Source organism: Salvia splendens, chromosome 8, assembly GCF_004379255.2.
Source record: "Salvia splendens isolate huo1 chromosome 8, SspV2, whole genome shotgun sequence".
In the NCBI taxonomy this organism is placed as follows: domain Eukaryota; kingdom Viridiplantae; phylum Streptophyta; class Magnoliopsida; order Lamiales; family Lamiaceae; genus Salvia; species Salvia splendens.
The window spans coordinates 12,961,849-13,033,768 of record NC_056039.1 but is presented as its reverse complement, the minus strand read 5'-3'; the positions used below and the strand labels follow the sequence as shown (position 1 = coordinate 13,033,768).

Below are 71,920 nucleotides of genomic sequence, written 5' to 3'. Positions count from 1 at the left end.
ATGTATAGTGCTAATAAATTGGGATAACTTTCTGAAAATGGAAATGCTCATATTTTTATGGGACGAACGAAAATAGAAAGTGTACATATTTTTATGGGATGTGGGAGTATGTTTGCACAATTATTTTTATTTTATTTAATCATAAAATTTTAATTTAACTTACACGAGAATAAAATATTCTACAACCTCGTTCCATCACTCATCCCCATCGTCACTCACCCCCAATCTTGTTGCAGCTGTCGAATGAGAGACGCGTACTGCTTCTGGATTCTCAGGTAGGGTTTACGCTGCTATTCTCATCAGTTCGAACAGTGTTTTCCACTATTGGATCTTGACGCTTTTCGCCAAATCTTCTGTCCTCGCCATCGATTGGGCTTTCGATGACCCGCTGGCCACTGTCCCCCCTTCCACTTGGCCGCTTTAATGCTCATTGGACGCATCTGGGTAGGAGGCGAAGGTAACTGATTGGCTTCTTTGGTAATGTCGATGTGGTAACCGCTGAGGTTACTGCTATAGCTGCCAAAGACTGATACGCTCGGATTTGTGCCGCATGGGCAATATCTTTGTGACTCGTTCTAGTGAAGTATGAACTATGCTAGGGTGTTGTAGTTGGAATTTGTATAACCATAACTGTGAAAGCACATCCCTGGAATTCCCTTATCTCATCTGACTTTTCTCTGTGTTCTTTATCTGAAATCATTATTTGCTTTTAATTTTACATCTTTTGTTTTCAGAAACCAAAATCTTTTGTTTCTCCAAATAGTAGAAGAAGCCTAGTAGAAATTAGACAATTTGTGATTGTTTTCCCTATGTTTGATATTCGGTACTGACCATTAGATATACAATATATACTCTGTAAGTATACAAAGGAATTTGGCTCCAACTTCGTCTGGAATTTGGGGACCTCCTTCAAGATCCGCCAGGTCTCCCGGTGCTTGAACTGAGGAAAAATGTGGTCTTGGGTGAACTGTTGCATCGACAGTTTTTTCACGTCATCCATATTTTGGCCGATGCTCATCATCCAGAGGTTGTTCTCGTAGATGCCATGGAATTTGACGATGTTGGTCTTCATCTGGTCTCAATGTTCTCATAGTCCCCGTTGTGGGCCTTTGCTCACTTAGGCTTCACTGAGGTGTATCAGTCGGGATATGCCCCAGAACCCTCTTCGTGTCTACATATTCGACATTATCGGGTCCTTGGACACTCGACCCTACACTTCGCAAGAGCAATCAACTCCAGCAGAGAGTAGTCCATTCTCTTCGCCTGACCCTCGGGATGAGACTCGCTCGTCGTTGCCCTCCCATTCTTCTTCCCCCTCGGCTGGGGATCCTCGTCCAGATTAGAAAGATCTAAGCCTGACAACGAGTATCCGTCACTACTGAAGATAGGATTGGTCAGCAGGCCAGCGGTACATTCGCCATTCTTCCTCCCCCTCGGCTGGGGATCCTCGTCCAGATTAGAAAGATCTAAGTCTGACGAGTATCCGTCACTACTGAAGATAGGATTGGTCAGCAGGTCAGCGGTACATTCGCCCAATCGATCAGTGATTCCTCCATATTGGGCTGATAGATATCGTCCCCATAGTGCGAGGGGGTTGAACGGTCTGCCGGCACCGGCGTACAAAGTGTATGGAGGGAAACCGCTAGGGTATGGAGTGTAACCGCCTTGGAACAGAGGGTAGCCGCCTTGACACGGAGGGTAAGAGTGTCCACAATAGAGGCGGAACAGCCACGCCACAGCCACAAAAACTCTTCCGCCCAGTCAGCACAGCCTCAAAAAACTCTTCTGCCACATCATCACAATATATATTAAGAAAATAATAAATAAATAAAAAACAACGTTTTTTACTGCCGCCGCAGTCTCGGCGGCTTACAATATGCCACCTATTTATATTAATTAGATATGTCTACACTTTATAGAAAAAGAAAAAAAAGTTAAAACATTATTGATTAATTTCTGTTGTTCAATCTTTTAATTTTCCACGATCTTCTAATTATTGATAAAATATGGAGTACGAATTAAAAACTTAAATTATACTACTACATTTTATATTTTAAAAAAATTATAGATTTCTAATTTTTAAAAATCTACATTATATTTGAAATTAGGTAAAATCTAAATTATTATCCAAAATATATTTAATGATAAATTAGAAAAAATACATTTAATGATAAATTTGAAATTAGATAAAATCTAAATTACTATCCAAAATACATTTTTTTGGGCTGAAAACGCCTTGGCAAACCAAATAACCGACTAATCCAAGATATTCACTTTATTATATGAACGAGAATATCCAGATTCCTAATATGACAGCTCCTCCTGAATTCCTACATTAATTGATGTTCTCTAAAGACTCGAAAGTACTCTTTATTTGAAAAATATACGGTCATATAATTCAATGCTTTGATTTTTCCTCTTTGATCTTTAGTCATGCATTTTCCTTTATTTATACTATATCTTATTCTAACTAACTCATACTCTTTAATTCTTATTCACATGTCTCCCCTTTGTCATTTGTTTTATTTTATTTTACTCTACTCATATTCTAAATTAAAATTGTATAAAATCGTTTGCCGAATATAAAATGTTTCATTAAGAGTGGGTTCGAAGGAGTACATTTCTCTTTTTATTACTCCTATTGCTTTTAATGTTTTTAGGTGTTTATACTTATTGTAATTAATATATATTCTTGACCATATATATTATTATATTCTTATTATCCTTTTTTTATAATATACTTACTTTATAATTTATCTTCATAATTTGAAAATCTTATGTCCCGTGCATAGTACGGGTGTTAACACTAGTAAGTTTTAATGAGAAAATTGATGAAGTAATATAGAGGAGAGAAAAGTAAGTAAAATAAGAGAGATATGACGAAAAAGTGGATAAAGTATGAGAGGGGGAGAAAAGGTAAAAAAAGTATGAGAGAGAAATTTTCCATTTTCAGAAATAAAACTATTTTTTGTGAATATCCCAAAATGACAAAATGAGACTATTTTTTGTGGACGGATGGAGTGTTAGTTAAATTTATTTTTATCTCTTATCAATAAATTTTTCATTTTATCAATAAATTTTTCATTTTATCAATGATTTTTGAATTGATCTTGCAACTAAATTAATTTCAAAATAAATAAGAGAAAAATAAATTTAATTTACACAAGAAAAATTAATTAAATTCTAAAGCCTTCTAAATAAATATCATCTAAATTATATATATATATATATATATATATATATATATATATAGGGAGATGATCAAAATAAGTATGTGTTTAAATCCAGAAATGCAGACCAAATCTTGGCCCTATGATTAGATGATCTAATGGTCAATAATTAACCAAAAACACGGAAGGTCATAATTAAACAATTTTAGGTCATATTATAATATTTGGGTTTAATGTCATGCTAAGATCGTTTTAGGTCATGCTTTGTTAGCATGACCTAAAAATTACCTAATTATGACCTAAAAGTGCCCTAATTATGATATTGTTCTGCGTTTCTGTATTTAAATCTAGTTTTGCATAGATCAAAACCTTATATATATATATATATATATATATATATATATATATATATATATGGGTGTGTTATAATGATAACCCATATTTATGTGATAACCCTATAACTAAATCTCCACCACACATTTTTAAAATATGTGGTCTAGATTTAATCTAACAAAACTATCATTTTACAAATAAAACTATCATATTCCAGATATATTAAGGGCAAAATTGTCAATGTCAATGGAGGTCGGCTTTGTGCCAGACGGAAACGCGGAAACATCTTATCCTTTCACCTTGAGCTCAATCTCCGATCCGATCGCGAATCACGTAACGCCGGCGGCCGGAGTGGTTAGAGAAGCCAAAGTATTACGGTATAAGGAGAAGAGGAAAAACCGTAAATTTGAGAAGATGATCCGTTACACGTCGAGGATGGCCTACGCAGAAACGAGGCCGAGAGTCAAAGGCAGATTTGCAAAGAGAACCGATTCAGAGGCTGAAATCGACCGAATTCTCAGCTTCGTCTCAGGCAATCTTATCGCCTGTGCAGGTTACGGCATCGTCCCGACGTCGTTTTGAGAGATGAATCGACACATTTCTAGTGATAGTGATTTCTGATTATCTGTCCAATAATTAAAAAGGCAGATTTTGTGGAAATTAATTTAATCTCGTTTTAATTGCTGATAAAATGTTTTAGTATTGTATTGCAACTCTCTGCTCTACCGAAAAGCCCAGCTACTCTCTGCTCTGATAAAATGATAGTTGCACTTGATAAAAAATGATAGTTTCAGAAGGTAAAATGATAGTTGCACTTGATAAAATGATGGTTTCAGAGTATGAAATGATAGTTTCAGGGGATAAAATGATAGTTTCAGGGGATTAAATGATAGTTTCAGAAGGTAAAATGATAATTGCACTTGATAAAATGATAGTTTCAGGGGATAAAACGATAGTTTCAGAAGGTAAAATGATAGTTTCAGGGGATAAAATGATAGTTTCAGTGGATAAAATGATGGTTTCAGAAGGTAAAATGATAGTTGCACTTAATAAAATGATGGTTTCAGGGGATAAAATGATAGTTTCAGTGGATAAAATGATAGTTTCAGTGGATAAAATGATAGTTTCAAATGATAAAATGATAGTTTCAAATGATAGTTTCAAATGATAAAATGACAGTTTCAAATGATAAAATGATAGTTTCAAATGATAAAATGATACTTTTGCATAAAATGATAAAATGATAGTTTCAAATGATAGTTTCAGATGATAAAATGATAGTTTCAAATGATAAAATGATAGTTTCAGTGGATAAAATTATACTTTTGCATAAAATGATAAAATGACAGTTTCAAATGATAAAATGATAGTTTCAGTGGATAAGGTAGAGATAGAAGCAACAGTTTTCAAGACTATACTCGATTATATCCGGCATGCTTAACATTTTTATATTATAATCTAAGAAACTCCGACAATTACCTTTCTCAATTTTGACGCCATACCCAAATCGGCGTATATAATTTCAAGATGCAACTTAATAATAATGAATAGGTCTTCCTATGAAAATAGTTATAAACTTTATAAATTATTGAAACGTCCATATATAAATTAAATGACAAAATCTTTTCTTTAAAGTATTTAGAAAAAAAATTAATCTTGAAAGGCGTGTCAAAATTGTGAACCTATTTATAAATAGTAGTAGCATCTATTTAATTTTTCCTAAAGACTACGTGGACACACTCCTATTGACTATTGACAGAAGAAACCAAAAAATTATTGAGAGACCTAAAATTCAAACCATTGTTATAAATCACATATGAAGTTTCAATATTAGTAAACTATTTATTTTTACCATTACATATTACACATTACCAATTCAAATACTAATAATTCATCTATGTCACGTGATTTATAAAATAGGAATAAAATATACGAAAACATAGATAATAGTATATAAATAATGAAATAAATAAGCAAGGTTTAAAAAAAAGTAAGGTCGGTGTCAACAAATGATTCAGTGTTTTAGAAATCACTAGAATCATGAAATCAACTGCGGGTGGTTGGCAGGCACATATACTCAATTATATCTGGCAAAACTATCATTTTATCAACCCAGAGTATCATTCTATCCGGCAAAACTATCATTTTATCAACTCATAGTATCATTCTATCATGGTAATAATAACCTATGATTTATAAGCCAAAAGTATCATCAATGTTCTATCATTTATAAAACATTTAGTGTAGATAAACGGAAAAATGAATTGCACTAATGCATTGGTGTTTAAACAAAACTCAGAAATCGAAAGTATGTGAGCATATTGAAATCCGGCTTCAGCAATGAAATTCAGATTGCGTGAAAACAAATAAAGCTGGCATCAAGATGAAGATGCAAAGACAGGTATGAAGAATAGAAACACAGACCAACGCCAGCGATGACGCAAGAAGCTGCGACAACAGGCTCTTGTACAACGAAAATCTTCAGCTTATCCATCACCGGCATCTTTCCAATTTCAGGATCTCTCTCCCACTCGCTGTGCGTATGTGTGTGTCTTGTGCGTATTCCCTTTCTGTGTGTGTGCGTGTGTGCGCGTATTTCCCTCATTATAAAAATGAGGAAAATGACATAATTACTCTCTGCGCCTTTTTTATAAAGTAAATTTAAGTTTGAATCTCAGCCACAAGATTAGAAAATATGTGTGGTCCAGATTTGATTATAGGGTTATCACATAAATTAGGGGTTATCATATAATCACAACTATATATATAAGCTTCTTTATTAAAATTGCATTAAAATTTATATAAGGGCTGATGAAACAAAGAATTGTAAAAAGACCTAGTAAAATAAAATACATTAGTACAATGAAACAAGTTTTTTTTAAAAGAATTGAAACAAAATGTATTATTACAAGGACCACTAAATATGATTTGCCTTAAATTTAATTATATTTTCAGTTTATTGTTAGTTTTGTACTCCCGTTAATTCTAACTAAGTTGAGATATTTTTTTTGGGGGCACGGAGACTGAGAAAATGTGTTAAATGAAGATGAAATATGATAAGGCTAATTTCATGCATTGATTAAAGGGGTTAAATTCGTGTATTTACGGGGTCTAACACATCTTTTAAGTCAGTTGTGTAGAGACTTTCGCCAGGTCTAGGAAGAAGGAGGAAGATTTGCATGGTGAGGGGAAATGACGATAAAAGTGAGCATTGTGGAGAAAATGACTAGACGGAGGAGATCACGGATGCTGAAGGGCAGAATAGAGATTTCTGGGAAGGTTTCCAGAAGATCAACCCCGCACCTATATAAAGAAGAGAGCAAGAACTAGCTCTCATCTCTCGGCACTTTTAGCTCTCTTAGCTCACTCGCACACTCTACACACTTGTTTTATCGGGAACTTGAGGGAGTTTCGGTTTCGGGTTTCATTTTGCTGTTAAGTAGTTTGGTAACACCGTCCTCACGGAGAGCGAAGATACAATTATTTGCTTTCAATTTATTTTGCAGTCGTGAATTTCACCAAGCTTCGTCGTTCGAAGCTCGGCTTGTTTTCTGTTGAATTCTCGTTATCTATGCATTTTTCTGTTTCTGAATTTACTTTGCTGTTGTTGATTTCGATTATGGATGCGATTGGTTTTGAATTTGACGTGGTTACTGAATTGGATGTTTGATTTTGCGTTGGTTTACTGAGTTTGAGTGGAATTGTTGGAAGCTTGTGTCGATCGGGGCAGATATGTTGAATCGAAAGTTATGAAGTTGATTTTGTGGGTTGTTGGGTTCGGAATGCTTGGATCCGGAGTGGATTAAGCATCCGACATCTGGATCAGGACAGAGTTGGTTGTGGTCGATGCCTGAGTTTCGTGTTTTCGTTTCATTCCGTCTCGCGTATGTAGATCTGTTTTATTTCCTGCTATTTGCAATTTTCCGACGTCCGAACTTTTACATTTTGCTTGAATCTGGATTTGTGCTCTGTTTTCTTTATGTTCGCATCTGATTCAGGTAATGAGATGCTCGCCGTTGTTTGTTAAATTTTAGTTTGTTATTTGCAGCTTTTATTCCGTACTTGCTATTTCTGGAACATGGTCCCCACTATTTACTCGCTTTCTGTCTAGCTAAATTAGGAAGTTGTTCGCCCATTCTAGAAAGTTAGTTTAATATCTTGTAGTTATGAGGATGTTCGATGTTAGCATGATGTTTTCAGTTTCCTTGGTCTAGTGTCATATTTTGTTCCTAAGTCAAGTAATAGTTACACCTCAACCCAAATTTGCGTGGCAGCAGCCATACACCATTCCAGAGTCTTCTAAATGCTTTCTTAGGCGTCCATCTTCGTGGGATCGATCCCTGTTTCCCTGTACTAATTCATAGTATAGCGGGTTGAGGGTTTTGAATGCGGAATCTGTGTGTCCAACGACTGAGACTTATGAGATCCTCAGAGTTCCTAGACCTTGTGATCTAGCGGATTCTCTGGTTTGAGAAGCTCGACCTAGCATCAAAGCACACACGACCTTCCAGACACTTTCAAATGGCGATGTTGCCTGGGATGGATGGCGTAATTTGCGTTTGTGTTTAAAAGATTTTGGCGTACATAGTTTTGATTTTTTTTTCTTTTTCCTTTATTTTCAGTTTATGAGCAAGGGCTCGCGGTTTGGATACTGGAGCAACTCGTCTAGGTGGATGAACGATCGGTTTACTTGGCAGGTCAGAGACACAGCATCTACGGTCACCACCAGATCGGGATTATCTAAGGGAGATTCATTTCCGTTTGGTTCGGAAAGTGAAGACGATTGGAGTTCATCAGGAAGGGAAGATCCGAAGTCAACTTCAGAAACAGATACAGAGGAGGCAAAGATCAGAGACATGGCACACGTAGTCGACCCAGATCCGGAGATCGGTTCGCTCACTGCCCATCTAGATGGTGAGCCAGCCCAAGCTATAGTTATGAACCCGCGTCAGAGAGCCATCGATATCAAAACGAATGTGTTAGGCATTCTACCGACGTTCTCTGGAGGGTAGGAACGAGTGTCCATACGAATTCTTGAATGAGTTTAGCAAGCTGTGCAGTATTCAGAAAAGGCCCAATGATGCGACAGAGGAGGACTACCGCTACTGTGCAATTCCGTTCGCCTTGAAGGAAGAGGCTAATACATGGCTACTGAGGCTACCTCCAGATTTCATCTGTACATGGAGGGACTTCAAGTTGGAGTTCCTGGATTAATTTTTCCCTTCGAACAAGACGAACGCCCTCAAGAAGGAGATCGTGGAATGCAAGTAGGAGTACGATGAGTCTCTGAGTCAGTATTGGTCGCGATTCAAAGGATTGCTAGATGCTTGTCCAAACCACAGAATGATCGAGACAGAGATTTATTATCTGTTCTATGAAGGAGCAAACCCCGAGTCAAAGGATTTGATGAATTCCTCGAGCGAGAGAAATTTTACAAAGAAAAAGGGAAGTGAAGCAAGAGAAATTTTGGGGAAGCTGATAGAGGCTAAGAAGGCGTACGACAGTCCGAGGAATGTTATGCGAAGAGGGACAGCAAACGCTCTGAGAGAGCAAGATGATGAAAGAGTTGAGGAAAGGATAGATACGCTTGAGAAAGCACTTTTGAATACAATCGAGAAAACCACCTCACCAGCTTCAAAAGAGAAAGAGAAATCTCCGGGTCAAGGATAAATTTAACCCTAACAATATTATGGTCCTCAAGAAGGAGATTACCAGGCCCAAGTTAGTGCGATGGGGAGTGTTGGAACCCAGATGGAATCTGGAATCCAGGGAGACAGAGGGATGCACCCTGGAGAAACCATCCAAATTTCAGATGGTCTGACAACGATCCGACCCAGCCACTGCCACAACAGCACGCCCAGTTAACACATCAACTAGAAAAGCAGACTAACTGGTCTGGGAGATATCAGGAGGGACAAAACAGCTGGAGCAGTCGGAACCAGGGAGATAATTCACATTGGGGAAACAAGAGTCAAAACCACCATGGGAACTCTGGTGTACCGCCACACCAAAGGAACTACACCGGAAATTATCAGAATCCCCAACCTACTTACCAAGGGAATCAAGGGCCGGGAAATCAGTATACCAACAGTTCAGGAGGCCAGGGGAATTTTCGCCAGAACCAAGGAAGTGGGTCGAACCAAGGCTCGGGACCGAGTCCTAGCCAAACCATTTCTAAGCCACCAAAGAATATTGATGATATGGTGCATGATCTAATCAGTTCGCAACAACATATGCAAAACAACTTGCAATCTAACAATGACGTGGTGCATAAGCTTCAAGACGCTCAGTTAGAACAGAAGGCAGCAATTGATATGTTGGCTAAACAATTGTCCTAGATCGCAACTTCCTTGAGCGAGATACGAGGGAACGAAGGAAGGATTCCTGCCTCAGTAAGGCCACCGGACAAAGTAAATATCAGTCAAATCACCTTGAGATCTGGGCGAGGATATGAAGGTCCAGCGATGAGGAAGGATGAAGAAACAACTCCAGTGAAGGGCAAGAAAGGGAAGGATCTAGTTCCTAAGTCTGAAAATTTTGAAGCAGGAAGTTCCGAAAAAAGAGATGACCTTCGGGAAGGTGATTTGAGGAAACCATTACCGAGTATAGCTGAACCATTTTTCCTAGACCCAGAGCCAGAAGTGGAAAATGAGGTAGTCAGGAAAGAAATGAGAGAGTTTTCAGCTGGAGGATCTACAAGTGCGCAGAAACAATTGAAACCGTTCCCGCACCGAGGAGAGGCAAAGAAGAAGAAGGATGAGCCGGTGGATTTCATGGATATCTTTGGGAAGTTGGAGATAAATCTGCCATTCTTGCAAGCTTTGAAATTGCCGGTATTCAGTAAGTTCATCAAGGAGTTTATAGCTGGGAAGACAAGGCCCAGTGGGAAGATTCTGATTGGAGAAAATGTCTCCGCGGTGATTCAGAAGCGAAGGATGCCCTCGAAATGCACTGACCCAGGTATGTTCACTCTACCTATTTCAATCGGTGATGTTAGAATTGAGCGTTCCATGTGTGATTTAGGAGCATCGATAAATGTTTTACCGCTTTCCATTTACAAGAAGCTGGTAGGAGTAGGGATGGTGAATACAAAGGTGGTAATCCAATTGGCAGATAGATCGTGCATTTGTCCAGAGGGAGTCTTAGAAAATGTTATCGTCAAAGTTCATGATTTTTTGTATCCTGCCGATTTCCATGTTATCAAAATGAATGACGATGAGTCTGCTGAGTCTAGTGGCGTACTCTTAGGGAGACATTTTCTCCGTACTGCCAAGACCATAATTGATGTTTTTGATGGAACCATATGCCTGGATTATAATGGTGAAAATATACATTTAGCATAGATGAAGCAATGAAGAAACCATTAGATGTTGAGAATATGCATACTATCGATGTTATTAACCCCCTAGTTCAAAAATATGTTGAGACTGAGTTGATGCATGAGCAGATTGATAATTCAGAATTAAGTAACTCTATTGACAGAGAAGTAGCTGGATGGTGCGAGGCAATGAATACAAGGGAATTATCAGATGAAGAGCTGGCCGAAGCTATTTCGGAATTTTGTACGAATCCAGAGTCGGCCAGGTCAAGGGGATTAGCTCACGTAGCTAGTTTGGGAAATTCTTCCTGGTCTGGGAAGGGAAAGACAACAGATGCTATAGAAAAAAATCCCTTGCCCCAGGACACAAGTACCCCCAAGAAAGAATTAAAGAAGCTTCCGCCAGGACTCAAGTATGCCTACCTAGAAGAGAACGAGACTTTCCCGGTAATCATCAACAGCGATTTGGCCGAGGAACAGGAAAGGGAGCTACTGGAGGTAATCAGGAAGAACAAGAAGGCAATAGGATGGACTCTCTCAGACCTAGTCGGGATCAGTCCTGATCTTTGCATGCACCACATCAGGCTGGAGGAGGGAGCGAAGGCCTGTAGAGACCCCCAAGGCAAGCTGAATCCAAATATGAGAGAGGAAGTTTTGAAGGAAGTTTTGAAGTTACTTTCGCTGGAAATCATCTACTCTATTCCAGATAGTGAATGGGTCAGCCCGGTTCACATGATACCTAAAAAGTCAGGAATTCAGGTAGTTACGAATGATAATAATGAATTGGTGCCTACCCGACTTGTCAGTGGGTGGAGGATGTGCATCGATTACAGAAAACTAAATGAAGCAACCAGGAAGGATCATTTTCCCTTACCCTTCATTGATCAGATGCTAGAGAGGTTTGCTGGGAAGCAATATTTTTGTTTCCTTGACGGGTATAGTGGTTACTTCCAGATCTATGTAGTCCCCGAGGATCAAGAGAAGGCTACATTTACGTGTCCATTTGGCACGTATGCTTATAGAAGAATGTCGTTCAGACTGTGCAATGCGCCAGACACTTTTCAACGTTGTATGATGAGTATCTTCTCAGATCTACTAGAGGACTGTATTGAGATTTTTATGGATGACTTCACTGTATATGGGAACTCTTTCGAGTCCTGTTTAGCTAGCTTGGACGTAGTATTGAGGAGGTGCCAGGAAAAGAGTTTGGTCCTTAATTTCGAGAAGTGTCACTTCATGGTACCCAAGGGAATCGTCTTGGGGCATGTGGTTTCGGAGAAAGGCATACAGGTGGACCAAGCAAAGGTTGAAGTGATTTCGAAGTTACCTTACCCAACGAATCAGAAAGAAGTTAGGGGATTCCTAGGGCATGTAGGTTTTTACAGAAGATTCATAAAAGATTTCGCGATGATTGCCCAGCCGCTCACCAATCTGTTGCATAATGATGTTGATTTCGTTTTTGACGAAGAGTGTAAGCAAGCTTTTCAATTATTGAAAAATAAATTAGTATCTGCCCCTATTATTAGAGCACCCGACTGGAGTCAACCGTTTGAGATAATATGTGACGCAAGCGACTTCGCAGTGGGGGCGGTGCTAGGTCAAAGGATTGATGGAAAAAATTACGTGATCTTCTATGCATCAAAGACACTCAACCAGGCCCAGAGAAACTATGACACCACAAAAAAGGAAATACTGGCAGTTGTGTATTCATTTGAGAAATTTCGCCCATACTTACTAGGGTCGAGAGTGATAGTTTTCACCGACCACGCGGCTATCAAGTACTTGCTAGCGAAGAAAGAAACCAAGCCAAGATTAATCCGTTGGGTGTTGCTTTTGCAGGAATTCGATTGGGAAGTCAGAGACAAAAGAGGGACAGAGAATAAAGTGGTTGACCATCTGAGTCGGATTTTTCAGGGAGAAACGGACGAAGCTATACCTGATGCATTCCCGGAGGAGCATCTGTACTATCTGGGAAAATTTCCTAGACCTATCAGTTGGGAAATGATAATGGCGTTAGCAGGTCCAGGAGACTCTGAGAAAGGGAAATGTCATCTGAACACTGAGCCTTGGTTCGCAGACCTGGCAAATTACTTGGTCACAGGGGAGGTGCCCAGTTCACAAGAAATTTCTCGGGCCCAGAAGATGAAGCTCAAAAGCGAGGCAAAATATTATTTCGGGACGATCCTTATTTGTGGAGGATGGGAGCTAACCAGGTGATCAGGGGATGTATCCCCGAATGGGAACAGAGGGACGTGCTTAATCATTGCCATGCATTGGCGTGTGGAGGTCATTTTGGACCAAGGAAGACTGCGAGGAAAGTCCTAGACAGTGGATTTTATTGGCCTACGTTACACAAGGATGCCTTTGAATTCTGTCAGAACTGTGAGAGATGCCAGCAAACAGGGGGAATTTCTAAAAGAGATAAAATGCCGCAAGTCCCAGTAATCGTTTGCATAATTTTCGACGTTTGGGGAATGGATTTCATGGGTCCATTCCCATCTTCGTACGGAAATACATACATCCTTGTGACTGTAGATTATGTTTTAAAGTGGATAGAGGCCAAGGCTACTACGTCTTGCGAAGCCAAAGAGGTGGCTAAATTTCTTAGGGCTAACATTTTTAACAGGTATGGCGTGCCCCGAGCGATTATATCTGACCAAGGGACGCATTTCCGTAACCGAACCATAGAAGCTTTGATGAGGAAGTACGGAGTCCACCACAGACTTTCCACCCCGTACCATCCTCAGTCTAATGGGCAGGCAGAGATCTCCAACAGGGAGATAAAGACGATACTGGAGAAGATGGTGAATTCGTCAAGGAAGGATTGGAGTAAGAGGCTTGGAGATGCATTATGGGCTTACAGGACAGCATACAAAACGCCTATTGGGATGTCGCCCTACAGGATAGTGTTTGGCAAGATGTGCCACTTGCCGTAGGGATAGAACACCGAGCATATTGGGCGGTCAAGGAGATCAATATGAAACCTCAATCCTGCGAAGAAGAGCGGAAATTGCAACTTCAAGAGCAGGAAGAGCTAAGACTGGAGTCATATGAGTCTGCAATATGGTACAAGGAGAAGACGAAGCTCTGGCATGACAAAAATCTCCGGGTCAAGGAACTACAAGTGGGTCAGAAGGTCCTCCTTTTTCAATCTAGGCTCAAGCAGATGCCTGGGAAGTTGAAGTCCAAGTGGATCGAGCCATACACTATTGTTGGCATTCGAGCAAACGGAGCTGTGGAAATCCAGGGCAGTGCCTCAAACTCTATTCATTTCCTTATCAATGGTCATCAGGTAAAGGTTTTTAGGGACAATTCTGAGTTGTGCGTAGTGGAGGAAGTGTCACTACGTGCACTCTCTATTATCACCTAAGTGGTCTAGAAATGAGTGCTCTCGAAGAATTCCTGGGTCAGGTAAATGGGAATGCATTTTAATCTATATACTGAATCAGGGGATCTCGGGAGTACTCAATGGAAAGTGTAAATAGTTTAATTGCTTTTCGAAAAGTAAAAAATGTCAAACAAAGAAAAAATTATAATCTTCCAAAAATATTTTCGAAACACCAGACTCCTTAGGGAAACTGTTTTGTCACATGTGAATCCTTGACCTGGGAGTCTGGCGTTTCGATTTTACTGATTTTTATCTAAGTGTGGTATTGCAGAGAGACAACATTTACATGGGGTAGAGAAATTTTAGTTTGGAGGGAAGAGGTAAAGTTTCGAATTTCAAATTTTCACTTTATGGAAAAACGTACGGTTGCTTACATCACGCCTGCAACCGCCTGCAACCGTCCCGTCCTTACCAAAAACGCTTATTTCCCTCCTTATCCCTTTATTTTCCAAACACCTAATTTTCTCTCACCCTAAAAAATCCCTAAATTCACTCTCGCAATACCCACCTTTCTTTAACCCTCATCGGAAAATTTCTTCCAAGTTCTTTGTGTAATTTTCAGATTCAAATCATGGAGAACGCACCAAATGCAGAAAATCCCACCACATCCGCCGATTCAAGTACGACGACGTTCATAGCAGAGTTAATGCAGAAATTCGGCGGTCCAGAAGAGGCGATGAAGGCTTTCGCCATGTTCATTACGATGATGGAAAAAGCAACACCTACCACGTCGACAACCACCGCACCACCACCACCGCAAATCCCGGAAGATTCGACGGCCCAACCCGCGGTCGTACATGCAGTAGCCGTACCGTCCGCCAGCGCACCAAAGGAAGACGCCGTGATAGGCGCAGAACAGGGACAGGAGGCGGATCTGACTGCAGGGGTGGAGCAAATAGCGGTTGGTGATCGCAGGGTAGCGCATGTCGTTGAGGGGAAACCCTATTGTCTGCTGTAAGTATGGGTGAGGGGGAAACCATTGTTGGTGTTGACGGTGTAACTGAGGGGGAGCCCTCTGTTGGTGTTTTGGAGGGGGGAACCCCTGTTTTTTCTGATAAAGTTTCCTGGGGGAAACCCCAGAAAGGTTCGTGGGCGGTGAAGCCCTAATTTCTAATCCGATAGTTGCTGAGGGGGAAACCTCTGTCTACATTGAGGGGGCGACCCCTATGTTGTCTGAGGGGGAACATGCCCTCATTCCTGATGATGTTTCGGAGCCCAAGGAGAGTGGGCTGAATTCGGTGATAGATCTGAACGATAATCCGGTGAGCGCAGATTCACCGGTGGACAAAAGAGCGGCCAGGCGTAGGGCCCGGCGAAATTTGAGTGACGAGATTGAAGATCTCACTCTACCTACAACAGATGGAGAGTTGGAGGCAGAAGCCCCTAGATCTGGCGGAGAAAAAGACGTGGCAGAGGAGCGTCGCCTGGCGGCAGAGAGAAAAAGGAAGGGCAAACATACTGCTACTTTCCGGGTTAAGAAGTCCAAGCAGACTAAGGAGGGCAAAGCTGTGGAAGCTCAACTCCCAGCCCCTACTAAAGTGCCATTTGCCAAGGAACTAGCCGGCCCTCCTTCGTCTAGTGATCCCGAAGAAGAAGATATAGAAGAGCCCGAGGAAGAGTTAAATTTTGAGCCAGCTGAAGTCTGGATAACGAAGAGGTTACTGGAATCGTTGGGGAAGTTCGAGGATCCCAAGAGAACGGCAGGGTACAAAGAGAGATGTGGTTCCGGAAAGTTAGCAATGTCCGGAAAATGATATGTTCGGGAGGAGTTGGAGGAGATAGACTCCGACGAGGAGTTTTGTCAGTACATTGGCGCAATAGGGTTCGACTAGCTTATAAAGCATAGTGATGCGGAAGTGCCGACAGTACTTGCCCAGGAGTTCTTCTCCACCTTCCGCCTGAAGCCCACCACTGATCTGGATGCAGATTCTATCACTTTTCGCCTTTTTACTGAAGAACATGAGATGAGTCTTAGAGAATGATCCCTCAGGATGGGCTTGTTCACGTGTGCAGAGGATGACGATGGCATATGGAATGAATGGATGGTAGGAGCCCCAAAGTAAACGCCCGGATTCAAACCGCAGGCTGCCTGGGAGTTTGTGACGCATCTGAAAGTGGGACAGTTCAAGACGAGCTACTCGAAGGCGTTCCATATCGAAAACCGCCTTCTGCGTTTTGCCCAGACATTTATCAGTTACAACTTGATGGGGACTGCTAACTCTGCTTTGACTACAGCCGACCTTTATTTCACATGGTGCATGGCCAAGGGCGTGAAAGTGCATCTGGGCTATTGGTTAGCCCAGGCCTGTCATCAGATGGCCGCAAATCCTTCCCGCCACATGTATACGTGTCACCTCCTAGGTGCCTACCTCTAGCGAAACTCAATAATGAAGATTGCCAAATCTGCGCCTGAGGTAGTGATGTGTGAGCCTCCGGAGCTTTTCAGTGTGGATTACTTTTTCAACAATGGCTTGTTATACATGCACGGGAAAGATGTTTGCTTCTATGAGGTCGGCAGAGCGGAGCCCCTAGTTAAGCCAGAACAGGATGTTGTCGAAGCGGTTGCCAGTTTTGAGTACGAGGACATGAAAACGGAAGTGGGTGTGATGCACAAGTAACTGGGTGCAGTTAAAAAGGAAATGGGAGTGATGCAAACGGAGCTCAGTGACGTCCGGAAGGAGATGACCGAGATGAGGAAAGAACTCGGCGGAGTCAGGGAGGAGATGCAGGCCCTCAAGGGGCGCATCACTGTTTTGGTGGGAAGGTCATCTACACAGAACGATCGTAGGCGGAGGCCGTGAACTTGAGTATGATGATGACAAAATGGCTAAAGGATAAATTTTCCGAGACCCATATGAAATTGCCCGCTGGACCTAGCAGTGTGTCCAAGCCGCCAGGGCAAGGAAGTTCCTCCATCCAGCTTCCCCCACCAGCGTCCAAGCCCTTGACAGCCCCGTCTGCATCGAAGCCCATGTCAGTGAAGAAGCCAGTGTCTACGAGAAGTGGGAAAGAAGAGGATAAGCCGGAGTCGCCGGCGAGGAAGAAAGCAAAAGTAACCCGACCCTACGTTCCACCGCAGCTTGGCTCCCGCGGGAGCCAAACCCATAATTGAGATCCCCCTTGACCAAGTAACTTTACTTTCAGTTTTTCTTTATTTTCTTTCAGTTTTTAGATATTTATGTGTTCGCTGTTTTATGCTTATGCTTGTGTTAGTTTTTTTCAACATGCCTTTTGATATATCTAGTAGTCTGCGTTTTATATGTCTTCTCCCACTTACCCCTTGCCCGGTCTAAGTGTGAGAAGTTTGTGTTGCTTTTGGGCATGTTTTGGTTTTTGTTCTGATGTAATTCTCCCACTTAGCCCGTTGCTCGGTCTAAGTGTGATAAGTTGTTTTTGTTATGTGTTTTGTGTTTTGTTATTACTTCCCTGTTTCCCCCCTTCACTAGGATAGCTTGGGGACAAGCTTGAGTGAAGAGGGGGGGAGAGAGTAGTATAGTTTGTGTTTAATATCGATAGGAGTCTTTAGGTCTAGGTTTTTGTGTGTCGCATGAGCTAGTGAATATAATACGGCAAGATTCCCTTAGTAAGAGCAATTGATGATAGGATGCATGTCAACTTTGAGGCCTTTTTCCTTAATAAGCTGAAGTCGGTTTGAATGAAGTAAGGACGATAGAGGATGCCTTAGATAACCTAGTTGTGAAGCCCCTCTATAAGAGTGAGTTATAAGCCGAAACCTTGTGAGCTAACTGGTATTAAAAGGGGGCACCATTTGATGCTTAGGGAGTAGAGTCAGAAGAAGAAAAATAAAAAATTGGGTTCTAGAGGTATAAGCTGGACGAAGTCCAGGAAATGAGGTATAAGCTGGACGAAGTCCAGAGGAGGAATGAAATAAAAAAATCGGAGGTATAAGCTGGACGAAGTCCAGAGGAGGAATAAAATAAAAAAATCGGAGGTATAAGCTGTACGAAGTCCAGGGGAAATATAAAAAAAGGGGGGGGGGGAGAAAAGGAATAGAAGAAAAAATCCTAAGGGCAGGAAACAATAGTACCCTGACCCAGGAAGATAAAAAGGGGAACTCTAGGAAGGAGAAACTCTCATAACCCGACGCATCAGTGGTATAACTTTGACTTAAGAGTGAATCGATCCTAACATCCCTGGTGAGGAATGAGCGGTCGAGTGAATCCAACAATTGGGGAGTCAAAGGGCTATCTTGACAAACTGACAGACCGATTAAGTAGAAGAAGGAAAGGGGAGGATTTGGAGACTGTAAACGAATCGGATAGACCTTAAGCTTGTGGGGACGGCTGCCCAAAAGTTGAAGTAAGTTTTTTTTTTTTTTTTTTTAGAGTAAGTTCATGCCTTTGTGTTTTCTTCGTGTTTTTTTAAGTGTTTATTTTCTCTTTCTGAGTCTGTTAGTGTGTCTAGATCTAGGAGTTTGTGTTTCGTTTATGTTTGTAAAGTCGGTCACAAGATAATCATGCATTGAAATTCGCCTTACTTCGTTTTCTTGTCTTTATACTTGAGGACAAGTATGGTTTAAGTGTGAACAGTTTGATAAGGCTAATTTCATGCATTGATTAAGGGGTTAAATTCGTGTATTTACGGGTCTAACGCATCTTTTAAGTCATGTGTGTAGAGACTTTCGCCAGGTCTAGGAAGAAGGAGGAAGATTTGCAAGGTGAGGGGAAATAGCGATAAAAGTGAGCATTGTGGAGAAAATGACTAGACGGAGGAGATCACGGATGCTGAAGGGCAGAATAGAGATTTCTGGGAAGGTTTCCAGAAGATCAACCCCGCACCTATATAAAGAAGAGAGCAAGAACTAGCTCTCATCTCTCGGCACTTTTAGCTCTCTTAGCTCACTCGCACACTCTACACACTTGTTTTATCGGGAACTTGAGGGAGTTTCGGTTTCGGGTTTCATTTTGCTGTTAAGTAGTTTGGTAACACCGTCCTCACGGAGGGCGAAGATACAATTATTTGCTTTCAATTTATTTTGCAGTCGTGAATTTCACTAAGCTTCGCCGTTCGAAGTTCGGCTTGTTTTCTGTTGAATTCTCGTTGTCTATGCATTTTTCTGTTTCTGAATTTACTTTGTTGTTGTTGATTTCGATTATGGATGCAATTGGTTTTGAATTTGACGTGGTTACTGAATTGGATGTTTGATTTTGCGTTGGTTTACTGAGTTTGAGTGGAATTGTTGGAAGCTTGTGTCGATCTGGGCCGATCTGTTGAATCGGAAGTTATGGAGTTGATTTTGTGGGTTGTTGGGTTCGGAATGCTTGGATCCGGAGTGGATTAAGCATTCGACATCTGGATCAGAACAAAGTTAGTTGTGGTCGATGCCTGAGTTTCGTGTTTTCGTTTCATTCCGTCTCGCGTATATAGATATGTTTTATTTCTGGCTAATTACAAGTTTCCGACGTCCGAACTTTTACATTTTGCTTGAATCTGGATTTGTGCTCTGTTTTCTTCATGTTCGCATCTGATTCAGGTAATGAGATGCTCGTAGTTGTTAGTTAAATTTTAGTTTGTTATTTGCAGCTTTTATTCCGTACTTGCTATTTCTAGAACATGGTCCCCACTGTTTACTCGCTTTCTGTCTAGCTAAAATAGGAAATTGTTCGCCCAGTCTAGAAAGTTAGTTTAATATCTTGTAGTTATGAGGATGTTCGATGTTAGCATGATGTTTTCAGTTTCCTAGGTCTAGTGTCATATTTTGTTCCTAAGTCTAGTAATAGTTACACCTCAACCCAAATTTGCGTGGCACCAGCCATACACCTTTCCAGAGTCTTCTAAATGCTTTCTTACGCGTTCATCTTCGTGGGATCGATACCTGCTTCCCTGTACTAATTCATAGTATAGCGGGTTGGGGGTTTTGAATGCGGAATCTGTGTGTCCAACGACTGAGACTTATGAGATCCTCAGAGTTCCTAGACCTTGTGATCTAGCGGATTCTCTGGTTTGAGACTCGACCTAGCATCAAAGCACACACGACCTTCCAGACACTTTCAAAATAAAATACTCTTTCTATTCCACAATAGTAGAGTCATTTCATTTCTGCACTCTTGAAAAATAATTATGAATAGTTAAAGTGGAGAAAGAATAAAGTAAGAAATAATATTATAGATAATACTCCTCTCTACATTACTCTTTCTCTTACTTTACTCTTTCTACACGTTAACTATTTATTACTAACTCGTCCCACAATATGAGTCAGATTTGATGTGGGCATGTGTTTCAATAAATATAAAGAATAGTGGGTTGGAAAAATTAGTGAAATATGAGGTCCACTTTTTTATATTGGTTTTATAATAGAATGTGAGTAAAGTGAATTAGTGGAATGTGAGACCTACGTACCATTTATGGTAAAAGTGAGATATGACTCTTATTGTTGGACGGACCGAAATGACAAAATGTGACTCTTATTGTGGGATAGAGGTAATATTATTTTTTCGAAAACGAGTGCAAAAAATGAAATGACTCTACTATTATGGAACGGAGAAAGTAGGAAATGAAATAAAGTAAGAGAGACAAAGAGTGAGTAAAGTAAGAGACATGATAAACTAAAAGTGATTAGATGTTTTGCTTTTTGTAAAAAATAAAACGACTTAACTTAATTGGGACATCAAAAAAAAATAACTCAACTTAATTAGGACGCTGTGAGAGGGAGTACAATATAATTAATATATTTCATTATATAGTTTTTGTCAAGTAGCTCATGAGAGTATCCTCAAGCAAACTCATAATTCTCTTATGGAGCTAAAATTCTCTCTTCTTTTTTAGTCGAGTCCTTTTTGTTTTGATAACCTTCGTCCATCCAAAAATCATAAACTAAGTTCGGAAAACGGATTAGGAGATTTGTGTTGAGTATAAAGGACTTCACGTGAAGACGTAGCAAGTCATCGACGATTATTTGAAAAATCAAATCGGTAACTTTAAATCGTAGGAATTCAAGAATAAAGTTTTAAATTTCCTTGAGCACGAATTATTTGTATTCTAGCCTGCAATATTATAAGGATATAAAATAAAATATATTAGTACAAGATTTCCAATTGTGTTTTGTCAATGCCGTAGCGTATACATGAAAAAAAAATATTGAATTAATTCCGTGTTTTGTCAATGCCGTAATGTATACATGAAAAAAAATATTGAATTAATTCCTTAGTTAAATCAGTAAAACGTCCTCGATTTGCTTATAATTTTTTATATTTTTATTTAATCTTATGTAATGTTATTTAAGTTTGGTATTCTTTGGTCTTTTAATTTTCGTAAATTTTTAATTTAATTTAAAGATATTTTTAGTTGTTTGAAAATAAGATTGAATACAGAGTAAAATAGATTTTGATTATTAGCAGTGTTCATAGATATGGCAAATGTGTAGATGGCGAAATTAAGGGATTGAAACCCTTCACTCTTCAGATATCGGACTCTCGCCGCTGATGCTAAACTCCAAGGTAACTGCTCTTACCACAATTCAACTTGTTGTTTATTTGATTTCGGAAATTTATTGGCTTTGGATTGTAATTGTTATAGCGTGTGTCACTTGGAAATTCTCATTTTGCGGTTTCTATTTGGGGTTTTTGACTTCCGATTTCTCGTTATGGAATATCAGTTGGTGGCATGCTTTTTGTTCCTGTTTTTGGTTGGAATTAGCCCTTTAACTCTTCTTTTATATGCTCTGCTTGTTCTCGAAAATCAACTCTTTTTTTTGTCAAACGATTCTTGTTCGTGTTGCTATTGATATTGTTTCTGGATACAGCTACAGTAGGCGGGACTAAGTAAATGCTGCATGAATTTCTTACGACTGCAGATATAACTACATGACATAGAACACAAACTTTTCTCCTCCCGATTAAATAATCGTTGTGTATGATTATTTGCTGGATTCACGATTCTTGAGTCGAAAGTCTAGCACATGGTTTATGAGGTGTGGTGCTCAGTGTTGAACTTTGTGTAGCTTAACTGTGGAGACATGTTGGAATTTTGAATCTTTAGTTTCTAATCTATTTGAAATTATGAAACTTTAAGGCGCTAAATTTTCCTTGTCCCGAGTTATTGAGTTTTTCTTTAGCTACTAAAATTTGGGCATTTTTCTGCTGATATGATTTGATTCAGTAGTAATGGATGCAACGCAACAAATTTTAAAAACCAGCCATCGTTTGCTATGTTCTTTCACCAACTGAGGATAAACCTGATCAGGCTAATCTTTAGGGGCCATTTTCTAGGGTAGATAACTCCCTTATCTTGGAGATATCTGATCTAAAATGACCTAAAATGTGATCGTAGTTTTGTCTTATCTATCTTCCCTATCAAACGACCCCTAAAGTCACAGTCTTTCTTGCTTATTTGTCAGGGGTAATGCTTTGAAGGACTAATATTTTGGATCCCCGATTGGAGATACATGGGATTGTCTAACATGGATGAACTAAGTTTCACTGATTCTGAGCTCGATAATCATGTTAGAAATGCACTCAAAGCGGCCATTCAGGTAATACTGTGGCTTGTATCTTAATCAATCATCAGTCATATGGATGGATGGCTGCAGTTGTTGCTTACTCTTTTTCTTAATTCAAGGGTGACTGCGACTTTTATAACCAGCTTGTGGCAGTGATACACCGTAAAGAAGCTCTTGTTACTGAAGAGGTTGCCCTTCTTGTGGTATGTTGGGCTTTCTTTCGTGTTAAATAGTGGTTCTTCTTTTCTTGTTTTACCTAGTAATATTCTGTATTTCGATCTTTTTATAATGATGCGACAGACATGCCTGAAAGCTATGACTGGAGCAGTCTCATGTGTACACATTGTTCATCATCGGTCTCTACTTGCTGCTGTTAGTCACTGTACATTTCACTCAGATTCTTAATTTGTTTGATCATTATTGTGATAGATGTTTCTTATTATATATTTGTTTCTGATGATGCAGATACTAAGCATGAGCTTGTGGGATTATGGAACAGATGTGATGGATGCATTGGTTGAATTGCTTATTTCCTTGGTATGATTGTTATATGATGTACCTTCGTGTCGCTGCTATTTTTCTGATGCTCCTTATGCTTGATTCTGTGCTGTTATGTTCCAAATTTGACCTTGGTTATGCAGGCTTCATCAAATGGGGATTATGTTGATTTATGCTTGGAGATGCTTGTAATGAATTTCATGCCACCTCCTGCACACTCAGCTCGGGGTCTTTCTAAAAAGATTCAAGTTCTTGATCGTGTCCATTCAACCTTGGAAGATATTTCAAATCTAGTTCCTCTTACGCCCCTCAGACTACAGAAAATAGTGAGGGACAAAATGCCGCATATATACATGAAAGAACATGTAAGACCAAATCTTAGTTTTGTATGCATTAAAGCAAATTTGTAATTTTTGTGTGCACGCATCTTTCTTTAATATGAAAGAATAAGAAGTACAAGTCCAGAAGTCCAGACGTTGTGTTTCCCTTTCACTGCTAGTTTGATATAACACAATGTCTTGACTAGTTGTTTCATTAATCTGGGTTTCCTTCGTGTAACTGGTCAGTTGTCATCATGAATGTCCATTCATGCTACATGCTGGTTGGCTAGTGGCTACATGCTTATGGGGTCGATTATACATTATCAACCTCTGCCGTTATGTGCCTCGTCCTAATGAGGCATGTGAAGTCTCTTTTTGTGTCCCATCACCTGGCTACTTATAAACTTATATTCACAGTGATTAAAGACCCTATGAGAGTTCTTGATGATTTTTGACAGATGTATTGTGTTAATACTCATGCAATTTGTGCAATAAGCCAGTTTAGTGTCTTTTTATTGTGTTTGAATAATAAGATACTGTTAACCTTTTTTATGAAATGATTTGAAAATTTTGTTTTAATCACGGGATCTAAATAAAAAGGTGCATAGGAATTTGTTTTAACTTTACTCCTCATTGTCTACACAGGTCATTATGATTTATGCGGAGAATATCTTGAGATTGGAGAGTGGTGTGATGGGTGAACTTGTTGGTAGCACTGGCTTGGTCGCATTAATGGACAAACTAATAGAGTTTGATGTAAGTTACTTCTGAATTATAATTGATAAGACCATAATGGGTCCTTACGGGAATTTTGTATTTGGCTTGTAGGTGGAAATTTCTTGGGAGGATATTGTTCAGGATGATTTCCATAAGGATATGTTCGATATAGAACTAGAAGATCTCGAGAACCCTGTAGATGATATTGTGCAAGATGGTGATGAGGTGATTTCTATGTTTATTCTTATCTCAAGAATGCTTACTGCTTGCTCTTTTCTCTAGGCCTTTGATCAATTTTTTTAGTTTAAAAATGCCAAAGCAGAATGGAATTATCATTACTTGAGGGCATGGTTTAAAAGATAGCATTCCAAATACGCTCAATCATATGCACAAGTTAGTTCGTTAGCATTATGCTAGTTGAATATAATCTTGTGTGGTTGCCTATGGCTATATCATAGAATTAAACTTGTAACAAATAAAGTTAGTATGGTCTAATACACCTGAGATCTAATAGATTGAGATATGGATTTTTGCATAAAGCTGGTTTACTTTGCTAATAATTGAAGTTGATGACCATGGTGTTGAAACTAGAAAATTTGCGGTATAGTTCTATGTTCCTTGTTAGAAACATAAAACTTTATCATCTGTATAATGGGCTAATGACAAGAACTCAGAATTTTTGTAATTCCTTGTGGAACTCTGGAGATAATTTATGGTATAAAGCTAATGAAAGAACATACTCCCTCCGTCCCTGATTTGTACTATTTCCTTATTAGTCCGTCCCCGAAAAGTATGAACTTTCTAATTTTGAAATATTTAAACAACACTTTACCAATGTTGCAAATAGCGGGCTATAGCGCCGATATAGCGCCGCTATAGCTGCTGAAGCAAGCCACCGCGAAGATATCCTCTGTATTGGATATACGGGCGCTAAAATCGCTAAAGCGAGCTATAGCGCCGCTAATGTACGATAGCGTAGCGGTGTCGATAGCTGCGCTATGCTTTTTTTTGTTGCAACAGGCCAAACGTCAAGCCGGATTAAAAAATTGGCCCAAAAGTAGCCCACTACGTGCATGTAACCCTATTTCTTTTGGTTCCCTACTCCCGTATCTCTTTGACTGATCGTATACGGCGGCGGCGGCGGCAACGATTACGACGACGGCGACTGCGGCAGCGACCGGTTGGCTACGAACGGCTTGGCCCGTGCCATCGACGCTAGATCCTGCACTAGGACGACGACGGCGAACACTGCAGTGCCTCGACGAACGTCCGACGATCACGGCAGCGGTAGCAAATGGCTGACGAACATCAATCTCAGAGTGCGCCAGGCACCCAACACGAGTGAACTAGCTCAGCATTGTTGGCTTGTTATACTATTTTTAATTTTTATTTTGCATTGGCTGCTATCATAGTTTATTAGTTAATGGCTCTGAACTAATGTATGTGAACTAATGTGTGAAATTACTCATGTTTTGGCTAAAATTTTGCTTTTTTTTTGTAAAACGCTATTAGCAATAGCTGCCGCTATAGCTGCACTATAGCCACTATAGCTTTTTCGGGAGGACTCCGCTAAAATTGATAGCCCGCTATTTGCAACATTGCACTTTACCCTTACACACTATTTTATTTACAAGTTATACCATTACACTACACTACTAATGATGTGGAACTCACTCTCCATTTAACACTATTTACACTACCCTATATCTTCATCTCTCTTACTTTACCAATTATACATTAAAACCCGTGCCGAACCAAATGTTCATACTTTTTAGGGACGGTATATTACAAGCTATCTTCACCATGCTCTTGTGATGAGACATCATTTATTTCTGTTGAAAATCTTTCTTATAACACTTCTTATTTATTAGTACCTAAAATGTTTATAGCCAAGGAAATAAAAAACCTAACCTGTATAGTCCTCTAGTCAGATGTCACAAATTTGCAATTTTTGGTCGGTACAATTATACTCCCTCCGTCCCATGTTACTTGCACTGTTCCATTTCGGTTCGTCACAAACTACTTACACTATTTCTAGTTGAAGTTAGAATTAATGTATTTAATTAATATGTTAGATTAAGTTAAGAGCACCTTTATTAAGTGATATCTCGTTACACTTCAAATTTTAATTTAATTACACTAAAACATCAATCCCAAATTTACGGCCTAAAATGAAAAGTGCAAATAACATGGGACGGAGGGAGTATATGGCAGGCATGTCTCCCTGTTTGAGCATTTCCTTGATGAAGTGTTGATCTATCTCCATTTGGTCATGCTGCATTGGGCTTTTAGCTATTGTAATGGCTGCCTTATTGTTGCAATGTAGCATTACAGGTGCTTCAAATGGTTGCCTAAATCCCCAACAATATTTTCCTTAACCATATCTTATCTCATTCATTGTCCATTTCACTGAAACAGCTTTGCTACTTAGTCCTATTTTTTACTTTTCCATGTGACTAAATTGCTCTCAAAAGATAAGAACAATATCTGTAGGTGGACTCGATCGCCTATCAGTTACACATTTTGCCCAGGATCACGATTTACATGTTCCTTCAATCATTCTTAGTGATGAAAATCGGCGTGACGGCGTCCATGTGACCGTGACCCTTTGACATCAGATTATCATGTGAACAACTTTGAAATGTTCTTTAGATGGAGAATGCATAAACTCAATTGCCAGTCTTACAACATGGGCTAGATAAATCAATATTCCCAACCAATCTCTAAACAAATGTTCATCATCCCATGTTTCTCCACACCTCCTATTTGTATCAATGATTCAATGCGAGTCTTGTGTGCTTCAACCAACCATTCCGGTTTCTTGAAGGAGATCAATAATATATTTATGACTATTTAGTAATGTAGATTCTCACCGTGCCACTTGTGGAAATTTGGAGTAGTACCCTTGGGAGGTGTTTGTTCCATTGTAAAAAAACCTTCCTCCTACCATTATCAACCAACACGATGATCAATATGGACATAGAAGGTGCTATATTCACAAAAGAAAGAAAGGAGAGATAGGAGGGTTTGTATTGGATGCAATAATTGCAACTCCATTCTCCGGGCAATGAATGATGGTTTGTAGACATTGATATTGATTATCCAGTGGCAGGTATATACTCGAGGCAAGCGCAACTTGGTCAATTTCAAGATGTTCCATTATCCTCATGAAGAATAGACAATCATGTAGAGAGATAATGATTAGGGTTTGTCCATTTATTATCTTTGACTCATGTTTTAGTAATATTATGTTTTAGTATGAAGTATTGCTATATTAATCTCATATAGTTTAGTAGGAAGGGTAGGTATTTGATTAAGTTGTAAGTGGTGAGACTTTGTCCTCATGGAGGGTTTCCATCGGTTGCTACTATAATCAAGTTCTTATTTTGATTACAATCATTAAATTAACAATGTCAATTCGTAAAATACTTGGAGTGCATACGAATTGGGTGAGCCCTTTTATGTAAGAGGTTGAGGATTTTCTGCCTTCACTCCTCTAACAATTGGTAATGCTGACTACCTACAATGCATCACTACAGATTAGAGTCGGCGATCGAGACTCTTTCAGCACAATTCCCTACCATCGAAACCCAGGTCGATCTGTTCAATTCCACTATCTCTGACTACATCAACGTGGAGATGTCAATTACTGGCTACTCACACGGCCGATACGCACGTGCATCACGCGCAGGATCCATTCCTGACAAACCTTCGCCCTTGATCCAACGTGCATCGACCACTCTACACACCACACCTCCTTCGACCGTTTTAAGAGCACCCCTGCCCGTGGGGAAGCCTTCTGCCAATGGCCCTTCCTTCTTTGATTGCACGGATGCGCTCGCTGGATTACATGTGCCAGCCAATACTTTTTGGTTCAAAAGACACTGCCCAATCAACGCATGACAAGAGAGAGCTCATCGCCCTTTACGGATGGGTGATACCGTGGATATAAATCCAGCTCCGATGATTCCCACGCTAGCTTGGGACCAATTCACGTTCATCGCCCTTTTTGGATGGGTTGTGCCACTAGATTTTTTAAAATTGATTTGGGTATAAATCACTGGATATAAATCCAGCTCCGGTGATACCCAATGCAAATATCTTCCGATAACCAAGGAATAAGAAAAGCTAATCTCCACTAACCAAAGTGTATGCTGTACACGCTTAGCTTGAACAATTCTTTTCTATGTGTTAGGGCTTTTCTTTTTTTTTTTGGTAGCAAAACTCATTTCTACTCATTTTCAGCTTACTAGGGATGTCTTAATCCAAAGGTTTCTTAGTTCAAACTTGAGTGCTCAAAAGTTGGATAGTCTGATGGTTCTCATATTTGAATACCTTAAATCTTGTTCTGAGGGTGGTCGTCTGGTTCAGGTAAAGTCTTCATATTTTTGTCTTGGTTTGGTTTGAGATGTTGTGACTTTCTTGATTTGTTTACATTCTAATGATGCTGTAGGTGTTTGAGACTCTCCTCCAATCATTTCAGAAAACAACTTTGACAGCTTACAAATCAAAATTTGCTCAAGTATTGTAACTATGACCATTTGTCTCTTCTTGCTGACACATTTTCCTTGTAATGGCTCTCCCCCATACTAATTGGCATGTAATGCCCCCATGTTTTCTGTAGTTTATCATGTTCTATTCTAGCTCTCTGGATCCTGACAACTGTGGAAAGATGTTCGCTAATGCTCTTATAGATATCTATGTGAGTGGCCTCAATCCTGTATGGAGGTAAAGAACATATAGATTCTGTAAAGTTTAATTCTCTAGCTTTTCATGCACTGTTGACTAGTATTCTTTTATGGAATCTAATTTCACAACAACTGCGATCACATCTACTTAAGCTTTATGATGTTCTTATTACGAGTTCTCTTGTCTCTATTTTTTTATTTTGTTATTTTATTCTCTCTTTTTCATTCAGCGTCTCAGTCTAATTTACTTTATCAAAGATCTATAGCCTATGGACTTATCTGTATTGCAGAATGAGTGCTGTTGCATACCTTGCAAGTTATCTGGCTCGTGCCAAATTTATCCCCATCTCATTTGTTGCCACAATGCTGGAAAGGTCACTATGCATCTCATTTTCTTGATATCCGGTGCTCTCCTTGAGAGCTACAAACCAATAAGAATGTATTAACTTAATTCAGGTTTTATTTGCATGATTTCAGAATGGTTAGCTGCTGTTTCCTTTATTGCGAAAATCAGGACGATAACATTAATCCAAAAGCGCATAAACTATTTTATGCTGGTTGTCAGGTGCGTTATATATAGCTTTGCTCAAATATCTCTAGGTTTTGGCCTGAGTATATAAAACGACAAGCATAAAAAACACAAGAATATAGTTCTTCCTAGTAAGACCTCTCTTATGAAAGCAGTTGTGAATTCTGTCTTGAGTCATAAAAGTGTGCCAGCTTAGAATCTACAACTGCAAAATCACCTAAATATAGTATTAAAGAAAAATCTTTCTTTCTCTTATCTTAAAATATTCTACTAAGTACTCAAGTCGGGGAAAAAATTTGTATATATGCTCTAAATTTTACACCCTTCTTCCAAAAAACTTAATCTAGTTAGGGTAAAAGAAATAACAGAACTCTTAGCGCTGTCGGGTAATGTGACCCACTGAAAAGAAAACTGTACTAACATTAAAAGAATAACAAGCCCCTTTGTATCTTCTGGCATGGATATGACTAATACCATGAAAATAAGTTGGGCTTTTTTTGGAAGAATATAAGAAATTGGTCTTGGGCTTCATTACAGATAATAGGCAAGAAATTGGGGATCTTACTCTGATTGTGATTTCACTTAGAAATTGTGAAGTTTGATAAGCAAGAGATGAATAAGCATGGTTTTTGATTGACTGAAAGATCATAAATAGTGCCAACACCACTCACTGGTAATTTTTCTTACCATGAATCTGCAGTTGTAGATTCTGTTTTGAGTTTTCAAAGTGTGCCAGTTAGACCTTTCTTATTAATCACCTACTTTTCTGCAGGCTATAATGTATGTGCTTTGTTTTCGCTTGAAACAATTGCTTGTTATTCCTCGGCTGAAGTCCCAACTGCTGCTCATGCGCATCGACGACATCCTTAAGCATCATTTGAGCCCATTGCAGGTGAAATATTTGTTTGAGCCTTTTCAGTCATTCGCTAGAATATTCTGACAATGCTATATGCTACTCAATATCTTAAATGCAATTGGGTATTGGCTGGTGCTTTGAGTAGTAGACTTTTTACACCAACTCACTGTTGTATCTATTAGTCGTCTTAGGAAACTGACTCTAGTTTTTCTTTTACACATTTCCTGCTTAGGTATGCCTGCTATCAATAGTAGAAGAGTTTCTACGGCTGGTCAAAGAAAATGGCATATTTTCTCTGCCTGAAACACTTGTTGAACATGGTCTCTTGGAATCAGAGCGTTCCAGGATATTTGGTGGGATAGAAAGATTAGACATGTTCTTCCCATTTGATCCTTGCCTATTGAGGAAATGTGACAGGTTCGTCTCTGCTTTATATCTTCTTGATTCCCTTACATGTCTATATCATCTTCTACTTATTTGTTTATATATCTTGGAGAAGATACTGTTTAAGAAGACTCTGCCTAGCGAGGGTCAGTAATAAAATTGTGCGTTACTTTGTATTATTTTCGTTGTTCTTTTTCTGCAGCTACATCCGGCCAAATTATGTGTACTGGTCAATGGTGAGAAGCACTTATTATGAAGATGAGGAAGCAGAAGGCACAAGTGATGAGGATGTTGCTGAGGGTGACAACGGGATGAATATTCCAGATGGCAGGAGTCACGGTGAGGGAGATTCCGATGGCGACTCTTCTTTGGATAAAATGTCGATTACACCTAGGGACTCAAGTCACAAATTCGGGGGCAGAATGCGGAGATTTACGCAGATGCCTTCCAAGATCAGACCTTCAACAAGCCCGGAGTCATTGTGATTTAGTGTCATATTAGGATAGTTGAAACAATGTTTCACACTTGTTGGGATATAGATTAGATAGCTCTTCTAAACTCGTGTTTGTTTGCCATGTTAAGAGTTTTATAGTGAGCAAACAACATTTTTGAATGATGGAAATAACCTTATTGAATTTTGAATTTTACATGCATTGGTTGTAGACTTAAATTGTTACTGTATTACATAGCTGAATTAGAATTGGGCACAAAATGGTCCACAATTGTTTAGCAGAGTTTCACGATTTGTAGAATTGGGGGTTATTGAGGGTGGTTTTGTTAACCAGAAAATTACTTGGTTATAAAAAAGTATAACAAGACAATCATCTACACATTTGTTTCGTGCTTGCTTTCATAATATTTATCACTTGACATTTCCCCATTAAAATTAGGGAAAATAGCTTTAAAACTTCTCCTGAAAGTAGTGGGAAATACCATGAATTTGGACGATGTATTAGTTTCCCATGAAGTTAATTTTCCATCCAATTTTAATTGAAGTGGCTTGTCGAATGTCCTACAGGTGAACATTGCGCGTCTGTCATTTCGAACCCTAAATCTTTAGGAAAAAAAGACAATCCACTAACATTACTTCCACCTCTTTTTCCTCACTCTATTTTATTTACAGCTTTGTGGATGACGGAGGTAGTGATAATTACTCAGTATTTTTATAATTATTGGAAAATACTCAAATTGCCTAAGTTGTGAACAAGATTCAAAAATAGGCATCAAAAGTCTAACAAAAAAAACTCAAAAACCGGACAATTATCATCTGAAAATGTAGTCAAGCAAACCAACAACTAAAAACAATAGTAACACGCACATGGATGGTTAGCGTTGGATGAGTGATCATGGAATCGAGGAACAACAATTGCGAATTGAGTTATTTCTAAAACTTACCATTCTTGGGTTTGTGTTATCCACATTGAGATGGAGACTTGTTTTGTAGTGGACGGAGTTTGAGATATATATCTTCACACACATCTCTCACCTATGTTTTTCCTTGTATACACTTTTAATTACCAAAGAGTGACATGGTTGAAATGGATCTCTCTTCATCATTTATTGCCTCAGTCTTTGCCTTACATGTACATGTTTTGCATCTATATCATGTTTTTTAAATAATTTGAAAAAACACAACTCATAAATATTTGCAAAGACTGACCAATTACATATTCGACGAGCGTAACATTTCCAACATGGCCTTCCTCTCCTTCAATTACCTTGACACTTTTGAACACTTGCGGGAACAAATTCACAAACTTGTTTAGATTGTATTTAAGGAAATCGTAGACTTTAGCAGGAGGATTTGTAATCTCTACCTTGGTGTCAAGCTTAGTAATTTGAGCCATACTTTAAGATAGAAATTTGATATGATACTCCACCAATGATCATAAATATATACATATATATAAGGCAGATTTGGCATAAAAATAAAGTCATGCATCCTCTACTTGCATAAAGATTCAAAGGGCATATAGCTTTGTATATTCTTTATTGTGATACACAAACAACTCTCCTCCACAAAAGGCTTTTCATTACTCAATAAAATGAAAAAAAAAACAAATTTAAAGAATAACTCGATATGATAGGACTAAGAGTGATTAAACTAGTGTAGTGATATAGAAAAAAAAATATGGATATTAAAAGTTCACTAAAAATATAGTCTCAAAAATATATAGCTGTTGTTTCTTATTCAATAGAAGTGTTGAAAATTGATGTGATACTCCAGAAATTTGAGTCATAATAGCATCCAGAATGGTGCCTAGGGCACGGCCTAGCCAAGCCCCGGCGCTAGGCGGTGCGCTCGGCGAACCACTGTAACCGCCGAGCAGGTTTCCGGAAAAAAAATCGCCTAGCGCTGGGAGATCCGCTCGGCGCCATTGCAGGCTCTGGATCGCCGAGCGCATCGCCCAGCGGATTTTTTATTTTTAATTTTTTAATTTTTGAAACACTATTTATACGCGCTTTACACTTCATTTTCATTCGCACCACTTGTTTTAACGAGTTTTCTCTATATCTTAATTTATGTACAAGAGCAACAATGCGAAATGAGTAACGCAGGTGGTAGTGGGGGGATGCTGAGGAGTACGAACGTCGAATGGCCGAAGCGTTGAAGGCCTATACGACCCGCGAGATAAACCAATGGATGCAAAGAGCCTTGCAGCCGGCGGTACCTCGACCTCGTCCAGTTGTCCACCGCCGAGAAGTGATTGATCGTGATCACGTAGCTGTACATCAGCGCCTATACGAAGACTACTTCGCAGAGGAGCCGCGGTTCAACGCCAACCTTTTCAGGCGACGTTTTAGGATGAGCAGGGCCCTGTTTATGCGTATTGTTAACCCTTTGGAGCATCGATATCTGTATTTCCGCTTCAGGCACGATGCGGCTGGCAGACCCGGCCACACACCAATTCAAAAGTGCACTGCGGCAATCTGGCAATTGGCCTACGGAGGCGTGGCAGACATGTGGGACGAGTACCTCCACATCGGTGAGACGACTGCCCTAGAATGTATGACGTTTTTCTGTCAGGGCGTGATTGAAATATTCAGTGATCAGTACCTTCGAAGCCCTACCCCCAAAGACTGCCATGATTTGATGCAGATGCACGGGGAGAAGCATGGGTTCCCGGGAATGTTAGGCAGCATAGATTGTATGCATTGGGAATGGAAGAACTGTCCCGCTTCCTGGAAGGGGTTCTACACGACCGGCTACAAGGGAAAGAATCCCACGATGATCCTCGAGGCCGTAGCTGATTACGGGCTGTGGATTTGGCATGCATATTTTGGGGTAGCCGGTTCGAACAACGACCTCAAAGTCCTCAACTCGTCGCCCCTTTTCAACGAGCAGTGCCAGGGCGTCGGTCCGGCCATCAGTTTTGTCGCCAACGGCAACCGGCATGATATGGGCTACTACTTGGCGGATGGGATATACCCTAGGTGGCCCGTCTTTGTGAAGGCGATCCGATGCGCATCAGATGAGAGGAAGACCTACTTTGCGGCACGACAGGAGTCGGCGCGCAAGGACGTGGAGCGGGCATTTGGTGTGCTCCAGTCTCGATGGCGGCAGTTAGGGGTCCAACGCGTTTGTGGCATGTCGACTGCATTGCTGATATAATGTACGCCTGTATTATCATGCACAACATGATTGTCGAAGACGAAGGTGTACAACTGACTAGTTGGGCCAGCGACGATAATGAAGCCGGTCCAAGCCACGGCGTGGCCGCCCCCAACATACGGAGTGGGGTACCTCACGATGAAGCCGGCCTCCTCCAAGAACATGTCGACATGCGCCAAACGGATGCTCATATTCGACTCTAAAAGGATTTAATTGAAGAGTTATGTGCATGGAGGACTGCACGGAGTTAGTTTTTTTTTAATTATGTAATTTTTTTAAATGTACTTTTTTAAAAATTTAAATAAAATTATTGAAGTTTCCCGTATCTGTGGCGTAAATTTAATTCTGTATTTTGTGTGATTGTTAATTATTTGTTTTATATAGTTTTGAGTGATGTGGCTAGGCTATTGCTGGGCTATTTGCTTGTCTTGATGATGTGGTAGGAGGATTTTTAGTGTTGATAAAGTGGCAGGAGGAGTTTGTGCTAGGCTATGGCGGGGCGAAAACCACCTATTACTATTTGCAAGCGACGACATAAGTAATTAAACAAAAAATAATTTACTGGTGTTGTTTTACCTTTTTATCCTTATTTTAATGAGAAAACAAGCTTTGCGCTGACGGGATCAATCTCGTCAATTCGAAATGACCGAAACATATCCGGATATCATCCCCACTTTCGAATCCAGTTAACCCGATAGCTTGGATTCCGGACTCTTTTGCTAGTACAAACAGCGTGCTCACCAAGCAAATGAAGAAAACCTCACTCTGTCTGAACGCAAAATTTTGAAAAGAGAAATACACTGAATTTGATTTCTCCTTGGTCAGGATATTCTACTTATTTGATCTGAGTTCGGGTGGAATTTTGTGGTAAGTTGGTTTACGAACTCAATTGCTACTAATTAGCATTATTTTTATTTTTTAGTTTTGGTAACTGCCTCTAATTTTGCTGATTACTGTCATCTTAATTTATGTATCTGTTGGTTAGCAATTTTATCTGCGGAAGGAAATGCTGATGGAATTTATTGTGTATTTGATGTTGGAGAAGCATACTGATATTCTACTTATTTGATCTGAGTTCGGGTGGAATTTTGTGGTAAGTTGGTTTACGAACTCAATTGCTACTAATTAGCATTATTTTTATTTTTTAGTTTTGGTAACTGCCTCTAATTTTGCTGATTACTGTCATCTTAATTTATGTATCTGTTGGTTAGCAATTTTATCTGCGGAAGGAAATGCTGATGGAATTTATTGTGTATTTGATGTTGGAGAAGCATACTGATATTCTACTTATTTGATCTGAGTTCGGGTGGAATTTTGTGGTAAGTTGGTTTACGAACTCAATTGCTACTAATTAGCATTATTTTTATTTTTTAGTTTTGGTAACTGCCTCTAATTTTGCTGATTACTGTCATCTTAATTTATGTATCTGTTGGTTAGCAATTTTATCTGCGGAAGGAAATGCTGATGGAATTTATTGTGTATTTGATGTTGGAGAAGCATACTGATTCTAATTTGACGAGCATGTATGTAGGTCATGCTTGCGTTGAATTAATTTGCAATTATTTGATATTTTGACTTTTAAAGTGAGGAATTAACGTTTCTGTGAAAAATGGTTTGCATTTATTTATTTTTAATTGTTGGCAGTTGCTGTATATTAGTGGCGTATGCTTTATTATCAATGGAAACAGTAGTAGGCATGCTTGGAGATGATGATGCTAGAAGTGGAGATTTTCCGTTGCAAGACACTGCTGATCCTGTTGTTTATCAGCTTGTTCGGGTACACAGCTTTATCCGCAGTTGATCAATATTTTTTTGTGGAAATTATTATTTGAGTGGTTCTAATGTGGAAACCGTTGTATTATGATTCGGGCTTGCTTTGCATTTTCGATTCAATTGTTTCCTAGGAAATTCGATTGGTCACCTTCCGCGGCCTGGAGTTTGCAATGAGCTATTGAAAACCAATTAACTAAAGCAATATGTTTCATATCACATGTACTGTGGTTTTTTTTGAGGCAGGAGTTTGGTAGTGATTTTCTTTGTGCCTGATTAAATTAAATTGGGTATCTTGTTAAATTTAAGGTTGATGGCAATGGGAGATTAGTACCTGCAACAGACGATGAGGTTATAACAGCCGAAGACTTGTTCGAAGATGATAAATGTAAAGTAAGAGGTATAGATGCTGGTCAGACTCTAGGATGCAGTATAAATAGTGGGAGTAAATCGTGTGGTTCAGAAAGAGCTGAGGTCGAAGGCTCAGGTCCAGTACCGAAATTTTCTTTGTTTTTCCCCTTTATTTGTCTCTGTACTTTAAATGTGCGTTACAGTTGCAAATTCTGTTTTAATACACCAAGCACAACTGTTTTCTAAGTTAATACATGTACATTGTTGAATAAGCAAAACCCCAATCTCCACGGTTTCCCCATCTTTTTACTGCATCAAGAATAAAACTAAAGCTGGATCCTGGCTGAGTTGGTGCTTAGGAGTATGCACATTAGCACATGAAAATGAACTAAAGTAACATATAACATACCTAAGCTTATAATGTTGATGAGTCCTCTGTGGGCTGTGTTTGGACAACTTTTGACATTTTCTTCCCAATCCAGAACATCTTGGTGATGTCTTATCAATGTCTTGAAAACATTTTATTCATAGTTGATCTTCATAGGACAGTGAATGCAGCTAGAGCCTTTTTCACCTTGCTATCGATATTTCACCTACCTTTTTCCTTTCTCCTTTAAATCAGTTCATAACCAATAAGCCAATCTACACAGTACATCAAATTTGAACCTGGAGTAAGAAAGAAATCCCAAATATTTGAGGCATAGCAGCTTTATGACATTTACTGATGGACTTACAGCTTTAAGTGTATGTACTTCCTGCTCCCGTATGTTTTTGGGAATATCAGCTTTCACATTTCTATAACATGCCATTTCATTTACGTGTCTGTTCCTTTTAGTATTAATTGCCTGTAAAATCACAAAGTTTGAAAAAATCGCAAATGTCCCATCTGTCCTATTTGGGGAAGATTTAAGTTAATTTGGCACACCCGGAAAACGTGGCATGAATGTCTGGTACTAGAAGGGTTATTTAAACGACATCATTTTCTTGTGCTAGAAACGACGTAATTGCACTTAACAATTTTTCATCTTCCAAAATCAATTTTATGGATTTGTTAATTGTTCTTCTCCTCCCTTCTCTTCATTTTCCAACCCCCTGTGCTGCTGCTTCATGAGCCTTTGCCTTGGGCTCGTCTTGGACTTGGACTTGTACGTCGATTGTCGGATTCTCTATAGTGTCATCCCATTGGCCTTGAGTCAATTTGTCATGAGTTTCCTTCCAATTTTGCAAGGCATAAATTTTCATCGTCCACTTTACAATTTGTATGCTAATTCAGTTTTCATCTTTCAATTCAATTTGGGTTTTGGGGGTGACATCTCATTCCAATGAAGGCTACAATATACATGGAAGGATGGACTATCATACAATGTTGATAAAACTTAAAAGGGAGGTCTTTTTAGCTTGTCGAAGTTTCAGTCTTCAAGCGATGAAATGACAAAGGTTTGGACTACTTCTACACATTCCACTCGCGAAGGACAAGAGATTGATGAAGAAAATCATGGATGCTTTAAGGCCAAGTCACTCATATATGCGGAGATCCTCTTCTAAACAATGGATGCTTTAAGGCCAAGTCATTCTTGAAGACACTTCATTTGAACTATCTGAAGATGTTCATGATAATTTTCCCAGCGTAGATGTTCACTTTTCAATTTCCTTTTATCCTAAATGGAAGAAGAAATTTTGAAAATCATAGTTAATTATTTCCAACCTTTGCTGGATTGTTGCCCTTTCAATCGGTGATCGGTGGTGACGACATCAGCGGTTGTTGGAGAAGAGAAGAGAGATGACGTCGTTAGGTGAAGGGTGAGATGGGTAAGGTGATGTGAGGTTGAAGAGATTCATGGTGAAGTGGATTTTTTTAAAATTTTATGAAATAAAAAAACGTCAATTAGGTGCCGTTTGTCATCCACGGCGTCAAATTATTACACGCATGCTCTACCTTATCTTTGCATTTGAGAATTTTAAGCTTTGTGATTTGTCATTCAAACTTTGAAAGACACTGAACGGACCAGAATTTGACCAAACATCATGATTTTATTGTCGATTTTCGCTACTTCTAAATTTTTGTGATATCTGAATTATTTTAAACTTTTCTGTGCAGGCCAGACACCGCTTAAGGTCCTAGAAGTTGGTACAGAAAAGAAAATTATGTCACCTGACTCTGAAATAAGCTATATAGAAGTAGATGTTATGCATCAGGTAATCAATATGGTGTTTCAGCCATGTTAAATACTATTGTACGCAACCATATTTATTTGCTATAGCTGGATTGTTAAGGTGAGGAATGGTCCATATTTTTAAAATTATGACCCTTATTTTTTTTCGGTAGAGTCTCTTGTATTCCATTGTGTCCCTAAATATCAGCAACCATTAATGTAATACTTTTGTCTTTAAAATTTTGTAATTTGTAGAATTAAAATTTTGTTCTAACATGTACATGTTTGTTCAAGATAATGCATTTCAAAGATTCGTTTGTTATATTATGTAAATGTAACAGATCTGCTCCACATTTTCGCTGGCAATAATATTCATGTTAAATTTTACCATGCAGGAGATCTCTAAAATTGTTCCAAATACAGTTGATGTAAGTGAATGCCAGTCTGGGAGTGTAGAGGGATGCACAAAGCATTTAGATGAATCAGAAAAGGCTAAGACCTCCAACTCTCCTGTTGGTACTGATATTAGACCTGATTTCTCACTGTTGAATGGGGAAATACACCTTGACAACCTGTCAGTTAAAGATCTTCAGGAGATTTTTCAGGCGACATTTGGAAGACAAACTTCTGTGAAAGACAAACAGTGGCTAAAAAGGAGGATTATAATGGGATTGACTAATTCTTGTGATTTTTCAACCACAACACTAGTAATTATTGGTAACAGAGTGGTGAAGAAAGGTAAAGATGAAACCGGTGAACGTATGGATGGTTCTGTTTTGGTCGATTGTGTAGTCACATCTGCTCTGGGGACAAATGAAAGTCCAACCACTGTCCATGATGAACAAATTGAAACCCACCCAACTGGTAATGCAATGGCAATACAAAGTTCTGCTAGTCAAGATAATTGTGAGAGTAATGAGACTGACGCAGAACATAGACCAGTAAAAAGAGTTCGAAAGCCCACAAGACGGTACATTGAAGAAATTTCTGAAGGAGAATCCAGAGATTCTGGTGCTCAAACTGTCTCCTCAGTTGAACATCCGGCATGTGATCAGTCATCTGCACAAGTTTGCGTTAGATCTATTCAGAATTTTGGACTGGATCAAAGATATCTCCTCAGGAAAGATTCTCTTGGTGGTTGTGGAATTCAGGTTCCATATGTTAACCGCATTCGCCGAAGCCGTCCAAGGAAAAATTTTGTTACCCTGGTAAAGGTGGCATCATTCATTTGTTTTTTATGTGAACTTATATTTTCTTATACTCATTATATCCATGGTTTATGGACAATGTATATGGTTACATGATCATCTGTGTACTCTTCTTCTGCGTGTCTGTCAACTGGTGAAATGTTGAGTTATAGGAGCAAATCAGACTGTGGACAAATTCGGATTAGATTGTAAAATGGTAAAAGTATTGCCGTTCTGATTGAGGTTGGCCTCATAAAGGGCAATCTGGATGACATATTTAGAAAAAAAATGATACAACATGTTTGCTTTAAGCTTTGCTAGTTCGTATAATTGCTGTGTCTGTCAACTGGTGAAGTGTTGAGTTATAGGAGCAAATCAGGCAGTGGACAAATTCGGATTAGATTGTAAAATGCTAAAAGTATTGCCGTTCTGATTGAGGTTGGCCTCATAAAGGGCAACCTGGATGACATATTTAGAAAAAAAATGATACAAAATGTTTGCTTTAAGCTTTGCTAGTTCGTATAATTGCTGTGTCTGTAGGTTTAATATTAAGCCGTACGGAACTGGTTTTGTCCAGCTATCATTTCACAATGATAGCAGGAATATATATAAAAAAACAGATCCTGCCGCAGATGGTTTCAAGAGCCTTTTAGTTACATGAGTAAATCCTGATAGATGTCTGATGGAGTTTGATTAAGTTGACTTTGGTTTGCTCGGATGAATTCATCAGTTATAAGTCCTCACAATTAGGCTTGTTAATATTTTGCTGGATACGCTGTTGTTGTTGTTGTGTTTGTGAGTACTAAAGCATAATATCTGAGCAGAGACCCATTGGGATATTTTGAATGGCATGGTGAAAATTGTATATAGGAAATTTTCTGGGAAACTATCTCCTCTTGTTTGATTATGTTTCCTCCCTCATCCAATATTTCATATATGCTACTGCTTTGGCTTCTTTGTTTGAAGTTATTATGCTATACAGCTACTTTGTTGAATTGTGGGACCTCTTTATGTGTGCAGTCTGTTGTCTATTCGGAAAGATGCACTTCAGAAACAGAAAGGAAAACCCTTCAGTTTGAGCAGGAAGTAAAAAGTACGGAATCATTGAAGGCTAATTTTGATGATGATGTTGCCACTGTACCCACTGCAAATGGAGGAATGAGGAGGAAGCATCATCGACCTTGGACACTCGGTGAAGTTGTTAAACTGGTTGACGGAGTTTCAAAATATGGTGCTGGTAGATGGTCAGAGATCAAACGACTTGCATTTTCTTCATATTCTTACCGAACATCAGTTGACCTAAAGGTGAGTGGCTATGAGGTGAATCACATTTGCTATACTCTTGGTCTTCTGGTTTTCACTACTAGAATAGATTGAGAAGGTGCAATCATCCTACAGGACAAATGGAGGAATCTCCTGAGAGCTAGCATGGCTGAATCACCCATGGGAAACAGGGTGAGCCACGTATTCTTTGTAGGCAATTTCCACTTCAGTTTCAGTTACCTGCCAATTTTAGCTTATAAAACTTATCTCTGTTGTGATGCATTTAAACATGATATCTCTATTTATCCTGTAAGTAAACCCAACACCTTGTTTGTTTGATTTTAAAAATTGGAAAAGGCCATCGCATTTGTTTTATTTGTCTTTTTATCCCAGAGGAGATGGTTACCAAGAACCTATCTCATGATAAAAATCAAAGCAATAAATTGCTGTAGCATTGTAGCTGTGAAACTTTTAGGAGGGTGAAGGCTGATGTTGCATAGCACCTGTGTTTTTTTCAAGTCTGCATCTACCCTGAAGTTCTTATCCAAGTCATCCATGCACCGAGACAGTTTTTATTTAATGATAGTGTGTTTGTGTGCTGAATTCAAAGAACTTCAACATCAGAGTGTAGTAGGCTGACGATGTTGGGTGGATTTACAGATTCAGAATACTCGGAAGCACGCGTCAGTTCCCATTCCTGCTGAAATTCTGTCAAGAGTGAGAGAACTTGCTGATATACATACACAGGTTCCTCCAAGCCTCACCTCTAGCAAATTATTCAGACATAATGATTCCAATAATCCTGCACGTGTCGTAGATGTGCATGTTAGTTAGTATTTTGATTAAGAATACCGAGACTCTTAGATTTAAGGGTGTTGTATCTTAGGATTGTTGCGTAAGCATTAGTTTGTGTTAATATATCGATGTTTGTTGATAATCGGAAACTCTTGCTTTTTGACTAACAAAGCATCAATGGGGTCAGAGACTTGTGTGTTTGTTGTGACAGGTCACAGGGTTCGGGTGCTCAGATGGTCATGAGGTTTTTGTTCCAAATTCCTCTGTAATAGATGTTTAGTTATCGGTTAATCGCTAAATAAATCACTGCTTTTGATCCGTTTCGCAGTTTAGGTACTGTTAAAGTATTTTCCAGTACCTTTTTGTTTTATATAGCAATTGCGATTTCAACATCCTCAGTTTTTTCAGTTTCCAGCGGTTTTTTTTTTGTGGAGGAATGTTGTTTTAGGGTCAAATTTTGCAGAAACAATAGACGATTTCAATGTGGTCCTTACTCATATACCCCTTTGAGGGTTGCATTTGTTGCGAGGTAATCATCTTGATTGATTCGTTGAGATGCCACCTCCAAATTATAATGGGAATTATTGACTTTAACATCGGTCAGAATTGTCCATCAGTATTATCATGTTTCTAAAATTATTTACATAACCACACATCAAACTTGAAGGGGTCATTTGAAATATTTGCTAAAGCATCTCCTAATACATTATGACTCAACTAATTTTATTGTACTCCTTGTTTTGTGGGTAAATAAATTTAAATTTAAAGGTTGAATTTTTGACTTTTGGCAGCATTAACTTCTGTACCACTGCTTGGACAATTCACACAACTAACACATATTCTATTGTACTCCTATTTTGTGGCTATGTTGTGTTTTTTAATATGGTCATGATAGTTATTATAGTTTTAACTAGTTAATTACTATTTTAAGTTTGTGTTTGATAGCTAAATATAATTTTGAGTTATGTTTGATACAAGTCGCAAATAAGAAAAATAATTTTGGAAGCCTAAATTATGCTCATCAATTTAATTTAATGACCAACCAAAGTATCCTAATGCCCTAAAATTTCCTACAAATCCAGGTTGCTCACCTCAGATTTTCTATCTGCCATTCTCACTTCTAAAAATACTTCACATGGAGTAAGTATATACAACCAAAAATACTCGATCACATTTGGATGCTTCAGTACGTATTCAAGCAGTAGGTATTGGAGCAATATAGTAAGGTATTGGAGCAGTAGTATTGAAGCATTAGGTATATTGGAGACAAACGTATTGGAGCAGTAAGATATATGAACATTTAGAAAATAGAGTTAATAGTTGGTATTTGAGTTAGTCTTTAAAAATACCGTTTCATGGAGCGAAGATATGGCTGACAAATTGTGCGAATTGAATAGCTATAAGGTCAATCTAATATCGACTCAACTCATTAAGGTCAAACCCTAACCCAACCCATCAGGTTCTTATCGGATCACAATCCAATAACTTCGTACGGGTTATCGTGTCATGCAAAAAAATGTTTAACTCTATTATCATTATAAGTTAGTTATACTATACAGTTTAGCTTTGACATGACACGATGCCGACCAAAATATGATATATTACATAGGTAAAACATGTTGTAACATGATTAAATTTTTATCATGGTTAAATATAAATAATAAAATTAACATTTTTATTTCTTAACGGATAACTCAAACTCGACCCTAACTCAACGCGATATCACCGGGTTTTATCGGGTTGACCCTATAAGAACCTAAACCCAAAAATTATGTGTTTCATGTCAGATTAGCGTATCGGGTCAAATTGCCAGCCCTAAACGAAGGAATGAAAAGAATGATGAGTTAAGAAAATGAAGAGAAAATGTAAATAGAAATTGGAGGGTACAATAATCGAGACAAAGATTTGTAACTTACCCAAATTGACCATAACTCCATCCGTCCTCAATTAGGAGTCTCGTTTTTCTATTTTAGTCTGTCTGTAATTAGGAGTCATGATTCATAATTACCATAAATGGTAAAGTGGTCTCACATTCCACCAACTAATTTCATTCACATATCATTTAAAACGAATATATACAAGTGAAACTCATATTCCACTAACTTTCTTCCACCCACTTTTTCTTAACATTTCTTAAAACTCGTGTCGAAAAAAAAGTGGGACTCCTATTTGCGGAGGGAGGGAGTAGTTTGCTAGTCGAAACATAGGTTTATCAGTGGGTTTCATGTGAGCCAGATACAAGACACGAGCCACATGAAAATTTAACATAGCTATCAAGCGTATAATTTAATCCTAATAAATCTTATTATCGTAAGAGCATCCGCAATGGGGCGGACGATGCCCGATGAATCGTCCGCGGACGATAGGGCATCGTCCGCCCACTGTGGGTGACGTGAACGATGGCACGGACGATGCAACACTTTTTTATTTTTATTTTTTTTAATTCCGGAAAATTTATTTATATAAATACCCCATACCCCACCTTCATTTGTAATCTTTCCATTAACTTTTCCACACTCAAATTACACTATAAAATGAATTTCGGTGAATACCCAAGTCCGAATAGTCTGATGTTTGGGGGTGGTGCACGTTGCCGAATACCTCCAGGGGATGATCTAATGCTCTAATATAGCCACCAAACAATGCATAAGGAGAGCAATATGGAATTCCATTGCGATATTGAGCCCAATGTGTATCAATTTACATAACACTTTGAAGAAATCGTGCTTTTAACGATTTATTCGAACACGGTAAAGCCAGCCCTACAACAAGCCTGCAAATTCCAGTTTTCTCTTCATATCCATTCCTGTCGCCCCTCTCTCTCTCTCTCTAGGTATCGTTTTGATTCAGCGTTCTCTATATTTGCATGAACATTTTGGTATGCGAGTTCAATTTGACATATCAATTACATCGACGACAATTCTAGATTCCAATAGTTTGTTTATATTTGTATCGAACAACTAATCTGAGCTAAAGCATTGCTGAAAATATTTGTATTCAGTTGTATTTACTTAGCATTTGGCATTTCTATCGATGAAGCAATGCTCAACTGATCGAGAAAATGTTGCTGATGTTGTTAATTTTTTCAGATAAATAATTAAGGAAAGATGGGGATCATAGAAAAGATTAAAGAAATTGAAGCCGAGATGGCTCGGACTCAGAAAAATAAAGCCACAGGTGAATTCCATACCCCTGCTTTAGCTAAGCAGCTGTGTTGTATTTGTGTTTCGTTGTTCTGAATTTAGTGTTGATGCTGACATTTTATGTGCAACTTATTTCTCAGAATATCATTTGGGTCAGCTCAAGGCTAAGATAGCAAAGCTGAGGACACAACTGTTGGAGCCTCCAAAAGTATGCAACCTTGTGATTTTGTTTTTGGGGTGAAAATTAAAAAGAATCATTACTTTGTCTCATTTGCAAGTCACTGATATTCTGATAATGCTTTGATGGTGGATCAGGGGGCTAGTGGAGGCGGTGAGGGCTTTGAAGTTTCAAAATACGGGCATGGCCGTGTCGCACTTATAGGTTTTCCCAGGTTGGTCATGAGATTATGTTAGGACAAATGCATTGAAGAATTTAGATTATGATAATTTACTTTGATGACAAGTGAGTTATTCTTTGGTATTTTCTCATTTTGTACAATGGGATTGACTGCCATGTCATTCTTTGTTAGTTCATCAGATTGTCCCTTAAGTTATACCTTTTCATTTCCGTGCCATTTTTAAATTCTAAAGGTATGTTTAATTTGTTTTCTCTTAGTGTTGGAAAATCAACACTTTTGACTATGTTGACGGGAACACATTCAGAAGCTGCATCATATGAGTTCACCACACTTACCTGTATACCGGGTATTATTCACTATAATGACACAAAAATTCAGCTGCTTGATCTTCCTGGAATTATAGAAGGTGCATCTGAAGGAAAAGGTCGTGGTAGGCAGGTAATTATAGATGCAGTTGATGCTATTACTTGATGCCTAGTTAGACAGAATGGGACATGCACATGGCTGACTTCCCTGTGGAAGAGGGAAGATTGTCGGGTTTAACCCATTCTGCTCCCCCTTTTCCCCAACAAGGAAAATACTCGTAACAATACTGTGATGATACACACCCTGACATGAACTTCTTGTTATTCAGGTAATTGCGGTTGCCAAATCATCTGATCTTGTATTGATGGTTCTGGATGCCTCCAAAGTAAGTCGTATCTGTATCAACTGCTGCTGGATATTACTGTATTTTCCTATAATCTTGAACGGCACTTGTCTCAGTATCATCTTCAGTATTGATATTTCTGTGGGATGCTTTCACTGTTAAGATATTTGTTTGCAAGCCCTCGGTAACGGAGTTTCCCCCTCCCCCCAAACACAAAGCACTTTGACTGTATACTTCAGAAAAATGTTATGAAAGCAGTATTAGTGACATGCTGATATTACATGACTGCTATTAATGGCCTTTTAGGTTGCTGCATTGTAAGCTTAAATACATCATTAGTATTTCCTTGGTGCAAAAGAAGATGTTAGAGCAATGTATCTTTTTCTGGCATTACTACTTGTTAGTAGCCTTGATAATTTAGTCTGAACTTGCTCATTGATATTTTGTGAATTTACACGACTGGCTTTTGTTTTGTGCTTTTACTTAGCATTTCTAGCTCTGTGAAATTTCACATTGATATGATTAAGTAATTATGGAATTTTGATTTTGTTGTGAGTAATTTGTAGTTATATGATATCTTCGTTCAGCTATCGCTGCATCTAATTTTTTCTTTTGTCCTGAAAATATAGAGTGAAGGGCATCGGCAAATCCTAACAAAGGAATTGGAAGCAGTTGGCTTGCGTTTAAACAAAACCCCACCTCAAGTAATGTATTTTTGAACTTTCTCCAGCGTATCTTAGGTTGTAGCATTTATTTGCAAGGGCTACTTAAAACTCAAATGTTTGCTTTTAAGCCTTGTCGGCTGATCCTTTTTGGGAGGAATAAAGCTTGAACATTCTGAAACCTATTCATGCTAAATGACTGGTCCCTATCCAGACAAAACTTGTACTCCCTCCGTCCCACTTTAGACTCAGGTTTTAAGAAATGTAAAGGAAAGTTGGTGAAAAAAGATAGTGGAACGTGGGTCCTACTTTTATATATTAGTTTTATAATAAAATGTGAGTGGAAAAAGGTTAGTGGAATGTGGGGCCTATTACCATTTATGGAATATTCCAACCGGGACTACTAAAGTGGGACACCGAAAAATGGTAAACCGGGACTCCTAAAGTGGGACGGAGGGAGTAATTGAATAAATCTTTTTGGGGAAGTAGAGTGAGCATTTCCTCAAAGATTTGACTACTAGCTTGTCTCATAATTGATGTGTGTCTGATACTTCTTGATGGCAGATATACTTCAAAAAGAAGAAGACTGGGGGAATTTCTTTCAATAGTACGTTACCGTTGACTCATGTGGATGAGAAGCTTTGCTATCAAATATTACACGAGTACAAGATTCACAATGCTGAGGTTACTACTCATCCCCAAACAGAAACAAACACGCAATAATTTCCCTCCCTATCTTTCCCTCTCCCCTTAACAAAGTTGAAAAGTTTATTTATGCACAGATGAGTATGGAAATCAACGTTTGTTTTAGTTATCATTTCACATTAAATGACATCTTATTTAATAAATGGGGATATGCATGCTTGAAAGTCATTGTTTTCTTAGAGTACAGAGCAAATATGATTTTGTTTTGCACATCTGTGTGATGTCTGTTCACACTACAAGTTACTTTATCTGTTGGAAAGACCTTAAGATTGTTGTAAACATATTAACATTTCATTTCATCTAAAATGTGTAAATTTCCTCTCCAGAAGCGCTGATCTTCTTAATGTAAGGAAAATATAAAATCCCTTCTGTATAATTCTAATTATGCCCTAACACAGGATTACCAGTTACTAAGTACACAGATAAAAACTGCTTGAATGCGAAACACAAGCAGCGGATATTCACTTCAATGTGTATAGTCCTTGAGCTAGAATGTTTCAAATCTCATAGGAAATTATCTTCTTCATTGTTTGTGCTCCAGCTATCTGATACTGCAGACTCTGTTTCGGTTTTGTCTTTTGTGTTATGACATATGAAATGTTGACCTGTAATGCCTAAACTATGTACTAGGGCTGTGAATCTTGTTGACAGTGCTTTTCTACGTTAATGTTTACAAGGTTTTGTTTCGTGAAGATGCGACCGTGGATGATTTGATAGATGTTATTGAGGGCAACCGCAAGTACATAAAGTGTGTATATGTCTACAACAAGATAGATGTTATTGGTATTGATGATGTGGACAGATTAGCTCGACAGCCCAATTCAATTGTCATTAGTTGCAATCTGAAGGTATTTGTTTGTTCCTGTATATACTTTTCCACCTATCATTTATATTGTCCCACCTATCATATACAATCTGATAGGCAGTACCATGTGGCCTCAAACAACATTCACTTCTCTTGCTTAACATTGTGTGGTTATGTCATTCCAACAGCTCAATCTGGATAGACTGCTCGCAAGAATGTGGGAAGAGATGGGTCTTGTTAGAATATATACAAAGCCTCAAGGCCAGCAACCAGATTTTGCAGACCCGTGTGTCCTTTCTGCTGTATGTCTCATAGTATCTTATACACTTACGATACATGCATGCTTGTATTGGGAGGGGGCAAAATATACGTAAGGTAATTTTGAAATATAAGAAGGGGCAACTAGTGAATATATACATATATGAAAAAAATTGTAATTTTGTATGCAAATATAGTATGGTGGAGAGGGGGTGAGGACTGAGGAGGCATTTTTGCCCCTTCTAGCTAAAGGCTATGTACACCCCTGCATGCATGTGCTTTTTTGTGAAGCAGTCTTCCCGTTCCTGATAAAGTTACTATGTTTTCTACACATTGACAATGATTGGATTTTTATTTCAGGGTAGAGGTGGTTGCACTGTTGAAGATTTTTGTAATTACCTTCATCGGAGCCTGGTAAAAGAAGTTAAGTATGTGCTAGCGTGGGGCACAAGTGCAAGGCACTACCCTCAGCATTGTGGTCTTAGTCATATTCTTAATGATGAAGATGTGGTACAAGTGGTTAAGAAAAAGGTACTTGAGCTTTGCTAACCTTGCCTCTTCTCATTGGTCTCGATGAATACGATAATAATATATTATGCTCAATAACTGGTAAGATTATATATGGAAGCTAAAATTTTGTTGGACGGTCAAAATAGCATATTCCACCAAACTTGGAGTAATGCTCAATAACATTGATGCATATGTTATAGTAGGATTTGCTAAATTAGGATTACATATAAATCATCTTACTTTGAGCCCGATGAGCTAGAACTAAACAACTACATGTTGGATTTTCTCATTGTTTGGATATAATCTGTTTTATTAATTATAACTCTGGTCCTTAACTGACAAATGGAACCTGAACCCTGACTAATGAAACACTGTCTTATGCAGGAGAAAGAAGATGGAGGTAGAGGGCGATTTAAATCACACACAACAGGTCCTGCTCGTATTTCTGACCGAGAAAAGAAGGCCCCTTTAAAAACATGAAGTGGTGCTGGTGAGTTACCTCTAAAAGACTCTTCTCTTATATGTCGGTAGTAGACGATTATTTACTGGAGGAGAATTTCTTGGAATGCCCTGCTGAAGCTATATCTAGATTGCGATTCCTCCACATGCGGCTCAAAATAACCATTCATCATTCACAGGCTTTGATGGTTGTGATTTTTGTGTTGAAGTCTACTAAATGTAGAAGACTCAGGCGACAAATATTGGTTATGTTACAAGTTTTGGAATTTTAATTCTGCGGTTTATATTGTTATTTAGGTTTACTGTGTGTTCCCTTTTCGTGTTGAAGATGCATATTGAGCTTGTTGCATAGATCGATGATTTGTAATATGAAATGTTAAGTAAAACTTCTTGCAAGTGCTGTTCTTGAACGCATGAAATATGCTTAGTTTTTCCTATTTTCTTTTAACCCACATTTGATTATTCATTGCTTTGCTTTTGCTCTATGTTGCCTTTGGTTGAGAAAGCGGAAAATGTACATGATGATTTAACTACCTCTGATAATTGGAGTACTGCAGAAAGCTTGATAGAAACAATGGACAGTTGGGAGTTTTTTTTTAACTTTGCACTTGATGAAACGTTATTAGGAATTACTAACGAATTGTCTCTTGAATCATAGTAAAAAATATTCTTCAAGTGGATTCTCCCGCACGCGCCCCTTCTGGTGCCCATCGTCCCGTCTCCATCGCTCGACCGTCCGCGGACATCCAGTGGAGAGGGATGCCTACTGCGCCTCCTCCTCCACACTACGGAGCTGTGGATGCTTTAAGAAGCATGGAGCAAGGTTGAGTAAGAATTTGCATTATTATTGTGTATATATTTTTTATGAGGTACTATCATATTTTATTCATGTGGTTTAATGATGCATTTTACTCACCATTAACTTAATTGTTGTGGCAAGGTTAAGGTTGTTGATTTAACTATACAAGAGATGGATAATTCATTTTTTTAAGCTAGAACTGACTTACTAAGATGTATAGCATGTCTTGATCTGAGAAAATTCTCTCTCAATTCAATGATCATCAAGTCGTGCATCTTTGCTACTTTGCTACTTTATGCCCTGTGGCCTTCTTTGAGAGCGATTGTTTACATCTTCCCACCAATTTAGTAAGTTCATTGCTAATGTGCGGTGCGTTCCTTAATTCGTTGTGCTAAACAATCTGAGAAGTATTGTTACAACAATGGTCAAAACTGATAAGCATTAAGCTTTTCTATTATTCTATCGGATTATTGAGTTGACATTAGTTCTATTTGTTTCCACGGCCAGAGTTGAGAGAGCATTTTCTACAATGAAGATTATCAAAATTAATTTGCGAAATTGAATGGAAGATGAGTGCGTAAATGATTGTCTATTTGTGTATATTGAGAATGATCTTTTCCAACAATTAATAGTGAACAAATTCAATAACGTTTTCAATTGATGAGAACACTGTAATTCAGTTGCAAGTACTCTAGCAAAACACAATTATAGTATGAAAATGTTTCATTCTTTTGGATAGATGCATGTTAGTTTTATGTTACTATAAAATATATATGCATTTTTATAGTTAATGTGATTATAATTATTTATATGATTTATTTTCTATATATATATATATATGGTAGTGATCTATGGCAAACACCCCTTAACCAAATAACTAGAGAACAAATCATAGCCACAAGATTAAGAAATCAAGGGCTAGTATTAATACAAGTAATTTTAGAATTTAGAATTTAAAGGAGAAATTAGTTCTCTCAATCACAAATTTACTCCACAATAACAAGGCAGGGTATAATGGTCATTGCATAGCCAAATTTAGATAGGTGAAGGTCGAGGAGATCTCCGCCACTCGCCGGAGGAGGTGGATGGGAGACCGAAGGGGATTTCCTGAACGAAGGCGGATCGGTGTCGGATCTGGAGACGGAAGGGGATTTCCTGGTCTTGAAGAGCTTGTGGATTTTGGCGAGCTTCATGGCGGAGTAATCGGTGTTGGTGATGGGTTTAAACAAATCATATCTATCTGTTCTAGGAGGAGGGCATTCAGGAAGAGAGATCCAAGCAGGATGTATAACTCAATTGGGCTCCAAAATCAGCCGCCACACATAAGAAGAGAGGGAGGGCAGATTCAGGTTGAGGAATCCACGTTGCTACACATTCGACGCAGAACTCACATCGTCACATATCACAATGGAGAGAATTTTCTTAGACAATGATCGAAGATTCATTTCAACGCTGCTACTGTTCGGGAAGAATTTTATTGCTGCAATTCAGTAACCATGGATAGTTGCAAGGACAAACACTCATTTATTTGCTTTTTTTAAATCATTCGAACTCACTGCTATTTTGCAAATTAGTTTCTTTCTTAGGGAAATCAGCTACTGTTATTACTTGCACTGGATTTTAGTTTATTGCTTTTAGTTTGAGATGTCTTTCTCTCTCGACGAGTGCTATGGAGTCAACTTGTTAATGTATGATTTACTATCCAAGCGTATTTAGTTATTCACGTTATTTAAGTAGTTAGATTTATAGATGGTTTGTTTCCAAGCTTAAGACTCAGATATGAATTTATTATACCTATTGGTCAAGTAAAATCAGAATAAGACAAGTAAAATCAGAATAAGAGTGATGTGTTTTGTGAACAAGAGTGAAGTAAACTCATAATAAGAGTGATGTGTTTTGTGAACAAGAGTGAAGTAAACTCAGAATAAGAGTGATGTGTTTTGTGAACAAGAGTAAAGTAAAATCAAAGTAAGAGTGATGTGGCTTGTGAACAAGAGTGAAGTAAAATCACAGTAAGAGTGATGTGTCTTGTGAACAAGAGTGAAGTAAAATCAGAATAAGAGTGACGTGTTTTGTGAACAATAGTGAAGTAAAATCAGAATAATAGTGATGTGTTTTGTGAACAAGAGTGAAGTAAACTCAGAATAAGAGTGATGTGCTTTGTGAACAAGAGTGAAGTAAAATGAGAATAAGAGTGACGTGTTTTGTGAACAAGAGTGAAGTAAAATCAGAATAAGAGTGACGTGTTTTGTGAACAAGAGTGAAGTAAAATCAGAATAAGAGTGAATTAAAATTATGTTATAGTGATGTGTTTTGTAAACAACAATGAAGTAAAATAATACTAAGGGTGATGTATTTTGTTAACAAGAGTGAAGTAAACTCATGCTAATAGTGATGTGTTTTGTTAACAAGAGTGAAGTAAAATCATTCTAAGAGTGATGTGTTTTGTAAACAAGAGTGAAGTAAAATCATGTTAAGTGTGATGTGTGTTGTAAACAAGAGTGAAGTAAAATCATGCTAAGAGTGATGTGTTTTGTAAACAATAGTGAAGTAAAACCATGCTAAGAGTGATGTGTTTTGTAAATAAGAGTGAATTAAAATCATGCTAAGAGTGATGTTTTTGTAAACAAGAGTGAAGTAAATTAATGCTAAGAGTGATGTTTTTTTGTAAACAATAGTGAAGTAAATTCATGCTAAGAGTGATGTGTTTTGTAAACAAGAGTGAAGTAAAATCATGCTAAGCGTGATATGAGAATTTATCCATATTTTTATAGAGTTATCCCAAATTTAAGATCATTCAAAATTTCCAAAATATTAAGCTTATTCAAAAATCAAACATGCATAGCTACACATCCAATTCTCCACAATTATAGCGTCCATATTTACACCTTTATAGTATGTAATTTCTAATTAAGTCCATCAATAATGCCAATAAAAACCCTTGACTATATTTCTAATTTAGTCACTTTAGTTTTATGTACATTAAAAAAAATTCAAGACTACAAAGAGGAAAACGAAGTTCACCTCCTGTACAATTTCTTCGAAAATCAAGAAGCTGCCTTTCCCACATTTACAATACATTAACGATTACAAATCAAACAATTTAAATGTGAAAGTGAAAATTGATCAATTCTTATGCTTTGATGTGCATCAACTGATGATTGCAACGTATATATACACTCACACTCATTTGCATCAACTGATGATTGCAACACAGAATCACTAAAACTCACTCCGACTAATTCATCAAAAATGCGCCGCCCTTTCCTCCTCGTCGACGCCATTATCCTCCTCTCTACCACCATCACCACTACATCCGTCTTCAACATCACCATCCTCCTCGGGCGGTTCCCCGGTTTGAGCAATTCAACTAGCTGCTCTCCAGCACCCATGTCGCCGAGCAAGTGAACAGCCGCCTCACCATCACGGTCCTCGGCCTCCCAACGACCGCATCGAAACCCTAATGTAGCTCCCCGAGGACGTCCAGAAGAGCATCGAAGGAGATTTGGTAGCAGATTTGGAAGGAGAATACAGCTCAAATTCCTCCTCCTCGTTGGCCAGACACTCCGCCACGGTGCCCCTGCACCCCGATCTAACCGCTGGCATCACCCACCCCGTTTCCCCCGGTGGAGGAGGGCGTCGCCATGCAATTTTTATTAATAGAACAACTCTTCAAGGATGATCCTCGCATTAACTTTTCTTCCGCTGCCAGCCCTCCCAACAATCCAGAAAATGCCATAGTCGCATGGCCTCACAAGTCACACCTCCAACTAGCTTTTTCTTAATGCCACTAATCTCATCGGAGATTCCAACCATCTCTACTCCGAAATCCCTAATTGACGAAAAATCTGATGTGATTTTAAATTTCATAATGTAATTGTCAAATATACCCTTAGCCTATTTTTTATTATTAAAATAAATAATATTTGTTCCATTAAGATGTGTGGCTGAGATTTGTTCTCTAGTTATACACTTAAGATTAGTTATATCTTGATCACTAACCTCTATATATATATATATATATATATATATATATATATATATATATATATATATATATATATATATAGGGAGATGATCAAAATAAGTATGTGTTTAAATCCAGAAATGCAGACCAAATCTTGGCCCTAGGATTAGATGATCTAATGGTCAATAATTAACAAAAAACACGGAAGGTCATAATTAAGCAATTTTAGGTCATATTATAATATTTGGGTTTAATGTCATGCTAAGATCGTTTTAGGTCATGCTTTGTTAGCATGACCTAAAAATTACCTAATTATGACCTAAAAGTGACCTAATTATGATATTGTTCTGCGTTTCTGTATTTAAATCTAGTTTTGCATAGATCAAAACCCTATATATATATATATATATATATATATATATATATATATATATATATATATATATATATATATATATAGGTTAGTGATAAAAAAATAACTAATTTTAAGTGTATAACTAGAGAACAAATCTCAGTCACACATCTTAATGAAACAAATATTATTTATTTTAATAATAGAAAATATGTTGAGGGTATTTTTGGAAATTACATTATGAATTTAAACATGCGATCAAATCACCCCAAGCAATCCGAGATCTCTACATTGCTTTGCAGACTTGATTTTTCCCAATTTCTGTGATAGTAGATTCTACAATTTTATCCAACAATTATCGACAAAATTTTCGATGCGAGAGTCATGAAAACACAGAGAATCTGAATAATTAAGTTCATTCGATTGATATATGGAGAATTATTTAAGATGGAAAATAGATAGGTTACAGAAGTACCAGAAAATCATTCCATAAAACAAAATTTCATGAAATTTCTATCAATATCTCGGCGAAGCCAAGCAGAGAGGAATTCGAGTGGATTGCTTTTGAGAAATCATGAGATTCTCCGGTGAGAGCGGCAGCAAAGGAGCCGCCATGAGAGGGGACATTCTACGCGTCAGGGGATCCGGAGCAGAAAATAGGAGAACCGAGTGGATTGCTGTATTCTGAGATACAGTTTTGTTCACAAACAGAAATATTCGGAACCTACCGGAATGAAAGCATGTCTTTTTCAATGGGACGTGGTATATCTTTATATATAAAAAAATATTTTTAGTTACTATTAATTCAAATAGTCTTAACTGCATTTTTTGGATCTCGTTACATATAACATAAGATGTATATTTGCTTATAATTCAATTATAATAATAGTAACTAATAAACTATTTTTGTTGTATTTTGGCAGGCTACTCAACCTTCTAAAGATGTGACGGGGAACCTGAGTTATTATAAAGCTTTTGCAGTGAATTAAGAAAGAATGTATTTTAGTATGATGATTATCATAAATCGCGTTTTGTTTTGTTAGAATATAACATCATTCTTATTATGATTTTACTTCACTCTTGTTCACAAAACACATCACTCTTATTATGATTTTACTTCACTCTTGTTCACAAAACACGTCACTCTTATTATGATTTTACTTCACTCTTGTTCACAAAACACATCACTCTTATTATGATTTTACTTCACTCTTGTTCACAAAACACGTCACTCTTATTATGATTTTACTTCACTCTTGTTCACAAAACACGTCAATCTTATTATGATTTTACTTCACTCATGTTCACAAAACACATCACTCTTATTATGATTTTACTTCACTCTTGTTTAGGGGAGAGCAAAAAAACCAGAAACCGAATATCCGAACCGAACCAAACCGAAAATTTGAAATTCGGTTCGGTTATTTCGGTTTTTCGGTTCGGTTCGGGTGAAGAAAAAAAACCAAAAAACCGAATAACCGAATTATATATATATTCTATTAATTTAATATATTATATTATATATAATATATAGTATATTCTTTTAATAAATTCTACTATATTATATATACTATATGTATTATTAATTTTATATTATATATAAATATTCTATTAGTATATATAAAATAAAATAAATTACACACACATATATATATTAATATTATATTTATTTTTTCGGGTTTTTCGGTTTTTTCGGTTTTGTTCGGGTTTTTCGGTTTTTTAAGTTCGATTTTCGGTTTTTCGGTTTAGGTTTTTCGGGTTCGGTTCGGTTTGGATTTTGAACTAAATTTGGTTTTTCGGTTTTGGTTCGGTTTTGACAAAAAACCGAACCGAAACCCGAATGCACACCCCTACTCTTGTTCACAAAACACATCACTCTTATTATGATTTTACATCACTCTTGTTCACAAAACACATCACTCTTATTATGATTTTAGTTCACTCTTGTTCACAAAACACGTCACTATTATTATGATTTTACTTCACTCTTGTTCACAAAACACGTCACTCTTATTATGATTTTACTTCACTCATGTTCACAAAACACATCACTCTTATTATGATTTTACTTCACTCTTGTTCATAAAACACATCACTCTTATTATGATTTTACTTCACTCTTCTTTACAAAACATGTCACTTTTATTATGATTTTACTTCACTCTTGTTCACAAAACACATCACTCTTATTATGATTTTACTTCACTCTTGTTCACAAAACACATCACTCTTATTATGGTTTTACTTCACTCTTGTTCACAAAACACAAACACATCACTCTTATTGTGATTTTACCTCACTCTTGTTCACAAAACACATCACTCTTAACATAATTTTACTTCACTATTGTTTATAAAACGCATCACTCTTATTATGATTTTACTTCACTATTGTTAACAAAACACATCACTATTAGAATTTACAATTTCCTTTTTTTCACATTTACATTTTACACGCACAAAAAAATGTACAATTCCCATTAATTTTCTTACTTGCAAATAGGGAAATAGTAGAGCATATACTGTCTATTAATTTGCTTACTTGCAAAACTATCTAAAAGATTATCAATATCTTTCCATAATCGAAGCATCCACAAACTAAACACAAAAAAAGCGTTCGACGAAATGTCTTACCGAAAAAGCGAGAGAGTAATAGTATTTCCAGAAACAGAGGGGAAAAGTGGATTTTTATGCAGTCTGCAAACGGTGAGAATTTTGATGAAATACAAAAGCAAGAAGGAAAACTTGGCGCAGTGCTTCACAGTGTTGTTTACAAAACGCAAAACACAAAGGAGTGGATGTTGACGACTGGATAGCTACGGCGACGACGATGTCGATTGATTGAATGCGGTTTAATTTCCATAACATAGAGGAGGAGAAGAGAGAAGAAGAATCACAGGTTCCTTTTCAAATGAATTTAATTTGCCAACCTAACCTGATGTTGGAGTAAATTCAATTGGCTATGCAACGACCATAATACCCCTGTCTCGTTATTATGGAGTAAATTTGTGATTGAGGGAACTAATTCCTCCTTAAATTCGAAAATTAATAATAGCCCTTGATTTTTTTAATCTTGTGGCTATGATTTGTTCTCTAGTTATTTGGTTAAGAGGTATTTGTCATAGATCACTACTCTATTAAACATATAGCAAAAGCTCTATTAATATTTAAATTGCTTGAACTATACAAAATCAGTCCCTTTGCATAATATTGTGAAGATGAGTAGTTTGATAAAGCGGTAGTTCTTTCATTCCAATGGCCGATAGATTTTCCAATTCAAACAAATCCGAACTCGCGCAGCTCGCTCCGTCAAACTCATCATCCCCGTCGTCAAAACCTCGTTTTTCATCGCTAAAAATATCGAATTCACACCCCAATATTTGATCCTTGTTCTTCATAAGCTCTTCATCAATGGCATCTAAGATTGAATCTATGTCGTCGCTGTTCCCGGTTCGGAGCAATGGTTTGTGGCGACAATCTTCGTCACTCGCCGGAAAAAACCTAATCGACGGCTTCATTAACGAAGGAGTCGTGCTCGTGCTCGTGGCCGTGTGGCTGGAGAGCGAGAATGATGACGGCGGCGAGTTGTCTGGGAATTTCTGTTTCTTTAAGGTTCCGGTAGAAAAGAGTGAGTTTAAGAAGGCGGCGACTTTTCCGGAGGGAGAAATCGGCTGCTTCACGCTCTTGTATATTTTGAGCGCTTTCAGTTTTGTCTTCACTAATCTGCTCTCGCTCTTCGACTTGTGATCCGATCTGTCGCTGAAACCTCGCCAATTAATTCCTGAATCGTCGCAGTTTCTGAGGTTCTCCGTTGGCAGGGACTTGGCCTCGAAAGAGGAGAAGAAACCGCCACTGCAGCTGGAACCGGAGCTCGAACATTTCCCACACTGTTGGAAGAAAGTAATGGAGTTAAAACTAAAATATCATATACTTGGCACAGATTTAAGGAGCAGGAGTCTCATTTTTATATATTAATTTATATTAGAATTTGAGTGGAATGAGTTAGTACAGTATGAGACTCACCGACTAAAAGTAGAAAAAAAAGGTAAATACTCTCTCTATCCCATTAAAAATGAAATGTTTTCCTTTTTGGATTGTTCCATTAAATAAAACATTTCCTAAAATAGAAACAACTCTATCTCTACTTTTTCATCTGTATTACTTTACTCTCTCTTCATTAACTCACAAAACAACACTACATAAAATCATATGCCGACTCCCAAACGTTTCATATTTAATGGGATGGAGAGAGTATGTCTTTAAATAGCAGACACTCCGAATTAGCAAAATGTGTTAGATTTTGACGGACGCAGAGAGTATGAGAGAGAAAGAGAAAATGTAGATAGAGTAATATAGTATATAGTATGAGAGGAACTTTTCATTTTGGACAAGATCATTTTCTTTGGACACCTCGAGAAAGGGATACACTTCAAAAATATCATATTTTAAGTTCACAACATCCTTCCAACTACATGCTCCCACATGACACTTATAAGCAACAAAACAGCTTTATTAAGCAACATACTTAGTGGATGACTTAGATGATCAGATTGCATAAAAGACAATTTATGTTGCATTAAATGCACTTTATTTTGCATTTTAGTCTAAAATGCAAAATAAAGTGCATTTAATGCAACATAAACTGTCATTTATGCAATATGAGGTAATTCTTTTATGTCATCCTTTCTTGCTTAATTATGTTGCATCTACTTGCCACATGACAGTATGTGGTTGGAAGGATATTGTAACTCTAAGGATGAAAGGAACTAGTACTCCCCTTAGAGATATATAGAAAAATGCGACTATTTTTCATAGAACGAGAAAAAGGGTGGAAACCTGTAGATGAGGGCGGGAGAATTTGTCGACCCATGTGTGGGTGCGTTGGTAATTGGCCATGTCTTCGTCTCTCTTATTCCTCATTAATGTCTAAATTTTCTCTCAATGGAATTGTTCCAATCTATCTTTGAATTTTTCTAACTAAAAGGCGACCAGACCACCCATTTATAGAAAAGAGAAAAGCGTGTGGGGACAGGAGATCTTAAATGTCGAGAGAAAGAGACAAGAGCAGTCATGCGATGTGGGATAAGAGTAGAGGTTGGTTGTGTGTAATGAGAGCTCAAGAGCACGCTTGACTATAAGAGAGACATAATATGTTTTTTCCATGCATGCGTGGCTAAATAAATCAGGAATTGTGGACCTAAATTTCTTCTTATATTATTAATCGCCCTAAATTTTCTTCACATAATAATCTACATATATTAAAATAGGGTAGCGATCAATGCCATAACCAACCGAACTATTAGATCAAAACATGAAGGCTGAAATTGAGCGGAGTTTGAAAATACAAAAATCATTTTAAGAGTGTTTTGGTTCATTCCAAAAGTAAAATTGTCTGTTTTACCAATCATTTGAACTAAAACGCAATTAAAATGTATCATTTCCGTACCTAACACGCTATTAAATGACCCCCGAACTGTATAATGTTAACTAAATGGATTTGGTCTATATTTATTAAATGAACTAAAACATCCTTAAATACACCTTTTTCTCTATAAAATGACTCTCGAACTGTATAATTTAAATTATATGAATGTGGTCTCTAATTATTAAAAGTGTATATTACTCCTCGAACTGTAAAAATTTTAAAATTCAATCTCATCTCTAGTTGTGAACTCTATAAAAATATTGTCCATCCAGTTTCATCATAAGTGAGACATTTCTTTTGGATACACAATTTAAGAAAATGGTATTGGTAGAGTTAATTGAAGAGAGAGTACAATAGAGAAGTGAAGAGAAAATAAAGTAAAAGAGTGATTATAGTAAGAGTGAGTTAAAGTACTTTTTGGCTAAAAAACAAAATAGATATAAGTCTATAAAATCATGAACTTTTGCCAAATTCTGGTATTTCTCATTAACTTTAAAAGTTGTCTAAAATATCACAAACTTTACATTATGTTTGTCACGGTGGGTCAATTAACATATCCGACTAATGTACATGGCTTTTTTATTCTACTTGACACTACTAAGTCAACTTGGCTTTTTATCCAATTTACCATAAACTTAAAAAGTAGTCTAAAATATTATAAATGTTTCATGATTGTCCACAAAAAATAAGTTTTCACTGAAAATATCTTATTAGGATTGGGTTGGAAAATAGAATTTAAAGTTTATGATACTTTAGACCGATTTTAAAATTTGTAGAAAATATCATAATTTGGTCAAAGTTCATAATTTTAGGGACCAATATCGCAAAAGAAAATGACACATTTAAGATATAACATTTCAAAAAATATGACTTGAGACGAGGAAGTATAACTTTTCTATTTTTAGATATAAAATTTCCTCTAATGTGCAATGATACGAGATCATTTTTTATTGAGTAAGGCATTTTTATTTGAACGTTGCGCCTGAAAAACGGGTTTTTTTTACTTTTTATTTAGTTATTATTTCTCAAAAGAAAGGTCTGTGCACGAGATTGAGAATGCGTGGAATGTAATTATTGATGAAATCACGAAATTATAGCATACACGGACTTGTGTTGCGAGTGTTGGAAGAGATGATCATGTTAGAATTCGCGATCCACAGCTTAATCAACTTAACCATTACGACCGTGATCCACAGCTTAATCAACTTGGCCATTACGACCGTGATCCATATCTTGATCAACTTGGTCATTACGACCGTGATCCACAGCTTGATCAACTTGGCCATTACGACCGCGATCCACAGCTTGATCAACTTAGTCGTCAATTCTAACATGATCATCTCTTAGAACAGTGAGTACGTGTGAGAGAGAGTATTACAAAGACATTATTTGATCTAGTGATCAAATCTTAATAATATTAAGATAGTTGCATACGAATCCACTAGAAAATTATTTCATAATGAATATCGAAATAATGTAAGACTGCACTACGTACCTTTTGAAAAATTGTTTTCCAATCCTGTACATATAAATTGTTACCTTTGTAACAATGTTTAATTTAGTCATTTTAGGGGCACAAATAGTGCAGCTTAGACTGTTACATGGTCAACCTAATAACGACCTGATCCAAACTCGACGCACTCAACACAAACCCGTTAATGACACAAACATGATTTATATGATTAAAACATGATATTAAATTATTAAACCTAATTTTTAATCAAATTTACACCGTAAAAACTCGATTTACATTATTTAAATCTAATTTACATGAATCTATGAATAAAATAAAGGTATGATTTTTGTAAAAAAATAACAAAAATAATTAAATAATAATATTATTTTTTAGTAGGTTATCCAAACTCAATCCAAAATTATTGGATTCCTAACGGGTCAACCCGATAAGGACATGAACGGAGTTAGATTTGACCCAAACTCAATATGTGTCGTGCCCAAAATTATCTGCTATACTCCATTCCTAGATAAATGTCCTCGAATGTCAAAAATGGAATATGTATAAACTCGAATAAGTGGAGAATTTGCATTGAAGAATAGTTATTAGAAAATTTTGACATAACCTTTTAACACTTGAGGGCACAAATTTTATGTATATCCAAATGTGAGACTTGTTTTATGATGAAAAGAGTATATGGAAGAGATGGCACCATGCATAGGAGAGAGGAGTTTGCCTAGTATGTAACAGGGCTGACAGCTTGAAGAAAATCCTTCATAAACATCTGAGATTCAAGAGGAGTGAGCACAATGTAACAGGCTAAGAACTTAACATAAATCCTACACAAACTTGGGATTCTAAAAGGAACCATTATTGAGAGAGGGAGAGAGAGAGAGAGTTAGTTCAAGTACCATCACCAAAAAGAGGCACAGCGGCAATCCCGAGAAACAAAATTCCAATTGTACCTTACCTAACTACAAACATCAATCGAGCGAAACAAAGCAGCAGGCATTCATCAATCCAAATCACTCAAAAGATGACACCCTCTTTACCTCTCATACTCCCCACAATAAAGCGAAACTAGACAACTAGGACCATTTCACTACTTTATGCACAGCCAACGAAGTACTAACAAACAATATGAGTGAGAGTCATAATTCAAGATTCCAAAAGAAACTAACCAAGTGGGAATGTGATCCGAGGCCTAACCATTGGGCATTGCCAGTTTTCTTTTTCTAAAGTTGGCAGTGCTTTGTGTTCCCAGCTTATCTGCTGTCTATCTCCCTGCAATGTTCGTCGAGAACGTGTATATTGATAATAGCATATTACAAATACATGTATGTGTAAAACTTAGACACGTTGATGAATTGAAACATGAGATCCGTACACAATGATATCTACAGGTTCAAGACTTGACATGACATGTGTTGCTGATATGCCACTAACTAGAAGGAAAAAAAAAGAAGAAATATGCCACTAACTAGAAGTAGATGTCCATAAATATCCAAAAAAATTCATGGTGTTGTGTAGGACAAGTTCCAGCAGACCTTATAGTTATCTGTGCCCTGATCATTACGTTGTCTTAATATAAGGTGATTTCAGAAATTCAGCATAGCAAGGTGAAATTTCGACACACTGCAACTGGAAGTTTACAGCACCCATCGATAGTTTAGTAGCTATTGGTTAAAGAACTCGTGAGGATGGTAGGTGTATCTTCCTACTGAGTTTGCCAAAAGTCACAAGTATTGCTGTTGAATCCTCACTCTGTTCTCTTCCCACCACAATCTTGCTTGCGATTCTCCAAATATTTCTCGGCTGCATTCATCATTTACAATGTCAGAAACAAGCAATGATGTATAAGAATTGAAATTTACAGTGGTAAAGTAGCTCATAATTCATTTTTCCAATTGAGTCAACCTTTTCTATTTTTACTATACAGTGGACAAAACGGATCCGAATTACTTATTCCATTTACAACAAGGGTAATGAGATGTAACATTTAGATGGTGCATTTCATCCACAAACATTTGATATAAAAGTGGGAGTAATTAGTTTCCAAATGATCTCCCTAGTATTGAGATTAGAAATGGGATCAGAATAATGTTTCGCATTTAAGTTTGAAGCTAAGAAAGGAGTAGTATATAAATATCATTAAAGTGTCAAGTCTTCCTTTTGTGGAAGCCATAGCTTCAATAATATATGACCTAGAGACCAAAATTGGTTCTACTTATTAGGAATCCAAGAATTGCAGGTGCAGCTTGAAATGAATGCTCACCTGAACCGCACTCTTTTAAGCTCTCGAGCACCATTTGGAAGTATTCTGATGGTAATGTAGACTCCAGGCACATCTTGTTCAACCCACTCAGTCTCTAAATCACTAGAATTTCTAGCTAAAAGCTCTCCAGAGTGATCAATTTCCCTTGACGAACTTGAACGTGAAGAAGCAACAATTGATGAAGTCTCAATCTTTGCAGCACTAGCACTGGAGACGTTAAGACCACCAGAATCATTATTGTACCCATGAGATTGCAATGGGTGCTGTTCGGGCAAGCTCTCACAAAAGTGATGAGGAAGACGCTCCTTGCTCAGTCGAGGTGTCTCAGGGGTATCATCCATGGATTCAACTTTTGAAATCTAAGGAAAAGGGATCACAATTTCATCACTCAATGATAATTCCTTTTAAAGGTGAATCCCACAATATAGTCACTAACAATAAATACAAACAGCATATATTGACAAGAGCCAAACAATTGAGATGAAGAACGATAAATATTCAAGAAATCAGCAGGTTAAACTAGTTGGATCATCATCATTTTCACCATTAGTTACATAAGTATAATTCGCAGAAAAGTATTATACCGCATCTTCTAACCGAGGAGGAGTTGGTGCTGGTACTGCATGACGACTGAACTTTTGGACGTTGTATAATTCTATTACTTTATCCTGGTTCTCCAACCACCAGCGTTGTGCTTGCCACTGGTTAAATATCTCTCGGCTGGAAAAGTAATCCAAGAAAAAGGAAAAATGAGAAACAAGTATTGTTCAAATCGCTCAATGTGGAAAAAACAGATGAAATCAGGCCATTCTTGGGAACAAATAAAATACTCCGTATTAGAATTCTGTACTGATTATGGCTTCATCATACAGCAGTGAATGGCTGAATACAGAAACCAAACATGCACAGTAGGTAATAAGTTATACAACTAATGATTCTCATCTTAAGGAAATCTTTTGAATTTTTGTTAAGGCTCCAATCAAGCACTTTAATGCTAGTCAACAGAAAATTACCAAAGGAACTATCCAGCTTGACTCCTTCTGGCATTTTTTAAAAATAAATTCCTTTCTATTTAAATATTATAGGTGGCTCTTTTTTCTATTAGTCAATCACTCAAACTGGAAAAATCATGCCTTGGAAAATGATCCTCAGTTATTCATAATCTCTCATGGTGATAGTACTAAGATGTAATAATATGTTTTTGTGATTTAGCCTTCAGTGCTATCCCCTTTTTTCCATATCCCACCACTTTTTCTAGGAAGGGCCACCACCATATTGGAGGCTAGTGCAATTCATAGTGGCTCTCATGCCCCAATCCAGTTCAGCCACATTACTTCACACTTAAAAATCTCAAATTCCCCAAATAAATCAAGACAAGTAGATAACCACTAACTAAGATCAACATCACGGATACCACATTAAACATTCCGTCACTCACGAAGATACCACATGTTCTAGATATCATGTCGAATTAGATTTTGGAAAGCACTGTTTGTAAAGCAGCAAAGAAGCACCATCAAAATTTCAAATCGATACTTAAGATACTACAGTGAACAGCCAAGTCAGGCGTAACTCAATAATTTAACTTCGTATCAATATTCAAACATAACTAACACAATAGAATATGATTCACAGAATAATGATGCTTATTTCCATAAACCAGCCCGTCATATTAATTCTGCTTCACAGCATGATTAATTGATTTATACCTGAATCTGATCCTCTTAATATCATTTCCACACTGTGGAAGTGAAACAAATGTAATCAACACCCCAGGCTCAACCTGTGCAACCCATTCTTTTGGCTCATCTTCCTCCATAAGCACAAAGGCCTCGCTTATACTGCTAACTGAAGCCGGTGTGGTATAGCCACTAGAGAGGGCATTCAACTTTGCATCCATTTCCTTTCTTCAAGGCCGTGGGGTGGACTCTGAACTGCCTGCTCTTCTGTATGAGCCATAGAACCTCTCTGACACTGAGCCAGCATCCGAGTCCAAGTAATTCGGGCCCTTGCCGTGCCCTGACGAACCAGCACAGGGCTTACAATTCCTGTACGCACCAGATGCCTTGACAGCCAAGTCCTTGATCTAAAATATCCATGTTGCAAATTGCAATTAAAAATAAATACTTCAAAATCAATCAGATGATGCATCAGATGAAATGTATCAAGGGATCAAACAAAACAGCTCCAATTGTATTGAGAATTCAAATACTAAATCAAAAATTGAGAGACCTTAAGTGTATGATCGGTGGATACTGGATAATACTACAATGCTCCATGTATTTATCAAAGCTTAAAAAGTTAGGAGAAAAACTACTACTTGTGCAGTGAGGTTTCTGATTGCCTGCTTGGAGGTAGGAGTAGCGAAGCTTCGGTCGTCCTCAGGCAGCTCCGAGAGAGATCCGACGGCGTTGGGCTGCTTCGAGCAAGCTATGCACGTCAACATCCTATTGCGAAAAAAATCAAACCGAAAATGGAAACAGCCGACTAATTCAGTAATTGAACGATAAAAAACGCAGTCTCTGTCTCCACATAAAACAAGATAAATCAAATAGTCATTTCTAAGCCGACTCCAATCGTTACAATTTCGTGAAGTTAGCAAGAGAAACTGAATGAAGGAAGAATGGTGGCGTTAATGGCGAAGTGCAGGCATAGTTTCTGACGATTTAGCTTTAAATAGTATACAGCATTTGATTAATCCATTTACCTAGCTTTAAGCAACAGCTCTTGATGGGAGATTGAATAAGTGAGTGCAACCAAAACCTCTCTCTCTCTCCATGGAGGTTTAGTTTGCCATTGAAATAGAGAGAGAGACGGCCGCAGTACTGTGTGGATGCGGTGTTTGAACTTTGAAACCACCCCAACGATATTATTTTGGAAAATATACCACGAAATTTTTTAAAAATTTGTTGTTGAATTCGGCGTCGACTACAAAATCCGGTTACATACTACATTATCAATAGCATATGATTACTACTGATGTGATTTACAAATTCCCTAGAAACTAGATATTAGTACTATTTATTTCATGTAGTTACGTCAAATTCAAAGTTTGTTGGAAAAACAAATTTTTTAAAAGTTTCGTCATATTAGGCATAAATATCCATATTATTTTATTTTAACTAATACTATTACTACTCTTTATTTATGAGTTTATAAGTTTATATGTTCAATGTCGATATAGGATAATGATAGTAAAATGATATATTACTATAGTAGAATTGAATTGTTAAAAATTGCATGATCTTAGAGCATCCTTAACGCTAAGGCGCCGGGCTGCACCTGGGTCCCGGCCCGCGTCACCAGCGATGGAGGAGAGGAAGTTCCGGCCTGGCAGGCGTTGGAGGTGCTCTTTTTTCGGTCCCGGGCCCCAATTTCAGGTTTCTTTTGCATTTGGAAGAGGAGGGAGGGGGAGGAGGAGAGGAAGAGGAAGAAGATGGTGACGATTTCTGGTTACTTTTGCATTTGCACCCACAATTTTTTTTTTTTTTTTTTTTACATTTTGAAGAAGGATGAAGATGGGCGAGAGGAAGGGGAAGAGGAGTGATTCTATTTAATATTTTAGTTTATAATTTATTATTTTTGAATTAAAAATGAATTCTCGTGTTATAATTGTTCAACGTTTTTTATTTTATGCGTAAAATAGATGGTAAATTGTGAATAGTGCAATTTAATAGTTGTGGCCCGGGATGAGGCCTGCAGGGTTGGAGTAATTGTGGCTTGGGACTCAAATTTAGGGGAATGATGACGTGGAGGGGACTTGGGGTCTGAATTGGGGACGGGGTTAAGGATGCTCTTCATGCCACATTCATTCCACAATCATATCAAATTAGAAGGAAAGAGGCGTTTGGAAAACTAACTACGCAATAATAGAAAGTCATAAATTTTACTAAAATTATCATAAATTTTAAAAATATACTGATTAAGCTTCAAACTATTGATTTTATATCAAAAAATTCCAAATTTAATTTTTGGGTTTCTGAATCTGTGATGTAGCTCGTCATTTTTAAGTATTAAAGCACAAAATGACATATTTTTGTGTATGTCATTTTTGTGCAATTGTTAGGGTATATTAGACCTGCATAAATGCCGGTTCCGACCTTGAACCTGAACAGGCCCGGCAAGGTGTTCAGCGGTTCCGGTTTAAAAACTGATGGTTCAGGCGGCGGTTCAAAACCTTGAAACCGGCGGTTCATTTTTTTGTCTTCTTAGTTTTTATTTATCTACAAAAGGCTCATAAATAAAATTCAAACAATAAGAATGAAAGTTGAAATTTTATTGATATAAATTTCAACGAGACTACAAGTTACAATTATAACCACTACAATTTACAACAGACTTGAAGTCTTACACAATAAATTTAAATAAACTTGTTAATTTCAACAAGACCTACAAAAAAGACTTGACGTTTTGAACAATAAATTTATAAGTATATACTCTTAGTCGGCGAATGAGATGTTTCTACATACCTAAATTGGAGACACATTTAGCAATTCAATCTTAAATGTTGAGTTTAGTCTAACAATCAACAATTATGGTAGAATTGTCAAAAGCTTCTGGATTAAGTCTTATGGAGAAGTCTCTTTTACCGACTAGAATATACAAATATAATTATTTAATTACATTTGCATATTTTTAGAGTTGAAACAAATGAAGAAAAAAAAGAAATAAAGGAAAAGGACTTGACCTCAACTTAAATTTAAAATTTAAGTTGATGTGTCTACGTAACCCCAATGCTCAATTACATTGGGTAATCAAAACCCATATAGTTCTTTTACCTGACTTACCTAGTTGGCGGTAGGGGCATGTCCATATTCAATCGGATGAATTGTCTTCATATAATGGATCATATAATGGATGAGAGTAAGATATACCCCACCATCATTAAATTTATAAACTTTGTTGCAATAGTTACAACATGCATTAAACTCTTATTTCATCATCTCTTGAAATAGCGAATCCAGACTACTAGACACTGTTATTCTTACACTTTTAAGCATACTGTTATTCTTACACTTTTAAGCATACTGTTATTCTTACACTTTTAAGCATACTGTTATTCTTACACTTTTAAGCATGGTAGTATCTGTCAAGATATAATCAAGGAAATAATTTACTGTAAATGAAGGAGACAAATCACTGAATATGAGGAAAAGATTGGAGCATTAATATGTAATTGGTATGGCTGAAAATATGATTATATTCTTCCATATTCACGTTGTATTCCTCTCTTATAAATTAGGATGTATTGTATATGAAAAATATATTGAAATCAAAACCAATTCTCTTATACGCTTGTTTACAATGTCTCTCAATACCAATCTCGCTTCTCTCGATTACCATCTTTAAGATGGTATCAGAGCAGGCAAACAACCAAATGAGGACTCAAATCCGAGTTCCTCATTATTCCCGTTAAAATCTGCAAATCAGTAGAAACAGAAGCAGAAACCTGCAACTCTGCAAAATCTCACAACCTGCAAATCTGCACAAACAGAAACCAAGACATGTCTGACTCCAAAAATTCTGATACAGAAACTTCCAACAACACCCCAAAATCCCAGCCAAACTCCAAGAATTTCCCAACAGAATTTGCTGCACAATTTGCAGAATTTCTCAAACAAAGCCTCAAAATTCCTGATAAACCAGAATCATCATCTGCCCCTAAATCGCCAATAAAACCAGACCAACCAGAATCATTTGGAGAAGTCACCATCAAGGCGAAACTCAGTGGGGAAAACTACCCCTTATGGGTTAACCTCATGAAACGCGCAATTGTGGGAAATGGATTGTCGTCTCACATTAATGGAGTTTCGAAACCCCCCTCAATTGACGATCCCGGCTACACGAGATGGGAGCAACGTGACAACTGTGTTTTCAACTGGGTAATCAACAATCTCGAAACCGGACTTGTGAATGAGGTATCTCAGTACGCGACAGCCGCGGACTTGTGGGAGGGTCTGGCGATCACCTATGGAAGTGGATCTGATCCATTCCAGATATACGACTTGCATCGACAAGCCATGACAGTAAAACAAGAAGCCATGACTCTAGAAGGGTTGTGGACCAAAATGCAAGACCTGCGGATCTCGATTGACACCCGAGATCCAAGCCCGACAGATATAGAGGGCTACCGGAAGAAGGAAGAACGCCACCGCCCGTATCAGTTTCTGAGCGCACTAGATGACAAGTACGCAAACATCAAGAGGGAGATTATGGATAAAGATCCACTACCAACTATCCGGAAGGCATACGGACTAGTGCGAAGGCAGGCAACAAACGAGGGCATCTTCAAGCCCTCAGAACCGCTGACCACAGAAATTGGGTCAGGCCTTGCTGTTGTCAACCACAACCGAACACCACCACCGTCAAACCGCCTACCACCACACGGAAATCAAGCCTGGAACAATCGAAAAGGAGAAGAAGATAAGAGCAAACTCTTGTGCTCACATTGTGGAGGAAAAAAACATACCAAAGAGGGCTGTTTTCTACTCATAGGATTTCCCGAGTGGTGAGACGAAATGAAAAAGGCGAGAGCTGCTTCTAGAGGCCGAAATCAGCCATGGAACCGAAGTGGACAGGCGGCGGTAGCGGTCAGTAGTGGAAACCCAACATGGAATCACGGTGGAAATTCGGTGACGACAGTTGGGGGAGGAAATCCGGGGTGGCGAGAATCGGGCTGCTAACACCAACACTCTGGCGGGCAGCGTCGGTCCACCGGTGCCGCAGCAGAATCGCGACGAAGAGGAGAAGGGTGGAGCATTGGCGGCTAGGGTCTTTGGAGGTAACGAGGGGTTAAATCATTTTAGCCCCTCACAATGTATTATATCATGTTTTTTACCCTCAATTACCTGTATATCCAAAATAGAACCCCTAGACTCTCATAAATTACACCAGAAACCCCACCCAAACTATTTATCTCATCAAACCCCCCATGCTGCCCCAAAATTGCATATTGAACCCCTAAATTTACCAGAATTTGGAAAAGAAGACCCAGACAATAAAAAATAGTTTTTCAAGCCCAATATATCATGTAGAAATTCATTTCAGGCCTTGGCATTATCTTCCACGAACTCTGAAACACGAGATAAAGATCATAATTGGATTTTTTATTGTGGAGCTACAGATACTATGTCCTTTGATGTCTCGGATTTTTTGGAAATTTTCATACTCCGAAAAAATTCATAAAAACAGCCAGTGGAAATTTAGCTTATGTACAAGGGGCCGGAACTATTAAATTGTCGCCGGAATTAAGTCTCTCAAACTTTATACATCCTATCTCTGTCTCATAAATTGGTCTCAGTTAGTCATGTAACGAGGGAACTTCGTTGTAACTTACTAATGCAGCCTGGCTTCTGCATTTTACAGGATACGAAGACGGGGAAGATAGTTGGGCATGTCACTGAACATCAAGGACTGTACTATGTGGATGGGATGACTAATCAAGGTACTGCAATGCTGACTCAAGGACTGACGGAGGACCAGACATGGCTTTGGCATCGGCGGTTGGGACATCCATCCATAGGATATCTACGGTTACTTTATCCAAATTCAGTTTCCCCACATCCTCTAAATTGTGAGACATGTTTTTTGGCCAAAAGTCATCGCCACTCATTTAAACTCAATAATACTCGTGTGAACTCTGTTTTTTCTTTAATTCACACCGACGTTTGGGGTCTTACTCCTGTTACTAGTGAAAATGGGTTTCGGTATTTTTTATTGTTTGTCGATGATTGTTCTAGAATGACATAGGTATATTTTTTTAAATCTAAATCTGAAGTTTTTGAGAAATTCACCCAATTCTATAGCCTAGTCCAAACACAATACAAACAAAATATCCAAATCTTTAGATCCGACAATGGGGGGAGTATGTGAACTCCAAAATGGAAGAATTCTTCACCGAAAAAGGTCTCATCCACCAAACCTCTTGTCCCTACACTCCCGAACAGAACGGAGTAGTTGAACGGAAAAATAAGATTGTCCTAGAAATGACTCCAGTCCTCATCATTGACTCACATATTCCGAAATCTTTTTGGCCTGAAGCTGTAGCCACATCCGTCTACCTAATAAACCGACTTCCTACACACATTTTAAACTTCAAACCACCACTCGAATTTTTAGCCACTCACTTTGACATTCCTTCATCCCTTACCCTTGAACCCAAAGTTTTTGGATGTACAGTCTATGTTCATATCCCGAAACAAAACCGTTCAAAATTCTCACCAAATGCCGTAAAGTGCGTGTTCTTGGGATACGGAAAAAGCCAGAAGGGATATAGATGTTATGATCCAAAGGCTAATCACCTCTACACA

The 71,920-nt window shown here is 37.9% G+C and overlaps 4 protein-coding genes and 1 pseudogene across 17 annotated transcripts; 3 read left to right on the top strand and 2 right to left on the bottom strand.

Annotated features, from left to right (window-relative positions):
• The first annotated feature begins 21,396 nt into the window (after positions 1-21,396).
• LOC121744479 (RNA polymerase I-specific transcription initiation factor RRN3-like) lies at positions 21,397-31,329 on the top strand. Its single transcript, XM_042138021.1, has 16 exons — positions 21,397-21,666; positions 22,566-22,700; positions 22,787-22,870; positions 22,968-23,039; positions 23,133-23,204; positions 23,309-23,530; positions 24,131-24,241; positions 24,314-24,427; positions 28,448-28,573; positions 28,656-28,724; positions 28,827-28,930; positions 29,181-29,264; positions 29,368-29,455; positions 30,192-30,311; positions 30,508-30,692; positions 30,862-31,329. The coding sequence occupies exons 2-16, from the start codon at positions 22,614-22,616 to the stop codon at positions 31,142-31,144; spliced, it is 1,821 nt and encodes a 606-aa protein (XP_041993955.1). The 5' UTR covers positions 21,397-21,666; positions 22,566-22,613; the 3' UTR covers positions 31,145-31,329.
• A 3,582-nt stretch (positions 31,330-34,911) lies between these two features.
• LOC121743914 lies at positions 34,912-42,183 on the top strand. 13 transcript variants are annotated; one of them, XM_042137310.1, is made up of 11 exons: positions 34,912-35,139; positions 35,258-35,591; positions 35,710-35,795; positions 35,917-36,049; positions 36,352-36,529; positions 38,492-38,589; positions 38,942-39,760; positions 40,754-41,038; positions 41,132-41,188; positions 41,657-41,743; positions 42,003-42,183. In XM_042137310.1, the coding sequence occupies exons 3-11, from the start codon at positions 35,731-35,733 to the stop codon at positions 42,069-42,071; spliced, it is 1,791 nt and encodes a 596-aa protein (XP_041993244.1). In that variant the 5' UTR covers positions 34,912-35,139; positions 35,258-35,591; positions 35,710-35,730; the 3' UTR covers positions 42,072-42,183. The 13 variants fall into 13 exon arrangements, with proteins under 13 accessions (XP_041993244.1, XP_041993241.1, XP_041993240.1 ...); XM_042137307.1 differs by having other exon boundaries at positions 34,913-35,139; positions 35,318-35,365; positions 35,484-35,591; positions 41,657-42,110; XM_042137306.1 differs by having other exon boundaries at positions 34,913-35,139; positions 35,315-35,365; positions 35,484-35,591; positions 41,657-42,110.
• A 2,288-nt stretch (positions 42,184-44,471) lies between these two features.
• Positions 44,472-50,418, top strand: LOC121743170 (developmentally-regulated G-protein 1). Of its 2 annotated transcripts, XM_042136397.1 has the most exons (13): positions 44,472-44,624; positions 44,881-44,968; positions 45,075-45,142; positions 45,250-45,326; positions 45,551-45,731; positions 45,928-45,984; positions 46,572-46,646; positions 47,169-47,288; positions 47,987-48,157; positions 48,303-48,416; positions 48,733-48,903; positions 49,267-49,372; positions 50,000-50,418. In XM_042136397.1, the coding sequence occupies exons 2-12, from the start codon at positions 44,899-44,901 to the stop codon at positions 49,360-49,362; spliced, it is 1,200 nt and encodes a 399-aa protein (XP_041992331.1). In that variant the 5' UTR covers positions 44,472-44,624; positions 44,881-44,898; the 3' UTR covers positions 49,363-49,372; positions 50,000-50,418. The 2 variants fall into 2 exon arrangements, with proteins under 2 accessions (XP_041992331.1, XP_041992332.1); XM_042136398.1 differs by lacking the exons at positions 49,267-49,372; positions 50,000-50,418 and having other exon boundaries at positions 48,303-48,489; positions 48,733-48,865.
• A 7,192-nt stretch (positions 50,419-57,610) lies between these two features.
• Positions 57,611-59,412, bottom strand: LOC121743461 (protein BIG GRAIN 1-like B). The gene is made up of 2 exons (XM_042136767.1): positions 59,295-59,412; positions 57,611-58,345 (listed from the first exon to the last, which is right to left on the bottom strand). The coding sequence occupies exons 1-2, from the start codon at positions 59,376-59,378 to the stop codon at positions 57,650-57,652; spliced, it is 780 nt and encodes a 259-aa protein (XP_041992701.1). The 5' UTR covers positions 59,379-59,412; the 3' UTR covers positions 57,611-57,649.
• A 3,262-nt stretch (positions 59,413-62,674) lies between these two features.
• Positions 62,675-66,566, bottom strand: LOC121743460 (annotated as a pseudogene).
• Positions 66,567-71,920: the final 5,354 nt, after the last annotated feature.

Coding starts and splice junctions, on each gene's coding strand:
- LOC121743461 (XM_042136767.1), bottom strand. CDS start 59,378: ATGAGGAATAAGAGAGACGAAGACATGGCCAATTACCAACGCACCCAC. Junction 58,346..59,294: donor TCTCCCGCCCTCATCTACAG/GTTTCCACCCTT, acceptor TTCTTCCAACAG/TGTGGGAAATGTTCGAGCTC.
- LOC121743914 (XM_042137307.1), top strand. CDS start 35,731: ATGCTGATGGAATTTATTGTGTATTTGATGTTGGAGAAGCATACTGAT. Junction 36,050..36,351: donor TTGTTTATCAGCTTGTTCGG/GTACACAGCTTT, acceptor GTTAAATTTAAG/GTTGATGGCAATGGGAGATT. Junction 38,590..38,941: donor AAGTAGATGTTATGCATCAG/GTAATCAATATG, acceptor TTTACCATGCAG/GAGATCTCTAAAATTGTTCC.
- LOC121743170 (XM_042136397.1), top strand. CDS start 44,899: ATGGGGATCATAGAAAAGATTAAAGAAATTGAAGCCGAGATGGCTCGG. Junction 44,969..45,074: donor TCAGAAAAATAAAGCCACAG/GTGAATTCCATA, acceptor CTTATTTCTCAG/AATATCATTTGGGTCAGCTC. Junction 45,327..45,550: donor GCACTTATAGGTTTTCCCAG/GTTGGTCATGAG, acceptor GTTTTCTCTTAG/TGTTGGAAAATCAACACTTT.
- LOC121744479 (XM_042138021.1), top strand. CDS start 22,614: ATGGGATTGTCTAACATGGATGAACTAAGTTTCACTGATTCTGAGCTC. Junction 23,205..23,308: donor TTGAATTGCTTATTTCCTTG/GTATGATTGTTA, acceptor TTGGTTATGCAG/GCTTCATCAAATGGGGATTA. Junction 23,531..24,130: donor ATATATACATGAAAGAACAT/GTAAGACCAAAT, acceptor TTGTCTACACAG/GTCATTATGATTTATGCGGA.